The sequence below is a fragment of the Rhamphochromis longiceps genome, linkage group LG5, assembly GCF_057381845.1.
Source record: "Rhamphochromis longiceps isolate RC_006_pf linkage group LG5, R_longiceps_female_GT1.1, whole genome shotgun sequence".
Taxonomy (NCBI): Eukaryota; Metazoa; Chordata; class Actinopteri; order Cichliformes; family Cichlidae; genus Rhamphochromis; species Rhamphochromis longiceps.
Window position 1 is genome coordinate 11,789,296 of NC_140561.1, and position 72,089 is coordinate 11,861,384.

The following is a 72,089-nucleotide window of genomic DNA, read 5'->3' on the forward strand; positions in this document are numbered from 1 at the left end:
TTTAAGGAAAAAAAGACGAAAGATAGCCAATATGCTCAAATTCGCTAGAGAAAAGGTGTTAGCAACTACAGTCATATTTTATATACAGTGATGCACATGTATTACATTAGTAGAACATTTAATGATTTTTATTGTGCTTTTCCCATAGAAAAGGTTTAATATAGTCCTGCTCTAATTTAGACATATTGTATCATGCGTGAGTTTCTAACTTCCAGTCTGTCTTATAACTGAATTTAAAGTAAGAAATGAAATGTATACTCTAGCACAAAACGTGAAACAAACTAAACACCCTATGCTGAAATCTTGCAACATCAAAGCGAATATAACTGTAACTGTTTCAAGAAACCGAACTGAGCACATTAGCACTTGTTAAAAGTCCTCATAGTCCTCTTAAAGTTCAGTAAACGAGGTTATGTGAGCATGCTTCACCTGACCACACGCTAATACTATAGGCTACACTTTCAAGCCATTTAGACCTATGCTGTACTCCTAACAGGCCCATGGCCTCTTTACACCGTGAAGACCAGCGAAACCCATGTGCAGGATGGCTCTGATCCTGTGCATCTGTGCCTCTGAGCAGCAGCAGCAGGAGCAGCAGCACCCTCCCCGCCTCCTCCGGGCACTCTGGATTTGAGGATGAGGACGCAGAACATCAGGACCCTCTCTCTCATCCTCTCAATTATTTTCTACCTGCTTGTAGGAGCCGCAGTTTTTGACGCACTAGAGTCAGAAAGCGAGAGTTCAAGAAAAAAAGGCGCTGGAGCAGAAGCTGAGCGAGCTGAAGAAAAAGTACGAGGATGATTTCAACCAGATCTAGTGAGTGGTCCATCAGACAGAGCCGCATCGCGCTGGGAGGCAGTGGAAGTTCGTCGGCTCTTTTTACTTTGGCATCACCGTTATCACTACAATTGGCAAGTATATAATGTTGTGGCCTGACTTCACGGTATTGTGTGATTTTTGCAGTAATTTTTTTGACAGTTTTTCTTTTTTTGGACCCTGAACAGCAACTCATTGAAGATAGACACATAAACTAGGCCTACCTAAATGATTTTTTGATTGTGAATTATTACTCCTTGTAATGCTGGGATGTAGCTAAAGTTTTGTTTTGTTTTAAATTAGCCCATTTACAGAAAGCAAAGCTGTCCAGAAACACCTGCTGTTGTTGTTCTAGGTCCAAATTCTTGGAATAAGATAGATGTAGTTTGGCCTTTTCAGCAAAATATCAGTAAAGTGATTATGTAGGCAGCTGCATATGTAGTAAAGAAGTGTGCAAAGTTTTTGAAAGTTTTTATTTTTTATTTTTTAATGGTAAAACCCCCCCCAACCCTTTCTTAAAATACCTAAACCACCTCTATGTGACAAAGAAAGTACAGATCAGAAGCCTTAATCTCTTATAGCCACCTTGGGGCCTATCCCAGTTGGCAGTAGGCAAGAGGTGAGTACACACTGGATAGGTTACCAGTCCAAGGTTGGCCTGAACAGACCTAAAGCAATGAAACAATAACACTTTTCAGTTACAATTTCTCACGTGCTGTCTTATTGGTCTGATATAAGCTCCAGCCTTCCTGTCCAACCTCAGACTGCGGAACAAAGGACTGAGTGAAACCACCTTTGTTAGAGTGCACGCCCTGTAATGTTAAGAAGCTAAAGTGTCACTATGTTTTCTTACAGCTTGGTAGCTTCATATCTTATGTAGAAACAGTTGCCTTTTGTTAATCACCTATGTCCTTACCATTTCCCAAAAAGCTGAACTAATTGCAGAAATATAAACAGGTTAAAAAGCTGATCAGGCTTAAAGTGAGAAAACCTGCTGTTAATGTCCAGTAAACACTTTTTATCTTACGTTGTGGTGTGCAGGATTGAAAAATATTGGTATCGAAAAATATTGGTATCAAGCCAATACCATGTAAATACAGGGCCAGTATTGGTGATGCCAATACTGATACAGATACTTTTAACGATAAAGATGGCTTATGTTGGAGAGGGCAGTGAGAAGAATGAGATTAATGGAATGTAAATGTGCTTATCGCTAAAGGACGTTCAGTCAGCTTCTGTTGTTTCAATGGGCTAGAGGCTATAAATAAAATTATGTGACAGTCAACATAAAAAAAGTTCCGATATTTTTCATAGCCCGTGTTTGACTTGTATTTTTTCATTTCTATTATACTTATTTATTTAACACAATTCCATGGACTACATACTGAACATAGAGGATAGAAACAAAGTATCAATACTGAGGCGCTAGTACTGATCTGATACCAATACCAGCATTGGTATCGATATTTAGATCAATCCGCCCGCCTCTAGCATTCCCAAATAAACAGTGTTCACTTATCACTGTGTGTTCAGCCTGCTCTGTCACCAACCTTCTCTTTAGTTGCACCTCCCAAGTTTCTCAGTTTGCTATTAAGTGCTGTGGAGGTGGCGGACACTGGTATTAACAGAGCTTTTACACATGTACACCGCTAGCAGCTGCTTCTGGAAATGAGGTTAACGAGGACAGCATGATTGGACCAAACCAGTTAAGCTGCAGTTATAGAGAGATAGCCAAATGTTTCCTGGCACAGCATCAGCAAGCAGTTTTAGTGAGACTTATCTGTGGTTTAACCATGTTTGCTCACATTAGTTTAAAGACTTGACTTTAACCTGCACTGAGTTATGTGTGAGTATCCCTGCCTTGCAGTGTTTACAGCAGCAATATACTAGTTTGATGTCTATGGAGCTTGATGACTATGAAACAGTAGTACTCAACCTTTGACCTGTATTATTCTTTGACTTTGCAGGTTATGGCCATGCTGTTCCGTGCACCAATGCTGGAAAGGCCTTCTGTATGTTTTATGCGCTCTTGGACATCCCTCTGACGCTGGTCATGTTCCAGTGCCTGGGCGAGAGGATCAACACTTTTGTGAGATACCTCCTGAGCAGAGTCAAGCAGGGCCTGGGCTTACAGAAGACAGAGGTGTCAATGGGAAACATGGTCCTGGTGGGTTTACTGTCTTGGGTAAGCACTTTGTTTGTAGGAGCTGCAGCCTTTTCCTATTTTGAGGGCTGGAGCTTTTTAATGCCTCTTACTACTGCTTTGTCACACTTACTACCATTGGGTTTGGAGATTTTGTAGCCTTGCAGACAAAAGATGCCCTCTAGAAGCAACCTACCTACGTGGTATTTAGCTTCATGTACATTCTAGTTGGGCTGACGGTCATCGGAGCATTTCTTAACCTGGTGGTGTTGAGGTTTCTCACTGTAAGCTCAGGTGAGCTTGATGGGAGCTCCACAGCAGGGGAAGAAGAGCAGGAGTACAGGAAGATCGTGGACACTGGAGAAGGAACTGCTGAGGACCTATGTAAGGATGATGAAGATGAACTTTGCAGGCTTACCTTTCCCATGGAGGGTTGCAACAGCTTTGTCAGCCTCCTCTCTTCTCCTGCAGAGGAGCACAGACCTATTATACCCAAGAATGCAAACCTGCCTGAACCCAGCAGACTCCAGGCTTTGTTCCTTTGCATGTGCTGTTGCATGGACGTTTACAACAGCGCCTCTCAGTCCCACTGTGACCAGACAAGCGGCCATAGCAACCCTGTCTTTTACAGTACCATCTCCTACAGAGGGGACCAGGCCCCTTGCAGCTTCTACACCATGTCATCACAAGCCTCCCCCAGCAGCGTGGCACTCTGTCTGGGCAAGAACAATTCTCACAGCAGGTGGAAATCACTCTGACTGAGATCTTTGAAAACTTGAAGTTGAAATAGCCTTTGTTTTGTTTTGGATCTTTGTACGCACAGAGCCCATAAAACCATCTGATTTTCTGTTTGGTGGAATAAACTGCCTCATGCTTTCTTTGTTATGAAGCTTGTCTGATAAAATGTAACATATTAAAACTAAATATGCAGTTTATATTGTATTTACACTGAACATTACCAATGATCTAACATTTGAGGTATATCAATAAAGTATAGTTTATGCAACTTTATGGTTTTCCTTCACTATATCACCTGCAAAAATCAAACCAGCAAATTAAAAAACAAAAGAAACAAACAAAAATAAAGCACCCACACAACTTGAGTATGAATACGTTGTCTTCTCGCTGCAGCACTGTCTCATGTGACCTTTTTTCTGACCGTTATTTCCAGTCAGTAAACTTTGCAGTTTCCTGTCAGTAGTGTTCACTTCATTGCTCTGGCTAGTTCCCCAGGTAAAAATGTTCATCTTTATTGCTCAGTTTTGGGGGACCTGGAGACGGACACATGGTAAAAGATGACTGAATGACGGCAGTAGCCAGGTAAAAACCAATCATATCATCTCTGTCAAAGAACAGAAAATGAGCCGTGGCACAGAAGTGGCCTCCAAGTACAAGCTATTGTCTCAGATGTGTGGTTGAATGACACATTGCAGATTAGATTTTTAATACAAACCACCGATACTTACATACTATGTTATGTAATGTCTTCAGTGGATCTGAATTATTAGGCAAGTTGTATTTTTGAGGAATAATTTTATTATTGAACAACAACCGTGTTCTCAGTGAACCCAAAAAACTCATTAATATCAAAGCTGAATGTTTTTGGAAGTAGTTTTTAGTTTGTTTTTAGTTTCAGCTATTTTAGGGGGATATCTGTGTGTGCAGGTGACTATTACTGTGCATAATTATTAGGCAACTTAACAAAAAACAAATATATACCCATTTCAATTATTTATTTTTACCAGTGAAACCAATATAACATCTCCACATTCACAAATATACATTTCTGACATTCAAAAACAAAACAAAAACAAATCAGCGACCAATATAGCCACCTTTCTTTGCAAGGACACTCAAAAGCCTGCCATCCATGGATTCTGTCAGTGTTTTGATCTGTTCACCATCAACATTGCGTGCAGCAGCAACCACAGCCTCCCAGATACTGTTCAGAGAGGTGTACTGTTTTCCCTCCTTGTAAATCTCACATTTGATGATGGACCACAGGTTCTCAATGGGGTTCAGATCAGGTGAACAAGGTGGCCATGTCATTAGTTTTTCTTCTTTTATACCCTTTCTTGCCAGCCACGCTGTGGAGTACTTGGACGCGTGTGATGGAGCATTGTCCTGCATGAAAATCATGTTTTTCTTGAAGGATGCAGACTTCTTCCTGTACCACTGCTTGAAGAAGGTGTCTTCCAGAAACTGGCAGTAGGACTGGGAGTTGAGCTTGACTCCATCCTCAACCCGAAAAGGCCCCACAAGCTCATCTTTGATGATACCAGCCCAAACCAGTACTCCACCTCCACCTTGCTGGCGTCTGAGTCGGACTGGAGCTCTCTGCCTTTACCAATCCAGCCACGGGCCCATCCATCTGGCCCATCAAGACTCACTCTCATTTCATCAGTCCATAAAACCTTAGAAAAACCAGTCTTGAGATATTTCTTGGCCCAGTCTTGACGTTTCAGCTTGTGTGTCTTGTTCAGTGGTGGTCGTCTTTCAGCCTTTCTTACCTTGGCCATGTCTCTGAGTATTGCACACCTTGTGCTTTTGGGCACTCCAGTGATGTTGGAGCTCTGAAATATGGCCAAACTGGTGGCAAGTGGCATCTTGGCAGCTGCACGCTTGACTTTTCTCAGTTCATGGGCAGTTATTTTGCGCCTTGGTTTTTCCACACGCTTCTTGCGACCCTGTTGACTATTTTGAATGAAACGCTTGATTGGTCGATGATCACGCTTCAGAAGCTTTGCAATTTTGAGACTGCTGCATCCCTCTGCAAGATATCTCACTATTTTTGACTTTTCTGAGCCTGTCAAGTCCTTCTTTTGACCCATTTTGCCAAAGGAAAGGATGTTGCCTAATAATTATGCACACCTGATATAGGGTGTTGATGTCATTAGACCACACCCCTTCTCATTACAGAGATGCACGTCACCTAATATGCTTAATTGGTAGTAGGCTTTCGAGCCTATACAGCTTGGAGTAAGACAACATGCATGAAGAAGATGATGTGGACAAAATACTCATTTGCCTAATAATTCTGCACTCCCTCTATATGTATATATATATGTATATATATATATATGTATATATATACATATATATATATACATAAAGGAACAGAGCCTTGTTACTGGAAAGTCAGAGGTGTCGGAGATTAATTTCAGTAGTTTATGTAACAAATAGAAGAACTGTTAACCAACATAAAGTCCATAGAATTAGATAAATTAGTTTATTATAATAATATTTCTGTTACCACGGTATTGCCACTAAACTTACAAATCATTGCAACTAACTTTGGCCACTTGGAGAGGCAATCTACGCTAAAGAGCACCTCCAACTACTCACTGTGTCTCATTGCAACAAAATCAAAAATAAAACAAAAACTTATTAATAACTCTAAAGAGTTTTTATTAAAATAAAACAACAACAACACATGGTTAATACATTAGATTAGACAATCAAGCTGAAATACAATGAAAAGACATAAATAAAACAGCAGCAGGAGAAATTTATAAAGAGAGAAAAATGTTTATCATCCAGTGTTCATACTACTGTAGTCCAGTCTAGAGACTTCATGCTGTGATCCAACTCACCACTGCCAGGGCAGCCAGACGCATTCACCAAAGGAAAAAACCAATTCAGACTACATCCGAAAGACAGCCAGTAAATGTGTTCGAACAGTTAGTAGAAACATGTTAAATCCATTTTCCACATACCCGTAACCACAATCTGCAAAACAGAAGCTCTGATTGGAGAGCTGGGCGTTTCCTGAACACGACAGTGAGCTCACTGTACTAAAATGGCCTCAGCAGTCACATGATCTCAATCCAGCAGAGCATATTTGGATATGAAAAATCTCTGAGGAGTGTTTCCAACGCCTTGTTGAACCCATGGTAAGGTGTACCTAACTGAGTGGCTGGTGAACATGTGGGATCCATACCAATGATGGCAAACATCTGTCTTGTTAAATAAGCCTGAAAAAAGACACTGAGGCCCACATGCTGCCTTGTAGCTGATTTTTGAATCAGTACGGTGTCATTTTAAATCACTAATCTGTAACTGCCCTGTGCTCTGACCTCCATGTGGATCCCTCAAGTCTGGCACTGCATAATTTCAGGAAATTGAAATAGACTAGCATTTATATCACACCTTTGTAGGCTTACTGACCACTGATATTGCTTCAGACTACAAGGCACATTTTAAGCATGTAATTTAGAACAAATAAATCAGTCTAAAGTGCCCGTGTTTGGCCTGTGGCACCCACTAAGGCACAGGGAAACCTTGTCAACTCCTTACAGACTTTTAGGCTGCCTGACAAGAGCCCATTCACAAGGGCCCACCAGCAGTAACTTGCATTTAATCCACACACGGCATATTTCTTTTCCTTGTTGCCATTACCTACACTAGAGAGCAGCATTGGTCTACGTATAACAAAGGCTGAGTCCTCACAGCTCTCCAACACTGATAGTTCTGTTTGCTCAGATGGTTACATATAAACATTTTATTTTATAAATTGTGAGTCCAACAACGACACTGCTTGCTGTTAAAACCATCTTGTCTGTGTTACACCTTCCAGCGAGTAAAACAGCTCAGAAACAAAACACTACTTCTGCGTGCTATCACCATTTTATAGGGAATTAAAGCATGACAGCAGAGATTTGTTTTCATCTGCCAGCATGAACTATGACACAGATTGCTGTTGTGGGAATAGACGCTCGGGCTCTTGATAAGTGAGCACAGGCTTTTCGGTCAAGCGGGCAGACATGTATCAGCAGCCAGCAGTATCACCTCAGATTTAGAAAGATATTTGTGAACCAGCAGAAAGGAGAAGCCTGAACAACGGGCTTTGTGGCAGAAAGCTCACCATGTCGTGAGGGATGAAAACTGGTATCTAATTTGCATAATTAGTCCATTAATGTCGCAAATGGTGTTTCACTTTATTCCTGTTACGATGCATCTATGGCTGGCCCAACAATTAGAACCTGAAAGTGCTCAAAAGTGTCCACGCAGACAAGAGAAAAAAGAAAAAAAAGAGGCAAATGACGGCGCGCAATGACTCAGACACACAGAATAAGAAGCTTCTTTCAAAAACAGCAGTATGACGATTTCCGGCTTTTATGTTACCTCGTGCGTGACTGCATAACAACACAATAGAGTTGTGGGTAGAGTTAGATTTTTTTCCTAGTCTCCTTTTGTGGTTCAGTTGAGCTGTTTGTATATGGCACTGCTAAGAAATATGATGTTGCTCCTTATGTATGCATAATGGGTTTTACAAATAGTGAGCTGAAGGTGGTGGTAGTGATCCTTTTAAAAGACCCTTTTTTTTGTGAGTCCAGTTTCAATGTACATTCAAGCATGCTTGCCCATATGCTGTTTACATTTATAATGGAGTTCTGTAGGAAGTCCAGTCATTTGGGTTTTATGCTTTGTGTAATGACAGCGATTCTCCTATGAGCTCTGCCTATATCTGAAGTGTTTGCACAGTAATACTAAAGTTTATTAAAAAAAAAACTTCTGTCACAAAAGGGTATTAACTTCTTATTAACATCACCATCGATTGACTACAGTTTTGAATTCCACCATCAAAGCTGTACTCGGTCGTACTGTTTTGGCTCGGGCCTGATCGAGTGGGTGAATTATTCATTAGATTGTTAGATATTTAAGTCATTTCTGTATCATGCTGTAAGGTCTTTCATGTGTAGTTGCATGGTAGGAGATACAAGATTAAATCAGAAACGAGCCGTCGGTTCAAGCAGAGTGCAAGCCGACCTTTTCGAAAGGGTAAATATGGCTTTAATATGGCAGAAATATTGGCTGTAGGTTCATAATAGAAGCAATATGCAAATAAAGTATTTATGAATATACAAATAGACCGAACCAATAGTGGCTGCTGCGCCCCACATTCACAGTCTTTCAGGAGGAGCTGGGAGATTATGAGTTATTTTCTCGGATGTGCATCTGAATGGAAAATGTATTCTCTCTGCATTCTCACAGTGAGCACAATGAAAGATTAAGGAAGTAAAGACAAGTGTCATATTTATTCAGATTAATTAAATAAGTAGAAATTGGGATTCAGTTGGAGAGCGCTGAGAAAACAGACATAATAGAAGTTCATTGGTAGGGTAATTGCTCATTAGTTTTAATTTCCAGCCAATTTACTGCTTGTGTCGAACGGGGTGAAAAGGCTGTTTTTACTCAGTGGTTGTCTCCTCCAATCAGATGCTATGTTTGACACACTGTGTCTCTTTGACATTTTGTGTCAAAGGGATCACACTGCTTGATTAATTGCAGTTTAATTTAGGCCTTAAAGGAGAGTTTGAGTCACCCCTTAATTATCAGGGATGAATATCTGCAATAATGGGATCTAAATTCATGAATTCATAGGAAGGAAGTTGAATTGAAGAGCATCAGTCTGTGTTTGCCGTGCGAAGGCTAAACGGCCATTATAAGTAGCCACATTGTTGCATTGTGAGTGTTTCACTTGTGAGGCAACAAGCTGTCAAGCTCTTCTTCCTGCTTTGACGTAAAGTGGGCCCCGTCCTTGTGTGCCACTGCAAGAGAAACCATAACATTGTCACAGATACAGTGGGGCAAAAAAGTATTTAGTCAGCTACCGATTGTGCAAGTTCCCCCACCTAAAATGATGACAGAGGTCAGTAATTTGCACCAGAGGTACACTTCAACTGTGAGAGACAGAATGTGAAAAAAAAAAAAAAAAATCCATGAATCCACATGGTAGGATTTGTAAAGAATTTATTCGTAAATCAGGGTGGAAAATAAGTATTTGGTCAATAACAAAAATACAACTCAATACTTTGTAACATAACCTTTGTTGGCAATAACAGAGATCAAACGTTTACTATAGGTCTTTACCAGGTTTGCACACACAGTAGCTGGTATTTTGGCCCATTCCTCCATGCAGATCTTCTCGAGAGCAGTGATGTTTTGGGGCTGTCGCCGAGCAACACGGACTTTCAACTCCCGCCACAGATTTTCTATGGGGTTGAGGTCTGGAGACTGGCTAGGCCACTCCAGGACTTTCAAATGCTTCTTACGGAGCCACTCCTTTGTTGCCCGGGCGGTGTGTTTTGGATCATTGTCATGTTGGAAGACCCAGCCTCGTTTCATCTTCAAAGTTCTCACTGATGGAAGGAGGTTTTGGCTCAAAATCTCACGATACATGGCCCCATTCATTCTGTCCTTAACACGGATCAGTCGTTCTGTCCCCTTGGCAGAAAAACAGCCCCATAGCATGATGTTTCCACCCCCATGCTTCACAGTAGGTATGGTGTTCTTGGGATGCAACTCAGTATTCTTCTTCCTCCAAACACGACGAGTTGAGTTTATACCAAAAAGTTCTACTTTGGTTTCATCTGACCACATGACATTCTCCCAATCCTCTGCTGTATCATCCATGTGCTCTCTGGCAAACTTCAGACGGGCCTGGACATGCACTGGCTTCAGCAGCGGAACACGTCTGGCACTGCGGGATTTGATTCCCTGCCGTTGTAGTGTGTTACTGATGGTGACCTTTGTTACTTTGGTCCCAGCTCTCTGCAGGTCTTTCACCAGGTCCCCCCGTGTGGTTCTGGGATCTTTGCTCACCGTTCTCATGATCAGTTTGACCCCACGGGATGAGATCTTGCGTGGAGCCCCAGATCGAGGGAGATTATCAGTGGTCTTGTATGTCTTCCATTTTCTGATGATTGCTCCCACAGTTGATTTTTTCACACCAAGCTGCTTGCCTATTGTAGATTCACTCTTCCCAGTCTGGTGCAGGTCTACAATACTTTTCCTGGTGTACTTCGAAAGCTCTTTGGTCTTGGCCATGGCGGAGTTTGGAGTCTGACTGTTTGAGGCTGTGGACAGGTGTCTTTTATACAGATGATGAGTTCAAACAGGTGCCATTCATACAGGTAACGAGTGGGGGACAGAAAAGCTTCTTACAGAAGACGTTACAGGTCTGTGAGAGCCAGAGATTTTCCTTGTTTGAGGTGACCAAATACTTATTTTCCACCCTGATTTACGAATAAATTCTTTACAAATCCTACCATGTGAATTCATGGATTTTTTTTTCACATTCTGTCTCTCACAGTTGAAGTGTACCTCTGGTGCAAATTACTGACCTCTGTCATCATTTTAAGTGGGGGAACTTGCACAATCGGTGGCTGACTAAATACTTTTTTGCCCCACTGTACGTGTGTCAAACCTTGGTGAGTCAAAAGCAGTGACCACTCTCGCTAACCTCTTATGATAATCCAGTCATTGTGGTATATGAGCAGGCCTGAAACATGACAGCTCAGAAAAGAGATTCGAAGGTTACTTTCAAGTGGTAAAGAGTTAAGGTTCCAAGACTTTGATTATCCAACTTTAAGTCCTGTGCCATGACCATCATCGGCCTTCATCAGCAAATACCTAGCATTTAGCTCAAAGCACCATCAGGGCTTTAGAGCACATCTGTAGACTCTGAGGTTTGTTTCTAACATAACTTGTGTAATGGTTATTGTATAAGAGGCCTGACAACAGAAAATGAGACTTGCTCATTCTGTGTTGGCAGTAAAAGAAAATTCCAGTGATTCACTCTTTTGTTTGAAGAACAGGATGTAAAATTATCAAGGTTGGCCGTTATCCATTTCCTGCTCACTCGTACCATTTAACAAGACAACATCTTCTCTGAGCACGAGGCTTCCTGCCTAAACAGTGGCTTGGAGAGAGATGGGAGATAGAGAAAGTAATAGATGGTAAAGAGGAGCTCTTATTCTTCTTGGACAATACGTCTGCAGCCATGAAACAAGGCTCTGGCCACTGGCAGATTAATGCCTACATATAAGCATCTTCACTATGTTTGAGTGCTCTTCTGCTGGAGGACGGCTTATAGAAGTGAATACGTCAGACGTGAATTCAAAAGCATCTCATAAAGGGAGTGAGAGATTCTCAGCAGTTTATAACAACATAGCTGCTCTGGTACAAGGACGTTTGTCTGTTCTACGAAAATCTATGGATGGTGGTCTCTCTGTATTGTGCGGGTCACACTTATCTCCTGTCCAGCAGGGCTGTGTTATTCTCATTACGTGCAGCTCTACATAAAACTTGCACAAATGTGCTCCCTCCTGTAACTAAGACTGATTCAGAAGTTGCAGTCGGAGCAGAATTTGAATGAACGAGATAAGGCAACAGAGGAAAATGCAACACAATGGCCCTCAGTGCCGTTAGATAACAAATGTATCCCTTTTTATTTTTTTTTTATTTTTAGTCACACTGTGGAGGGAGAGGAAGGAAAAGAGGTCCCTCATAAAGAATAGTTCCCAGTGGAGATATGAAAGCCAATTTATTCATAGTTCTTTAGTTCAGCAGATTGACAACAGAGTGATTTGCCACATCTGTTAATCTTCCTAAATGAGCAAGTTGTCAGATCTTTGCTACGGGCCCTGCACTAAATAATTTACAACACTGCACTTCAGCTTTATTCCATTTTCCTCTTCTTTTCCTACTGTCAGCTGTGAGAAGCCCATATCACTGTTACTGTATCAGGAGACACTTCTGTATTTTCCATCATATAGAGAAATGCTCATTAAAAAAGTGGCAGTTTGGGGGGGGGGACGAAGAAAACAAAACAAAACAGCAAAACAAATAGAAACAATAAGAAAAAGGAAGCTTTGTTTTGCCATTTAGGCCATTGTCTAAATGGTGCATTAAAAGTAATGCATTTAGCAGTAATAGCAACCAGTGCAGTATAGCACACATTCATTCTTCTTTTAAGACCTTTTTTGAGCCTCTTAGCCAATTAAAGTCATCATCTAACTCTGCGGGCCATTTCATTGTCCATCATACAGGCAGTTTACCTGCTCTGGGAATGTGAGTGATGACGACAGCAGCAGCCGTCAGGTGAAATGGTTTCTTTTGAACTATCGCTGCTGTTTATCGCAACACTATTTCCTGCTTCCAATGCTCGCATTTTTTTCCCATTCCCAGATATAATGATTTTAATATTCCATTGACTGTGTCTTTGCTGGTCTGCTGAGCAGGAAGCAGACGTTTCCATCAGCAGAGCTGCGCCTGGCATTCATCATCAAAGGTCTGCCCAGGAAAAAGACAGCTCTATACTCATCTGCATCTGCTTGGTATGCCAACCGGGTGAACATCCACATCATCCTACCCACAATGTTATTTCTGATTAGCATATAATGCATCAATTACTTCACTTTCACTAAACAGAAAGGCTACGACAAGTTTTGTTTCCAAGGCAACTATGAAAAGTGCTGGCGGCAGGAGTAAATTAGTTTGGCAGCAGAAGTTGTATTGCGACGGCACGAGCCGAATATGGGCCAGCAATTGTTGTCCGTCACAGCTGATCCAAACATATGGAATGTGATAAGGGCGTGCACTCAGGACAGAGCAGTTTAGCTTAACAAAATAAGGCAGGCAAACGCACATAAAGACAAACACAGGGGGATTTCACTGCTTCACCAGCTATCGAGGAAATAACATAATGTCTTCAATAAACATCCCCACTTACTTACATCCGTACTTAAGACGGATTATATGACTTTACAGCATCCTGCTATAACAGCTTAACACTTGACACTAAACGGCTTTTTACTGCAGTTGTCTTCACATATGGACATGTTGTGTTCATAGAATAAAATCTAGCTTCTGAGGCAGACAAACAGAGCCGGGGTGGAAGTGATTTAAACCTGCAGTCTATCCGAAGGCCACCAGATGGCGATAGCTGAGGTTGCATAAAGACTTCCGGTTGTTGAAAAGCGTATGGGAAAATGACTTTCTGTCTTCACCCCTGTAATCACTTTCATGATGAGTTCATGTCACTCATTTAGGGTCATGTTGAAAAAATATAGGGTTCATTTTTAAAACCTCCGTCATACCATGTTTTAAATGGAGCATGGTCTGTGTTATGAAACCACACACTCATTGGGCAATGGCTTATGACTGATAAGTTTATGTCTAATGAAAGTGCTTTTTAATTGGCTAACAGCCCTTCCCTTTATTGTCACATCTGTTTTTTTTTCTTTCTTGTTTTGTTTTGCAACCATGATGGTGACAGCTGAAACTCTCACTAGGCTTCAAAATGAGACTTCAGACACCAGTGGGTGATGCCACGATAGCTGTGTCCATCTGTTTATTGTGTGTAATTACTGTGCGTATCATATGAAAGTCAGAGAGCGGTGTATAAAGTGTATAAGAAATGTAAGGTTTTTCCACAGAATACAAATACAAGAATAGAGAAGGGTTGATATGGAGACTGCACAAAGAAAAGAGCACTAAAAAAAGAGAATTACATTTAATCAAAAGCCTTTCGCAATATCAGTGATAACCAAGCTGTCTGTGGGGAAAGTAGAGTGCAAGAAAATACCAATCAGCCGCAAACAGCAATTAAAGCAGGTAGGCTGGTGTTTCTAAAATCCTAAAATCCATTTCCAAAATATTTTACTATTGATTTGCTTGCAAATTGCTTGCAGGTGATTGCCAATGGTGAAATAGATATGATTTGTAATCTGATGAAACCAGAAATGCAACAGGCGAGCACATCAGTACTAAATGACACTGATTTAGTACTGACATGTGTTGCAAATGCTCTTCCTTTGCCTTTGATTCTCAGAGGTGAGCTCTCTCTGGGGTAGCATGGCTACTGCTGCGCGTTCAGTTAATTCAAGCACCTGTAGTCTCATTCTCTTCATACCGCTCCTTACTCTTCCCTCTATCCTCTCCGGGATGCAGTCGTTCTCACTGTTTATATAAGGGGGGAATACCAGATGACAGCCTTACTTGTTTGTAACTTCTCAAAAACTGTCCTTGAGCAAGACATTGAATTTCTATGAGCTACAGAGGCGGCGCTCATGGCATGAAAAAATGCAAGAAAACAAAGCTTATAGTTGCAGCCCTGTACTGCTTTATCCTAACAGCATTTATAATGATTACAATGTAAATATAAAGGTTTTTCTTAAAGGCCTGCACACATTCAGTAATGGGAATAATGCTCTGTTAGCAGGATATTTCTAATAAATGTTCAAAGTACTCGGGAGATGATTTTTTTGTGGGTTAAATAACCCCTTTTTTTCTCAAGCACCAATAATTCAATATCATTCATGTTTGTCCCTGCAGTACAAGGACAAGCATGTGTTTCCCTGACCTTTATATTGTACTGAGGGCAGCAGCAAGTTTTAATAATACGTGCATTACTCTCTAAGTTGTTATTTTACCCTAAAAGCTCTCCTGAGACACATGCTTGCTTTGTTTTATGGAGGTGTTAAGAGGAGGGTAAGAGCTTAATGTCAGGTGCCTAAAAATTCCTTCATATTAATACCACTAACTTCTACCCTTCATTACACACCTCTTTAACCATGGATGCTATTTTTATACAGGTATGATGCTGTGCTTTGGCTGATTGATTTTATTTGCACATTTTCAACTAAGTAGAGTGTCGTGTAAAATCAAGGTGGGCTTTTATCAGGATATGAGCGCTGTACTTAAAAAAAGACACTTTTTGTTACATTTTCTCAAGCTGACAGGAAAAAAATGCATTTCCACCAAAGAAGTACTGGCTGTCTCATCAGAAGCTCTAATATGATGTGTTAACTATAGTTTTTTTGGCCAACTCTTTAAAGGTGATAGAGTGCACTGAAGAAGAGTGTTAGCCAGGGCCCACAGTTCATTATCACCCTTGGCCCCAACGTGGAACTTTCCTGCTATGTTTGAATCAATATTGAATACATCCTTCAAACTATTTTTAAATATTGATTTCAGACGCAATATCTGTAAATATCTCAGCAATAATTCAGTGCATAAAATGACAGCAATGGCTATGATTAATGTGTAAAATGAGGCAGTCCAATCAATAGATATGTCATGACATATGAACTGCAAATCTACTGCTTGTTTTCTTGCATCACGTCTGAGGCGTGTGACTCACGCTGGCTGTGCACGCCTCCCACTCGAGCATCAATCTCAAATCCGAAGTCTCTTGTTTTCTCTCGATCGGAGAAGAATGAGGCATCTGAATTAAAGATGGGCTTAAGACACACCATCTCTCATCATCCTTAAACAGCTTTGCCACCTGCAGAGACACTCTAACTCGTTCACTCTACCTGACAAAAATATGGACGAACACACAGGAAGCGCAAGACAGGAGTTCTGGCAATTGCAGCAGAGGAGTGCTGACTTGGTGTTTTTTTTTTTTTTTTTTAAAGATTTGTGGTTATGTGACTAGAATTTAATAGTTAATCATGCAGTCTACTGTAGAAGGTCAGAGTTAGAATAAAAACTTGATCTTGAGCACAGTGGTGAGAGCGCACATGTCAGGGGAACACAGTAAACAAACCTTGACAGGGATGGGAAAATCCCAATTATAAAATTCCTCCTTTGACATAATAACTGTTTTAATTGTTCACCAGGAGCAGCTTATTAGTGATATCCCATATTGTACGCATAGTTTCTTATAAGACTGTGGACTCATGAGAAAACATACCTATGAGCCATGCAAATCTTTTCAGCCTTATACGTCCACTTTATTAGGTATGCCTTGCTAGTATCGAGTGGGCCTCCTTTTGCCTTTGGAACTGAATGTATCATGCAATGTTTTTTCTCCAAATTCTAACCTACCATCTGTATATCATCAGGCCAGATATCATTTTTGCATTATTCCATTATCCAATATTGGTGAGCCCGTGTGAACTGTAGGCACAGTTTCCTGTTCTTGACAGGACAGGCTGACAGGAGTGGCATCCAGTGTGGTCTTCTGCTCCTCAGTGTTTGGCGTGTTGTGCTTTCAGTGATTCCTTGGCGGTAATGAGTGATTATTGTGTGGATGCCTTAATAGGCATCCACACTATTGAGTTCCTGTTTCTCTTTATTCTTTATTATTCCGGGTGTTTCCGTACACTTTTCGCCGTGGATCTACTTCCACAATTTTTGTGCTATTTTCACCGTTCAAACTCTAAACTGTTCTGCTCTTTCTGCTTATGCCGGCTATGACTTTTGGTGTTTATTACTATTATACTTTTTAAAATATTACACTTTTTTCCTTTAATTTGTCCCATTGAAATGAATGGGAAACTTCCACAATTCTGCTAAAACTTTCTTGTCTTTGAAACTTAACTACTGCCTCATACTTTCACCTAGAAACTCCATTCAAACTTTAAAACGTTCTCAAATGATTGGGCTATTCCTGTATGATTCAGCTTTTTCAGATCTTCTACTGTTTTCATCTTATCTCTCTTTAAGTCTTCAGTTGCAAAATTGTGATTTTTCAGAAAATACATGCGTTGCTATGGTTGCTATGCAATTAACTCAGAGGGGACAGTGAAACTGTTTGAATTTTCTCTTCATGTCCAAACAACTTCTTGCTACTCGCTCAATTTCCACTCAAGCCCCACAGATTATACACCAAAACGTAGGTACTTTTGCTGGCTTTCAGAAACTGTCCCTATCATTGTTGTGGGACTCATAGTTATTTTGCAAATCTCCTCAGAGTAACACAAAGTCAGAAAACTCTCCATATAAACTCAATGGAGAGTTTGTTCAAAATCACCGCTGGATTTCTCTAATGAGAGGCATTTTCAAATTGTCATATCTCCTTAACGAAGCGAAGTTAAGACATGAGGCTTGTCCCGGTATATCTTCAGACACTCCTGATGCTCACAATTCAAGAATTATTTTCTCACCTATTACCGTTCTGAGATGAGTTAGACTTGTTTGAGGGTAGGAAATTTGTCCCTCGCTCAGATTTCATCAGATTTCAAATTCTGGAAATGAGTCACTTTTTTCTCTCATCATATCTTTTTGATGGATTTCCACAGAGCCCTGAAAATTTCCATGACTGTTCACCAAAGCCTGCTGTTTCTTACGGTGAAAGAATGATTTTGATGCTCCATATAGATTTAGAGTTACCAAAGGTTGTTTGAGAGCAAGTCAAGGCAGTTTTTGCTTCGCCTCTACTCAGTTACAGTGTATTACAAGTCATATATCTTTAATAATTTATATTTTATCTCTGAATTATGAAGACCTGAAGATTCCCCCATCTCTTCTGAACAAAACAATGTCTGAATGACCGTTCTAGCCTCTACGGTTAGGAAATTATGGCCATTTGTTCGAGGGGAATCCTGAATGTCAGAAATACACTGAAGAAAACTCACACCTCTCTCTGTGTCTGCGTGTGTAAGGGCTGACTACAGCAGGTGCAGCTAATTTAACTGACCTACATATACCAAGCCCAGACTCTCAACAGCTCCTGTTCCCTTTACTGTCTGTGTATGTGTGTCTGTGTATCAATATTTCTCCTATGTTTAGGTATTACTCCTCAATCATAGTATTTCTGATAAAGCAAAGTACTTCTACTACATCTTAGTACTTCTGCTAAATCATAGTATTTTTTGAAAAATCATAGTATATTTGCCAAATCATGGTATTTGTGCAAAATCATGGTTTTGGGGCCAAATCATAATATTTCTGTTATGTTATAGTATATGTGCTGAATATATTATATGTGCCAAATCACAGTATTTATACCAAATTATAGTATTTATGCCAAATTACAGTATTTCTGCTAAAAAGCAGAAATAGTCCTTTTTAGCAGGAATTTCTGCCAAAAGATAGTATTTATGTTAAAACATAGTATTTCTGCTAAATCAGAGTATTCCTGCCAAATCATAGTATTTGTACTGAAACATAGTACTTCTGCCCAATCACATTATTTGTACTAAATGATAGTACTTGTGCCAAATCATAGTATTTGTGCCAAAGCATCGTATTTGTATGGAGTCATAGTATTTCTTCTAAATCATAGTATTTCAATCAAATCTCAGTAGTTGTTGTTAAAACGCAGTATTATTGCAAAATCATAGTATTTGTACCCATTCATAGTATTTCTGCTAAATCATAGCATTTGTGCCAAATCATGGTATTTGTGCAAAAACATAGTATGTCTGCAAAACCATAGTATATCCCTTATGTTATAGTATTACTACTAAGGCATAGTATTTCTGCCAAATCATAGTATTTGTACTAAATCATAGTACTTGTACCAAATCATAGTATTTGTTGCACATCATAGTATTGGAACCAAAACATAGTATTTGTCCCAAAGCATCGTATTTGTATGGAGTAATAGTATTTCTTCAAAATCATAGTATTTCAATCAAATCTCAGTAGTTGTGTTAAAATGCAGTATTATTGCCAAATCATAGTATTTGTACCCAATCATAGTATTTTTGCCATGTCATTGTATTTGTGCCAAATCATAGTATTTTTGCCAAATTGTGGTATTTGTGCCCAATTAATAATTCTGTTATGTTATAGTATTACTACTAAGTTGTAGAATATCTGTTATGTTATAGTGTATCTGCGGAATATAGTATTTGTGCCAAATCGTAGTATTTATACCAAATCACAGTATTTGTGCTAAAACATAGTATTTCTGCCATATTGTGGCATTTGTGCAAGAACATTGAACTGTTATGTTATAGTATTACTACTAAGTCATAGTATTTCTGCGTTGTTATAGTATTTGTACTAAAACGTAGTATCTCTGCCAAGTCATAGAATTACTGCAATTTCATAGTTTTTTTTAGGAAATCTGTTATGTTATAGTATTACTACTAAGTCATAGTATTTCTGCCAAATCATAGTATTTGTGCCAAAGCATCGTATTTGTATGGAGTCATAGTATTTCAATCAAATCTCAGTAGTTGTTGTTAAAACGCAGTATTATTGCCAAATCATAGTATTTGTACCCAATCTTAGTATTTCTGCTAAATCATAGCATTTGTTCCAAATCATGGTATTTGTGCAGAAAACTTGGTTTGTCTGCAAAACCATAGTATATCTCTTATGTTATAGTATTACTACTAAGGCATAGTATTTCTGCCAAATCATAGTATTTGTACTAAATCATAGTACTTGTGCCAAATCATAGTATTTGTTGCACATCATAGTATTGGAACCCAAACATAGTATTTGTCCCAAAGCATCGTATTTGTATGGAGTAATAGTATTTCTTCAAAATCATAGTATTTCAATCAAATCTCAGTAGTTGTGTTAAAATGCAGTATTATTGCCAAATCATAGTATTTGTACCCAATCATAGTATTTTTGCCAAATTGTGGTATTTGTGCCCAATTAATAATTCTGTTATGTTATAGTATTACTACTAAGTCGTAGAATATCTGTTATGTTATAGTGTATCTGCGGAATATAGTATGTGTGCCAAATCGTAGTATTTATACCAAATCACAGTATTTATGCTAAAACATAGTATTTCTGCCATATTGTGGTATTTGTGCAAGAACATTGAACTGTTATGTTATAGTATTACTACTAAGTCATAGTATTTCTGCCAAATCATAGTATTTGTGTGAATTTGTATACTGTAATATCACTGTAGTATGTAGTGGCTAAGTAGGGGGTGTTTACAGTGTAAATAGGTCATCTCTTGTGTTGGAGTGCCCTCTTGTGGCGCCTTTTGGGTAGTGCCTTAGTAAACGTGAACCCTGTAAGAAGTGGTATCAGACTGATTTGTAGTGGAGGAATTTGTTGCCAGTGTTCTTAATCATAGAAACCACACCATATCACCTCTCCACATCCTCCTACTGTATGCCATGCCTCCCTGTACCATCCATCTGACCGCCAATAAACTCCACCTGTGGTAATCTAATCCCTGGATGTCAGCCTCTCCTTCTGACCGAGGATAGTTACTATTGCAGCACCACCCAGCATTAAACTGACGTACACCATTCTGTACAATAGTATTTGTGCTAAAAAGTAGTATTTCTGCCAAATCATAGTATCACTGCTATTTCATACTATTTAAGCGAAATTACAGTGTTTCTGCAAAAACATGTTTGAGGGGTGGAAATCTGTCCTCCTCTCATTTTTCAAACTCCGAAAATTAAGCCATTTCTTCTCTCGTCATGTCTCCGCGACGGAGATACAAAGAGCTATGTAAATCGTAGTCAAAGTACACCAAAGTCCGCTGATTCACCCAGTGCAAGAATTATGCTTCTATCCCACCTAGTTTTTGAGTACAAATTTATACACTATCACAGACCGGTAATTCATATTGATAATTTATTACAATTCTGCAAAGTTTTATGATTTTAGCAGCTTTTCTAATATGGACCTCACATTCTTGTTAACAGTCTATGGCAGAAATACATACAAGTACACAGCCTGATGAAGCAGACAGAAGCAGTACCTCTGATTGGTTCAGCATTTTCACCTCTTATCAGCACAAATCTCAGCCTCTTCTGCTGTTTTCATTAGAATTGTAAGCTTTTCCACCTTTTTTCAGTTACGTGAGAACCAGTTTGGCTCAATGAGTAGCTGAAAAATGTCAGCCTCTTCTGCTGTTTTAGCAGGATTTCAGAGTTCAGCTTTTTCACTTGTTTTAAGCACAAATTTCAGTTTCTTTACCTCATTTCACAACAAAGTTCTTCCTCTTCACCTCTTTTCTGCTAATTTGAGCTTCTGCTCCACAGTGCACATTGTCCCTCTCATCATATCTTTGCTTGTGACCAGAACTCATTTGGCTCAGAGGGTAGGGCATCTGCCGTGAGACCCGGTGGCAGAGGTTTGAATCCTACCTGTGACAGTTGCTACACATGTTCCCTGCTTGCATGCGCTCTGCTTTCTTGTGTGTCACTGCTCTCCAGTGTGTCATTACACATACAGCCATCTTCAGCAAGTACTTCTGCTTCTACACCTCTTTTCAGCTCATCTTTTTGCTTCTTTGCCTCTTTTCAGCAGAAATTCTTCTGATTCACCTCTTTTCTGCCAAATGTTTAGCTTTTTCACCTCTTATCAGCACAATTCTAAGCAGCTTCTGCTAATTTCACCACAATTGTCACTCTCTCCACCTCTTCTTTGTGTGAATGAGTTTGGTGCAGTGAGGTGAATTGCCGCCTTTAGACCAGAAGGGCCAGGTTCGAATCCTGCTCAGGGCAATGTTTTTTGTTGGTTTTTTTTTCAACTTTTTCAGCTTTTTTCAGCAGACATCTTCAGCGTTAAGGCATCCACACAGCATTTTCGCAGGAAATGCAAATTTTTCTAGTTTGTGTTAATTCCCATCAGTTTAAAGAAGTCTGCTCATTCTTTTCTGACCTCTGGCATCACAAAGGCATTTCTGAAAAATAGTCTTGCCAGACTATTTTTGTTGTTTTTGTTGTCACTGTAAACCATTTGTTGTCACTGATCAGCATTTTCTGAAATCCTCAGACCAGTCCATCTGGCACCAACAACTATGCCATGTTCAAAGTCACTTTTTTTATCAGTTCTGATGGTTGGTTGTATATTGATTTCTACACTTGGAAACAACAACTACAAAAAGTTAATTTTGGGAGTGTAACAGTACAGTCAATCGTATTGTTGACCACTGTGTCATTTCTTTAACATGTTTCCTTCTACATATCGAGATGACATCAGCCGTGTATAGCTGCTAGTGTACCAAAGCTCCTGTGGAATCACAGCTGTGCGTTAATAGGGAGCATTACAAGTATTGGCTATGTGACTTTTATTAGCCTCCCATAGTAATGTGACATCAGTAGAGGCTTGGCATACATTTTACAGTAAACGTAAATGGACAGAGATAAATCATATTTACAGTGAGTAATCGGTCTCCAATGTTACCGCCTCAACTTGGGATCAAATTATATTGTGATGGCTTTTGTTCAGCCAATAAACACATAACTGTTTAAAACTCTAGCACTGGGTTAAACAACATTTTGCGTTGCCAGTACGTTTGGTTTATCATGCAGTAGTCTTATAAGACTTTCACTATAATTTGTAGTAATCAATTCCACAATTACAGAAAGGCACTTGGAACATAGCACAGGTACACCAAATCTGTGAAAGACAACGTACAAATCAAAGGTAAACTGAGTTTGTTTCTGCAGTTGCTTTGTTTGTGTGAGTGTGTGTGCATGTGTGTGATGTCAGTAGCCAACCTGAGCGGTTATTCTACACGTTACGCAAGGTGATACATATGCTGACGCCATGAGCGCACTGGAGAAGCACTTTGTGCCAAAAGTGAATGTCGTGGCGTGCCGTCATACATTCAGACAGCGTATTCAACGAGCGGATGAGACTGTTTCTCAGTATGTGGTGGCTCTGAGAGCGTTAGCTTCATCTTGTAACTTTGGACAAATGGAAAGTGAAATGATAAGAGATCAGTTGATCTCCAATGCTCATCTCAGCGTTGTGAAAGACAAACTGTTACTGGAGGATGAACTCACACTGGATAAGGCTCTAACTATTGCGAGCCAGGTAGAAGCAGCAGTCAAAAACGCTACTCTACTCTCCACACCCGGCTCGTGTCCGACCGCGCCTGTTCAGACAGTCGACGCGGCAAATTCCCACTCTCACCAGAGGAGAGGACCTCGCCCCGCTAAAGGCTGCACTCCAGACCAACGCAAACGGGGAGGTTCAAAGCAGCAGCAGCGGAAGTGCTTCAGGTGTGGTTCTCACAAGCACTTAGCTAATGATAAAAACTGCCCGGCTGCTTCTTCAAAATGCAATAACTGCGGGAAAAAGGGACATTTTGCCAAGGTATGTAAGTCGTCAGTCAGTGAAGTGAGAGAAGTAGTGGTTCCAGAATTGGCAGTACTGTGCGTGCAAGATGCTAAAATGATGGCAGCTATTCAAGATAAGCTTACCTGCACTGTCGACATTGAAACTGTACAAGGTGGCTCTAAGACAGTAGAGCTGATAGTAGACACTGGAGCTTCTGTGTCTATTCTGCCAGAAACTATCTACAGACAGTATTTTGCAGACTGTTCACTGGTGCGACCTAAAGTCAAACTAGTTACTTATGCTAAAGATGAGTTGGCTGTGATGGGTTGTCTGCCTGCATCAGTTGCACTGCATGCACAGAATGAAAAAGTTCCTGCTTCCTTCTACATTGTCAAAGCTGGTTCCCCGCTATTAGGCCTCGACCTCATTAGAGCACTGAACGTCTGCATCGTCGGAGGCAAAGTGGACCGCATTCAGGATGAAACTGCAGATGATCCGGATTCGTCTAACCAGAAGTCTGCTGTGTACAATGTTGATCCTATTCCACCAGCTCAACTTGGATGTGTTAAAGGGTTCATCCATAAAGTACAGGTAAACAACAATGTGCGGCCTGTACGCCAAAAGCTGAGACGCCTGCCATTAAGTGTACGTACAGAGGTGTCAGCAGAACTCTCTCGCTTACTCAAAGCTGGCATAATTGAAAGGATCGATGCAGCTGAGTGGGTGAGTCCTTTGGTCGTGGCCAGAAAGCGAAAAAAGGAGTTGAGACTGTGTGTTGACCTTCGTGAACCCAATAAGAGCATTATTGCTGACTGCCATCCTCTTCCTCATATGGAGGATCTGTTTTCTGACTTGGCAGGTGCCACTCACTACAGCCAGATTGACCTCAGCTCAGCATACCACCAATTACCTTTGCATCCGGAGAGCCGCAAGCTGACTGCTTTCATCACTCATGAGGGACTGTTCCAGTTCACACGTGTCCCATTTGGCCTAGCATCAGCACCTTCGGCGTTCCAGAAAATGATGCAAACGGTCCTGAAAGATCTGCCTGGTGTTCGCAACTACTTGGATGACATCATCGTCTACGGAACATCAAAGGAGGTGCATGATACACGCCTGCAAGCTGTTCTCCAACGTCTCAGAGATGTCGGCCTGCAGATTAATGCTGGGAAAAGTTCCTTCTGCCAGTCACACATCACATTCCTGGGCCATGTAATCTCAAAGGAAGGCCTACGTCCAAGCCAACATCACCTTACTGCTATTGCCGAGGCTCCTGCTCCAAAGGATATGGCTGCATTGCGCTCGTTCCTGGGTTTGTCATCCTGGTTCAGTAAATTTATTCCAGATTATGCTACACTGGTGGAACCACTGCGACAGTTGCTGAAAACAGACATGAAAGTTGAACTCCAGTGGAACGAGGCAGCGCGTGAGAGCTTCAGTGACCTGAAAAAACTCCTTCTGGAAAGTCCCGCACTTGCCGTCTATGACCCTGACTTACCTGCTTTTATCACCACAGACGCATCAGACTATGGGCTAGGCGCTGTGTTGACACAGTTACACCCAGATCAAGTGGAGCGGGTTGTGGCGTTCGCCTCCCGAACACTGTCTCCTGCTGAAAGAAAGTACTCCACCACAGAAAAGGAGGCGTTAGCCTGTGTCTGGGCGGTGGAAAGGTAGCGTACATATGTATGGGGCCGCAGATTCACGCTTTGTACTGACCACCAAGCTCTTACTACCCTTCTCAGCACCAAAGGTATGAACAGAGCGGGCATGAGAATCGCACGATGGTCTGCAAGGCTGATGTGTTTTCAGTATGATGTGCAGTACCGTCCTGGGCCCTGTGCTTCGTACGTCGCTTACTACATCCAAGATCAAATGAAACATCCAAGACCAAATCATCGCGCTAACTCTGAGCTCGCTATTCCGGTTCCCCGAACACACCTGTTGTTGACGATTAGTATAGCTGGATGAAGTAATGTGAGATCACTGGGTGGCCCAACAGGGGCTACGCATCGATAGTAGAAACATTGATCGGCAACCCTTTGATTGGTCGGCGAAAATGTCGAAGGAGCGCGCTCGGTATTTTTCGGCAGCAGAGCAAGAACTCTTGAGTGAGGGATTTCAGGAGTTTCAGAGTTTAATTAAAACGCAAGGGAACACTGCAAAGGCTGCAAAAGCAAGGAGAGAGGGCTGGCAGAAAGTTGCTGACAAATCAAACTCGTAAGTAATTCAATAATAACAATAATAATGGAGTGGATTTATATAGCGCTTTTCAAGGCACCCAAAGCGCTTTACAATGCCACTATTCATTCACTCTCACATTCACACACTGGTGGAGGCAGCTACGGTTGTAGCCACAGCTGCCCTGGGGCAGACTGACAGAAGCCAGGCTGCCATATTGCGCCATCGGCCCCTCTGGCCAACACCAGTAGGCGGTAGGGTAGATTTATCATATCACACCATATTATCCAATATTATATTACATTATATTATATTATAATATGTTATATTATATCCCCTTTCACATTAGAGCCACAACAGGACCCACTAGAACATGGGAACAAGTAAAAGTGAAATATAAGAATATTCTACAGAATGGTAATATTTATCACTTATATTGCTTGTCGTCTCTTGGAAAGAGACCCTGGAATACTCTGTTTGTTTGTTCATAACAGCAACCAAGAAAAGGGCAGAGCAAAAAAAAAAGACAGGTGGTGGTCCTGCACCCCCTCGTCAACAAGTTGGTTAAGTGAATAATACCCTCACGGGAAAATCGATATCTCTCTATGAGCACACTGTCGCGCTGAGCTAAAGGATCCTGTCTATCCCGCAATATACGCTGAATTCTGAGGACTCTCCTTATCAATCTTGCACCTTCCGCAATGGGTTGGTCGCGTAAACGGACAGGATATGACTGCGACAGACTTCCCAAATCCACCTTCGCTTTTATAGCCGTGGTCTCTCATCTTGATTACACGAAGTAATTTACAATTACTACTCTGAAATATGAATTACATCTGTAATAATCACATACATGTAATAGAATGTTAATAGTACATTTCCCTTTTTTAGGGAATGACCTGTATGTATCTGTGTGAAATCAATAAAAGGATCAAGTGCTGCATTGTCTTTAGTTACATTGATGTTATTTATTTATGGTGAAACAGTGGTGGAATATCGCTGTTGCTTTCGTATGAATGACGCGGACATACCTGCGTGGCCGCGATCTAATCCTGTTTACATAAAGTAAACCTGCTCCCCAGCAGGTTTACGCTTACGGCTCTGTTGCTATGACAGCAAGTCCCGGATGGGCTTCGGGGAACCGAACGATCCAGGATCACGCGAAATCGTCAACAATCTCATCCAGCTAACTCACTTAGCGCGGTACGAAGAACAGGCCCCTGGTGTTCAGAATGTCATCGCAGACTGCCTCTCACGGGTTCCCCTGACGTACTCCAGCACTGACATTGATGCTGAAAAAGACCTTCTCTTGGAGATAGCTGAAGTTTCTCCTCTCTTGACAGCGACACCGTTGACGGATTTTAAAGCTGAATGTGAGGACTGCCCTGACCTTTCTCTGCTGCGACAGGTTATCCGCTCAGGCTGGCCTAAGGTGAAAAGGTCTCTCCCACCTGAGATACAGCCGTATTTCCTGGTGCGACATGAACTTGCTGTGGAATCACCGTTGGTTTTCCGGGGGACACGTCTGGTGGTCCCAAGGTCCCTGCGGGAAAAGGTGATATGTCTCGCACACGAAGGTCACCAGGGCATAGTTCGCACAAAGCAGCGGCTCAGAGAGCTTTACTGGTGGCCATGCATGGATACTCAAGTCCATGCGATTCTGTCATCGTGCTCAGTCTGTCAATTGTGTGACAAAACGGCCAAAACTGCTCCTACTCCCTTACAGCCGGTTCAGTTTCCAGATGGTCCCTTTCAGCATGTGGCCGTTGACATTGTTGGACCTTTTGACCGCGGGTCGCAGGACTGCAGGTTTGCCATCACACTGGTCGATTACTTCAGCAAATGGCCAGAAGTAGCCTTTACTTCATCAGCTACTACAGACACTGTGATTAGGTTCTTGTCTTCAGTTTTTGAACGGGAGGGAAACCCTTGTGAGCTTACCACAGATAATGGACCACAATTCACTTCATCTGCCTTTGCTGATTTCCTGAAGGAAAGGGGCATCAAGCACATCAGAACAAGTGTGTATCACCCTCAAGCGAACGGGTGTGTTGAAAGATTCAACAGAGTGCTGAAGGACTGTGTTCAGGCTGCACAGGTGTCCCAGAAGCTGTGGAAGCCCGCCGTGACAGAGATGCTACAGAATTACCGTGCTACAGCTCATGCAACGACTGGAGCAGCTCCGTTCCAGCTTCTCAGAGGGAGACCCATGAGAACAAAGCTAAATGTCCTGCCGTTTCCCAAAGACACAGGACAGTATAACCGATGCAGGGCCAGAGTCTCTCACCAGCAACGTAAGAGTAAACGCTACACTGATGCAAAGAGGGGGGCAAAACCTCCCCAGCTTGTGGTCGGTGACAGGGTGCGGATACGTAAACCTTTCCGAGTGGGGAAGGCAGAGAGACAGTTCACTGATCCACTGTCAGTGCAGCAACAGACTGGACTGAGCACCTTCATCTTGAGTGATGGAAAGAGATGGAATGCAGCCCGTCTCTCACTCTGCCGCGCAGAGAATGCTGAGCCGTTGCAGGCTGGTGACGAGGTTGAAAATAACACAAGAGAAACTCCTAAAAGACCTTCTGTTCCTAACAGACCGAGACAGTTACCAGCTTGGACTAAGGATTATGTTATGAAATGAGTTTAAAAAAAAAAAAATGAAAAGAAAAAAAAGTGAAAAAAACACGCTTGAGCTGTTGGGTGCTAATGTTAAGTTCCATACTGCTAGTTCTGAGGTCCAAGTATAATAGAGGATTGATTTACTGTGATTTATTTGTGAGTTTTGTGACTTAAGGTTGTTAAGTTACTACAGTAACCTTAACGGTACAAGTATTCATTATAAAGGACGATTTAGGCACCATAACAAGATTGTATGTTAAGATCACGGGTATAGTTCAAACAGTAATGTTATAAGTGAAATAAGTATTGAAAATGCTGTCTGGTTGCAAAGTTTACTACTGATAATGTTCTGTGCAAATAGTAATGTTGCCATGCTAAGTAAGTAATACTGAGGTAGTAGAATTCTGTGAGAATGAGGAGAGATGTTGTGTTTACATACACTGCTAAGATGGTGAAGGGTTGCTTACAAGGGGGACTGAATATGAACATATACTCAGTTACCAGTAGGGGGCTCTGTGACTAAGAATGATGAAAGGAGAGAAGAAGTGAAGTGAGATGTAAAATGGCGAGCTACTGCTGAATATATACGTTCCATTACAAACCAAGCCGTCTCCGTTCTTCTGTCGAAACACCACAATGTGTGTGGCAGGGCGTGGCCTGCAGTGCCGCTGCAGGGGAGTCGGATAAGATAAGATAAGATAAGATAACCTTTATTAGTCCCACACGTGGGAAATTTGTATTGTCACAGCAGGAAGTGGACAGTGCAAAAGTTATGAGGCAAAAATTAGAATACAATAAGAATAAATACAGTACACAACTGTACAGAATAGAATAAAATAAAATACTATATACAGTAGAATAAAATAAAATAAATATACAATAAGATAAAAATAGAATACAAATACAAATACTATATACAACTGAGTAAAAATACAACGATGACAGAAAGGATTATTGCACTTAGTATTATTGCATATGTATGGATGTGTGTGCTTGATCAGTTAAAGTCTTTATTATGGAGTCTGACAGCAGTGGGGAGGAAAGACCTGCGAAATCTCTCCGTCCCACACCGTGGGTGCCGCAGTCTCCCACTGAAGGAGCTGCTCAGTGCTGTCACAGTCTGCTGCATGGGGTGGGAGATGTTGTCCATCAGGGATGACAGCTTAGCCGCCGTTCTCCTGTCACTCACCACCTCCACTGGGTCCAGAGGGCATCCTAGAACAGAGCTGGCCCTTCGGATCACCCTGTTCAGTCTCTTCCTGTCCCCAGCAGAGATGCTGCCGCCCCAGCAGACCACGCCATAAAAGATAGCAGAAGCCACAACAGAGTCATAGAATTTCTTCAGGAGTGGGCCCTCCACTCCAAACGACCTGAGTCTCCGCAGCAGGATGCACCTGAGCGGCACCCGCAATCACCGCCTTAAAGTCTGTGCTCTCTATGCTGTTGTGTTGTCGGGCTGTGAGCTGAAAAGCTACACCCGGCTGTATGCGTACAGCAACCGTGTGTGAAAAGTGGTCAATAAAGAGATGCTGAAAAGCGTGATCATGCAAACATTGTCGGGTCTGCCGTGATATGTTTACAATAAGACTTATGGTCCCGAACCTCTGCGCACAGCGTCTGCAAATCGGGGCTGTACGAAGTCACTTTCATCTTTACGACTGTAAGCTGTCATCTGTGAGGCGTGAGCAGTGTTTTTTTTTAACATAGTTCACGGTGGAGAACAGCTGCCGACATAATGTGGATGCGAATATCCATAACTGGCCCACCTGGGGTCGAAAGTCTCGATAAATGCACGGTGTTTCGGCGGGTATACCGGCTTCCGCGAGTGTGACGCTTATTTTGAGCGATGAAAAAATAATAAGATATAATTTTATTTTTATATTTCAAAATCACAATAATCTTCCAATTTAGAACTACAAGTTAAAAAAAGAACTAAACACAAATAAAATACACTTCAGCTAAATACTTCTAATTTATTTTCCCAAACCACCCGGAGCCGCAGTACAAGGACAAAAGAGCCGCAGGTTGCCGACCCCTGGCTTAGACTGTCGTACCATTTCACCTAGCTGTAAATTGGTTGATTTTTCGCATGCATTTGGGCCATTGGATGCCTTCGAACAGGACTTACAAATAAAAAAAGCCAATGTTCATAATAACAAAAATGCACAATGTTACAAAAAAACATTCCTAAAAAGTTTGTACGATGTGGGAAATGTAAATAAGACAGAATATAAAGATTTGCAAATCTCATAAACCCATGTTTTATTTACAGCTGAACATGTATCAAATGTTTAAAGAAAAAATTGTCCAAGAAAATAAAATATTAACTCATTTTGAATTTGATGGCAGCAACACACCTCAAAAAAGTTGGGACAAGGTCAACCAAAGGCTGGAAAAGCGAGTAAGTAAAACTAAGACTAATAGCTGGAGGAACATTTTGCAACTAATTAGGTTAACTGGCAGCATCATGTCAGTTACTTCATTGGGTATATTAAGATCATGTTAGAGTTTCTCAGAAGTAAAGATGAGCAGAAGCTTTCATGACAAGCTTCTTCAAATATGCCACTATGACTTAATGAAGATGAAACGTGAAACACGGTGAAACAGCTTCAAAAAATTAAAGAAGAAACTCGAAGAAGTCTAGATGCTTTTTTCCCAAGCTCCTTAGACTGTGAACAAAAGACTCAGAAAATAAACCATAAATAATCCATACAAAACTGAAGATAAACAACACCTAAGAACACAAATGAATAACAACAGCTACTATAGAATGGGCAAAATGATGTACTGACTGACACAGAAATCAATCAAAGACACAGAAATCCAAAGAAAACCTCAAATATAAGTAGACCACTGGAAAGCTTTAATAAATGCAAGTTATGAAGTTAATGTGAAAATTCAATAAGGAAGATTTGTCATCTGCCTGTTTTTCTGGGTGTTTGCTTGCTTTTCTGTTTTCATGTCTTCCGCTTTTCTATGATGTCAATCTCAATACTGACATCATTTCTCTTGTCCAATCAGTTTCTTGGTCGACTTCTTTAAGGTCCTGGTTATCATTTTAAAATCGGTACACATGTGACTCCTCCTTACATTATTGGCTTACTGCAATGCTTTACCTTACCAATACAGCACACACACACACACACACACACACACACACACACACACACACACACACACACACACACACACACACACACACACACACACACACACACACTGCTAAGAGAGGCTTAAGTTCAGACTTAGGCTTATTCATAGCTTATTTCATTTGTGGTTGTTATAAGACTCACAGTTCTGTTACTTTATTTGTAATTTACCTTATACACTAATTGCTCATTCATTTACTCTGGTGAGGTGCTATATAAATATTTGTACATTTTAGAAAATGCTTGTCACAAGCACACAACTAGTTCCTGCTTGTGTTTTTGAGAGGCACTGTTCTGTGTAATTTAAGGGGACGTGGAGTGTCTGTATTTTCTTGTTTTTTTGGACAGCTGTCCGATGCTGGCCCTTTGAGTACTTGAACTTCTGACTAGATGTAATCAAATTTGAAGCTGTAGTAAATGAAATGCCATATGAAATGAAATTTTAAATGAAAATATGTTATAAAAGTTTTATCTGCAGCTCTTCACTACAGTTTGTCATTGAAATTGAATGTTAAGACATACAACCACTGATTACTTCTACTTATATGCATGTATTTATATATTAAGGGGAATTTCTTCTCTGGATTGCAGAAGAAAAAAACATTAATTTCAAGTAAATTATGGATATGTAAACATGGTACCAAATGATAGGCTACTGAATGGCCAAAAAATGACCTTTGAGACCTTGAGCTGGAATACCGTCCCTATCTGCAAGACTCCAGCTTTACCAGCACATTTATAACAATGTATTGCATACTTTTTATATTTTGGGTTAAATAAAACCAATGGCTTTCTTAAAATTAGACAGATAACTTGCATAAAAAGTTTTTTTTAAAGGGGGTTTAATGGCTCTTCTCCATTCTGGCTGTTTTTCATTAGGGATATATATCTGTGGGTTTTTTTCTGGACATCTGGATAAAAGGAGCCCTTTTAATGGAAAGAGATGCTAAAATCCACTTATGGCTTCTGATCAAATGTTTCCTGTGCGCCAGTGCCAGCTGAGCCCCGAGCTGAAGCCTTTAGAAAAACTGTCATTGGATTTTTTCTTATAGGTTTAGCAAAAGCAGGACAAAAGCAGGACAATTATTAATGCACATAATTATCTAAGCTATGACAACCATCAGTGCACTATTTGAGGTAATTAGAAAATTTTCATTTTCCACACAACATTTGGTCTTGTATGTAAAAATACGTATTGTATTATCTATTGAATATTAAAGAGTATCTCATGTCATGGCATGATACTTTTCTTTCTTTTACTTTATTCTGTTCATGCATGATCTGGCATATATAAAAGCTGAATGATGGACAAAGGAACAGAGTTCAAAAGATTTATTTACAAGAACAGAAGGAAACGTGAAATGATTTGTAAGAGAGCAATGATCAAGGAGGATTGTGGGGGATATGGGGGGAACTGGGGAGCGGAGCAGGCAGGTAAGTGTCTTGACAAATGAGGATTCTGAAGCACTAATACCCCTTTTTCCATGGACGCCAGTGCCAGAGATGGTTTCCAATCTAGAGCCAGTTCCATGAATTTTTACCAGGTAAAACTGGCATAAGCATTGGAGAGACTTTTGAACGCAGTTCAGCAATCGTTTCATATGCTGTACACTGATTCTACCACTATGACTGTCTTTTTTACAGAAACAAAGCCTGTACTCACACCAGCTGAAATGTGGACTAATTGTCCAGAGGAATCCAGGCAGAACTGCATTTGAGGAAAAGTGGCGAAAGGAACTCGGTTGTAACACAGGAAATCACGACAAAACCTGAAACTAGAAGGAAATTTGAAAGTTTCTACCACAACAAGATCATACGGGCTGGTGACAAGATAATCAAGCTCACATGTGACAGTCAGATATCCACTGGAGACATGCGAATAGCCACACAAGAATATAGACACAGACAGTCACAGTCAGGTACATAGCAGGTCCTGGGTTTGAACCAGAGTCCTTCTGTCTAGAGTTTGCCTGTGTAGGCTTTCTCTCCAAACTGTGCATTATCTCATCAAAGATGAACGACATAAATGACTCTGTAGGAAATGGCTGGATGGATCTGGAAGTTTATTGCAAACTGTACTTTTACGAGATTGTATGAGACATAGGACCAGGATTTTTGGAATAACGTGTTCTGTTTGCTGCAGAAAAACCTCAAACTATCTGTCATGTAAAAAATGTAATCGCTTGGGGTTGCCATTCTGTGCCTTAGCAGCTGAGCAGCTTGTAGTCACTGATTCAACTTCTTCAACAAAGAGTTCTTGAAGATAATATCTGTCGGAAAATTAAGGATAAACTTTAGTGGCCCTTTCAGTAGGAAAATGATCATAAATACTCAAGAAAGAAGATTGTAGATGTTTCTAGTTAAGAAAATGTTCTAGTTATCATCCGTCCGCCCGGGCTTGGCTGTCATGGCGCAAAAGGCGGGGTACTCCCCAGCTGAAAAGGTCGTCAGGCCAATTGAGATGTTGTTGGGTGAACAACTTGCCAAAATGTCACAAAGAAATTATAACAAAAAAGTATCTCTTCTTCTTCTTCTTCTTCTTCTTCTTCTTCTTCTTCTTCTTCTTCTTCTTCTTCTTCTTCTTCTTCTTCTTCTTCTTCTTCTTCTTCTCTTGGCTGTTCCCATCAGAGGTTACCACAACAGATCACCTCCCATCTCACCCAGTCTCCAAATCTCCTCTGTCCAGAGGACTAGCTTCTGCGACCTGGGGTGCACTAATGCTTTCCATAGATAAATGTTTATATTTATCAATAAGAGTAAATCAGTTAAAAGCTATTTTTATGGTTATGTATGACGAATATATGGTTGTTTCTCCATGACTTATTCTTTAAGAACAACTTAATAAAGAAGTGACACAACATATGTTACAGCAAAATCCATGAAATATTTTAGTGGCAGCAAATGGTGGTGGCAAATTTGTGTATGTGTGTGTGTGTGTGTGTGTCAAACAATTGAAAATCACACCACTTGTAATGTGCTGACACACCTCAAATATGTGAAATTGTAGCCACTTAATAGACAATATCAGCAAAGAGTAGCAGACGCAATACTGCATAGCTCAGCAAAAATACACAATTGAATGTTGTTCAATCAATGCATAAGGTTCCACTAATTTAAATTTGACATGACGGCAGTATCAACAATTTAAATTTTTCAACTATACATTAAATTTTGCTAGAGGCCCCAACTTGATCTCATTGTCCGAGTTATGTCTTCTGTATTATAACATACTATTACACATACTAACGGCCCCTCTCTGCTTTCTTTCAAAAGCTGTAGCTGTGTATACACAGCAGGTAGAAACTTCCAGTACAGCTGAAGTACTCTGGAAGCACTTCAAGTTGAGTCCATTAAATTCAGAGACAATAACACTGTGGTGAAAAGTCACTTAAAAATGTTTTCAGAAATCAGAGTTCAGAGAAATGCTGAGCTTAGCTTTGCCCTTTGCCCTTTACCCGGTGGGCAAGGTTTCTCAGAGGCAGCAGATCCAGAGTCAGCCTTAAATTAACTGCTAACAACAGTTTGCTCCCTGTGCCTACCGTTTCCTCCCCAGCATACACACACAGCCGCAGCCTGAAGAGTTGACAGCTGTGGATTTTAGATGTGCTGCAGAAAAAAGGGGAGCTGCAAAGTTAAGCACAAACAAAATGACTCAAACTGGCTAACAGCAGGTGCTAATAGGAAGGAAACCTTTTTAATTTGCTAATCTGAAATTAGATCGTACACATCTGCGTGTTATTTGGCATATATTCTTATGACTGTGAAAAGACTGCAACAACATAAAAACAGCAAGATGCTGTGAGCGATCTTTAAGTCCCAGTTTTTGTGCGGATGATACATTGCTGTTTCACTGTTTTCCCCCCTCAAGAGAAACGTCTGCAGTGAATCTTTTAATGCACAATAGATGTGGGGTGGCAGTACTTCTAAAATAGATTCTAAAATAACTGCTACACTGTGCCTCAGTCATTTCAGATGTATGTGAAATGCTATCTCAGTGGCCCAGTGTAAAGCGCAGCGTCGTGAGGTTGCAGACAGCAATTCTCCCTGTAACCCCATTGTGACTGGCAAACATGGGGACGCTGCCGCTCCCCACTGGCAGTGCGGCGGATGATGAATGATGCCATGCTGAACTAGTTTAAGAGGAGCATCACACAATCGTTCATTTCTAAAGGCACTGGTTCACACGGCGGCCTGGGGAACGGCATGGAAAGTAATATCCATCAACAGCCAGCCAAGCAGTAGCGCTATCAGCAAACACAATTTAGAGCTCAGAAACATTATTGTTTTTCTCCCCCCTCCCGCACCTCTGTTCGTCTCAACACAACGGTGAACTGGCTGAGTGATGCTCATTTGATGAATATGATACTGCTGTCATGATAATAGAAACTTAGTCATTAGTGAGGAGGAATTGAGTTTGAATGAAAAGACTTTCTGTAAAAACATAAAAGTTCATGTTGGTGTAACCCTCGCAGACAATAATTTGTCTGACTCAAACTTACGTTGGAAGTTGTTGCGATGTTATTATGGCCTGAAAAACTTAAAAAATAAAATAAAATAAAACTCTCAGTGTGTATCAAATAAATTAAAGAACATATTCATAAAAGACATTGCCATTTCCAAATCACTGCACAGAACAGAAATCACAAAGTAAGTGAACAAAATACAAGCAATCCAATTTTTCAGAGAAAAAGTAATTATGTAATGGAATTGAAAGAACAGATCATATATATATAAAGACGCTTGCACACATGGTTGCAACATAAGAGAGGAATCAGCAGTTTATATTTATATTATATTTAGTTTATATGTGTTCATTAATAGTTAATGCTGATTGTTCCCACTGTGGAAGAGCTTGAATCTGAGCAAATGTTCTCTCTTTGCTCTCTCGGATCTGTGACTCTTTTTGCATCCGTTGCCCAGGCTGGCCCTCGCAAATGTTGCAGTTTGTAGTCGGGGGAAAAAAAGAAAAAGGGAGACATAACTCTTTGTGTGACTTTACGTTCTGTTTTGGACGGAGACAAGAAAGTCTTTTAGAAGCCATTTGGTTCAACTAGCACAAAGATTTTGTGCTATATGAAACATGTATACTTACTGCATTTGCTGTATTTTAACCATATATATTGCATATTACAGGCTGTAACACCAGCATGTGTAAAAACAATTTTCCTTTAAGCTCTGGGTCACTCATATCCTTTTTATCTTCTCCCAAATGCTTCCTTTTAAGCTGTAATTTAATTGGAAATGTCTGAGCATTTTTACAGGGACTGGGCCTGATGACGTTGGGGCTGCTTCTCTGAGCTGAAGGGGGAGGACCATTTTGGCCGTGGGGTTAGGGTTTTTCTCTCCACTGCAGGGAGAGGGAAGTTCTGTTCAGCAGGTTGTCTGGTGTCAGAGGTGGGCTGGTGCAGAGAGCCACGCACTTCTGTCCCACTATCTGACGTCCCTGTCTTTGTTTTAAAGCTGTGTTGGTGGACCATTGAACAAATCCAGGGTGGAGGGCTGCAATGTGGCTCTTGCTCCCACACTCTGAGCAGGAGATGTCATCTTCACAATTCCTCGCCAAATGTGTGGCTCTGCAGCACCTGTAACATATTCCGTGCCTTTTTAAGAGTGCTTTCCTTTCTTCTATTGGCTTCTCTCTAAACCCACGACACCTGGGTAAGGGGTGGGGTTTATTGTGTAGCGGGCAGTGCTCTGCTGGATCATCTCTAGTGGATGACTCGCTTCCAGATTGGGTGCCAAATGATGCAGTCCTTGTACCGTTGCAAGGGGGCAGAGGATCCAGAGAGACCCTCGTTTTAAAAACTGCCACAGCTTTGTGACCTTCGTCCTTAGACGATCGCTTAGTGCCTGATAACTCACTGCTGAATGCTGTCTGTGTGAGGCCAGTGTCCCAGCCTGTGTCCCTGCAGGTTTTAGATCTCACCCTGGGTCAACCAGTGTTGGGAAGGTTACTTTTAAAATGTATTCCGTTATAGATTACAGAATACATTCACTAAAATGTATTCTGTAACGTATTCCGTTACGTTACTCAATGTAACGTATTCTGAATACTTTGGATTACTTAATATATTATCATGCTTTTTACAACTATGTGAATGTACTATTGCTGTGTGATTTATTACTATTACTGAAGGTCCGCGGCTCCGAACCGTAGTAAAGGGACCTCTGACTAATACGGGGTCCGTGTCGGGCTCGTAGCCGAAAAATAGCTTTACTTTGTTGTCTGGGTCAAGTTTGAGACAGAGAGAGGCGTTGAAAGGCTTCTCCAACGGAACTTATTGTTTCGGTGGAAAACACGAACATAGCATACAGTCAAGTCTTAATAGCTTACTTACAACTGGGCTCATCAGGCACTGTTCTTGGCTGCAGTGGTTATTATTATATTTACATGCTTCCAGCTCCCATTTTTGCTCGATGACAACTCGTACTTTTCGACTCTCCTTTTTCTCCCACCTCGTGCTCACAGGCACATAACGAGTATGGCAGTCCATTCTCCCTGCAGCACGGACTACACTGCCCATGATGCTACATTCTGCCTATTAGCTTAGCACAACAACAACAAAAAGGCGCTCTCTCACCCAGGAAACACGCAGAGCGAGAGCGTCACCCTGTAACCATGGCAACCGTAATGCTGCCGCCTGGAACTACAGAACGTAGCTGTCAAACAAAACCGAAACCGTCCTGACCCGCCACAATATGAAACAGGAAAATACCGCCGTGTAATCCATTTATTTCAACAAAGTAACTGTATTCTAAATACCACCTTTTTAAACGGTAACTGTAACGGAATACAGTTACTCATATTTTGTATTTTACATACGTAATGGCGGTACATGTATTCCGTTACTCCTCAACACTGGGGTCAACACACCTGAATCACATGATTATTTCATTACTAGGCCTCTGGAGAACTTCATTTTTTTTTTTTTTTTTTTTTTTTGCCTGTCCCGTTTGGCTCTTTTGCCATCAGAATTGTTGTCTAAAGGCAAAGAAAGATGCCCAACGGATTTACTTTACCAAATTGACCATCCCAGCCTTGCCGTAATGGTCCATTTGATTCACCTTTTATTGTTTATTTTATTTTCACTTACTGAATACGGGACAGACTTGACTGGGGGAAAGAAGGGGAGAAAGAAAGAGGGAAAGAGAAACAGCTGAGAAGAGGGACGGGGGAGAAGGGCAAAAAACAAAAACCAACAGAATGAGCAGAAAAAAAAAAAAGAAATAAATGCATATATCAATCACCTGGATCACCTGCTGAGAAAGAAAAAAGAAAACAAGCAGAAGAGAACAAGAGTAATAGAATAAACAGCATCACAATGATATATCGGAATATTACAGTAAATACTAAATATTAAACATTATTGTGCAGCACATAAGATCAACAGAACACAGTGTGCTTTGAGGTAGGAGCCAAAAAGGGTGTAGTTTGTGGGTGTGATCACCCGTGTGTACACCTGTGAGCATGGACGCGCTTGTTTTTTTAAAAGGTTCCTTCATGTAATGATCTGCTAGAGGGTGTGGGGGGGCCACAGCCCCGTCCTCCAGGGCATGAAGCAGGTAAGGAGGAGATCAAAACTCCAGACATCCAGAGGCCCCCAGAACACAAGAGACCAAGGAAGACCAACAGAGGGGCAGCCGCGCCACTGTCCCAGAAAGAGCTGACGAGAGTCCCAGATGAGGGCTCACTCTGCAGCCGCGGAGCAGAAGCCAGGGGGAGTTGCAGTGACGCGCCCGTGAGCTCCGCCGGCAGCCAGCCGTGCCTGAGTGACCGAGCCCCAGGCCGAGAGGCCGGGGACACCCCACCTCCGAAGTGGCCCGAGCGAGCCCCAGGCTCCAGGCCCCGATAAGCGGCCGCCAAGGAGTGAGCCGGTGTGTACCTGGACGCCCACCCCCAGACACAAAGAACCACCAACGCACCGATGTCTGAGGGAGTCCGCCACTGGCAGGGGAAGTGGTGGTAGGGGGAGATAGGCCTCCAAACCTTGGAGGGCCTGAGATGTCCCCAGAGAGGTGGCGCCTGACACCCAACCTGACATATAGACACAGAAATACAGGCACACACATATACAAACATCCATTCCCACCCTCATGCTCTCATATGCACTTACTCCACACTCAACCAACGTGGAGACAGACATAAAGAGACGCTGTACACACGATCACACTCCCCAAGCGTACTCTACAAACCGGGTCTAGGTACCCTTGCCCCTGGAGGGGGAACGGCACCCAGACCCAGGTGGTGTTACCCTTTTCCCTGCGGTGGGGGGAGGCAGACCGCCCCGACTCCGCAGCAGCAGGGAGGCCCCACACTCCAGACCGCAGTCGGACGGCCAACTCCTCCTCCTCCTAGCCCCCCCGCTCCAGCAGGTCGCAGAGAACGGGGGTGAGAGAAGACTCCAAACCTCCCTCCACCCGCTCATTGTAGTGTTGATGCATGTGTGTTCTAAGGTGCATTTAAAACCCAGGAGGGCATGGAGCTACCTGCCAGAGAGCAGCAGGTAAGCGCATGGTCCCTCCTGCTAGCCCTCAATGTCTACGTGTATTTAACCTTGAGAGGTGGGCAACGACGCCAGGGGGTGGGGTGTACACCCTGATGGTACTTTGGATTCCGTGTATCGTGCCCACCCCCAAGATCCTATATGTATGTGTAATGAGAGTGTGAGTAATGTGAATGTCTAAGTTGTAGGATAAAATTGAGGCAGAGGCAGCCAGAAGGGGACAGAGGGAGGGGGGGGGGGGGTAGCCTCCTCTGCACCCTGGTGACATACCCCTACTCCAAGGTCCTGCATGTGTGGGTGGTTGTGGTGGAGCGGGAAGAGGGAGGCAGCTGGAGATGGGGAGGGAAGGAAGGGAGGGGCAGGTGACCCCTCCCTGGGGCCAGCTCCCCCGCTGACCCCAGTAGGCATCCCCGCAAGGGAAAGGGGGCCCAGGCCCATCCAGACCGGGGCCCAGTGCAGCAGCGCCTCCCGGCCCCACAGAGCCCGGGACAGTCCACCCAACCCCACCACAGAGAAAACTGCACCCACCCCACCATCCACTCATCTTCCAGACTACATAAGACAATAAACACCCAGGCTGAGATCTTCCTCCACCTCTCCTGTATCTCCTCCTCCTGCAGAGAGAGCTCCCGAGGAGAGGAAAGCTCCTGCAAGATGTGACAATCTCCCCCACCAGTTGAAGAGCCCCCCAGGTGGCTCGATGCACCGGCGGCACCCTGCTCCAGGGGTGGGCCCCCATGCACCCACCCGCCCACAACCCCGGCAACACACCAACCAGGACCCAAGCCCCCGAGGCCCGGCCCGGGCCCCAGCCCAGAGACGGAGCGCCCCCAGAACCTCACGCCCATCCTGGACCCACCCAGGGGCAGCCAGGCTACCAGGTCAGTAACCCACGTCCGTCAGCACAGACCCTCCCCTAGCCCCGCTGCACGCAGCCGCGAGGAAACAGTCACCTGAGAGCCAACAGAGCCCCTAACCGGACATGACCGCTACCCCGGGTTGAGCCCCCCAAGGAAGATGCCTCCGGGGAACCCCCCGACGCCCTAAGCCTGTCCCTACCCCCACACCAATCACAACAGTGAAGGCGGGACCAAACTATGACCCCCCACCCCCACTAGGTGATGGAGCTGATCAAAGGAGCCCAGAGCAATTGATCTGATGTGGTGGCAGAGGCTGTATCAAGACTAATGTAATCTAATAGATAATTTCTATATTGGTTAGAATTAAGATTATTTTTATTTTTCCAGGTCATGAGGACTGTTTTCTTGGCTATGCATAGGGCAGTGAAAACCATATGGGCTATATTAGTTTCTGTAGTGACATTATCTAAGCTGCCCAACAAACACACTAAGGGGGAAGTTGGAATGTTACATTTCAGACACTTCGATAAGTCTTCACATATCTCGCGCCAAAACTTCTGAACTGGTGGACAGAACCAAAGAGCGTGGATATAATTGTCCGGTGAATTGGTTTGGCAGTGTGAGCAGTTGTTGGTAGACGTAAAGCCCATCTTGAACATCCGATGACCTGTATAGTGCACTCTATGTAATATTTTGTATTGAATTAATTGAAGACTGGGATTTCTAATTAGATGAAAGGTTTTTAAGCAAATCTGAGACCAGAAGTTTAGGTCTAAGTTAACTGATAAATCCGCTTCCCATTTTGCAATAGGAAGTGATATTGATTCCTCTGTTTTAGAAAGCATTCTGTATATTTTGGATAGTAATTTGGGGGGTTTTAAGAGTAAGAAATTGAACCACACTTGGTGGTGTTTGTAGTTCAACTTGACCTGGTTTAAATTTCTTTTTTACTATGGATTTAATTTGTTGATATTCTAAAAATCTTTTCTTGTTGATCCCATATTGTGTAACTAGTCCGTCAAATGAGATAAATTCTGTTCCTTCTAGTATATGTTCTAAATATTTGATTCCTTTACCACTCCAATCTGAAAAGTTTATCATATTATTGTTTTGTAATATGTCAGGGTTGTTCCAGATAGGTGTACGTTTGCATGGGATTAATGAAGACGCCGTCAATTTTAGAAACTCCCACCATGCTGTCAGAGAAGAGCTGATGTTGATGCTTTTAAAGCATTCATGTCGTTGGATGTTTGAGCTGATAAATGGTAGGTCTGAGATCTCTAGATTATTGCAAAGTGCTTGTTCTACATCTAGCCAAGGTTCATCTAAGAGGGTATGTTTTAGCCATCCTGAGATAAACTGAAGCCTGTTGGCTAAGAAGTAGTGCTGAAAGTTAGGCAGTTCTAGTCCTCCTTTATCCTTGGTCTTTTGTAGTGTTTTTAAGCTTATACGTGGGGGTTTATTTTTCCAAAGGAATTTGGACATACATGAATCTAGAGATCTGAACCAATCTTGTGGCGGTTTAGTTGGGATCATTGAGAATAAATAATTTTTTTTGGTAAGACCATCATTTTTATAGCGGCAACCCTTCCCATGAGTGATATGGGTAGACATTTCCATCTAGCCAGATCATCTTCTACCTTCTTTAAAAGTGGGATATGGTTTAATTTAGTTAGATCTGCAAGATTGGGAGAAACATTAATACCTAAATATTTTATATTTCCCGATTGCAGTGGTGTAGAAGAGGAATTATGGAGGGAGCAATTAATCGGTAGAACTGTAGATTTTGACCAGTTAATTGAGTAATCTGATATTCTTGCAAAAGAGTTTATCAATTCAATCACCCCAGAGATATTGGTTTGTGAATTTTGGAGAAAGAGTAACACATCATCCGCATAAAGGCTGATTTTATGTTCCACGTTCTTGCATTTTATGCCCTTAATTACTGAATTCTGTCTAATTGCTGCTGCTAGTGGTTCAATAAAAATTGCAAACAGTGAAGGGGAGAGTGGGCATCCCTGCCTGGTGCCCCTCAAGAGACAGAAGCTGGAGGATGTCTGGTCATTTGTTCTAACACAAGCTGTTGGGGAATTATATAATATTTTTAACCAGTTTATGAAAGAGGATCCAAAACCAAATTTGTGTAAAGTTGCAAATAGAAATTTCCAGTTAACTCTGTCAAATGCTTTTTCTGCGTCTAAAGAGAATATTGTAGTTTCTAGGTTTTTACTGTATGAGTAGTCTGTCAAATTAAGTAATCTACGTGTATTTGTTGATGAGTGCCTACCTTTTATGAAACCAGTTTGGTCAGGATGAATTAAGAGGGGGGTTATTTTCTCCAGTCTCTTTGAGAGAGCTTTGCAGATTATTTTAAGGTCTACATTTATAAGGGATATTGGACGATAGCTTGAGGGATATACAGGGTCTTTGCCTGGTTTTAGCAGGAGATTAATGTTTGCAGAATTCATATTTGATGGAAGTCTGCCCTTTTCTTTAATTTCCAACAACGTTCTGTAGAAAACTGGTGCTAGAATCGACCAGAATTCTTTGTAGAATTCTGCAGGAAAGCCGTCTGGACCTGGAGCCTTATTATTGGGCATACTTATCAGGGCTTCCTGGAGTTCACCTGGTGTCAGTGGTGAATTCAGTGCCATTGCTTGAGTATCTAATAATTTTGGAAGAGTTATGTTGTCCAAAAACTGATCAATTTCTTTTTTAGATGGGTTTATTTTTGGTGAATACAACGTTTTATAGAAATCCCTGAAAATGTTGTTTATTTGTATCGGATCATATATTGTGTTCCCAGATGAATCTTGAACAGCACATATAGTTGTTTTTTCTTTATTTATTTTTAGCTGGTTTGCTAGAAATTGACCGGATTTATTACCATGTTCATAATTTTGTAGGCGTAGTCTTTGTACTAAGAATTTTGTTTTTTTTATCAATTATCTCATTTAATTCTCTGGAGAACTTCATGACATGTTGGGAAGGTAATTTATCCATTTAAATCAGCTGTGATGGATCTAAAACCTGCAGGGACACCGGCCCTCGTGGACTGGGATTGGGACCCCTGATGCGTGGGTTCTCTCCGGGTACTCCGGCTTCCTCCCACCGTCCAAAGACATGCAGCTTGTGGGGATAGGTTAATTGAATAATCCAAATTGCCACTAGGTGTGAATGTGCGAGTGAATGTGAGTGTGAATGGTTGTCTGTCCCTATGTGTTAGCCCTGCGACAGACTGGTGACCTGTCCAGGGTGTACCCCGCCTTTCGCCCTATGACAGCTGGGATAGGCTCCAGCGCCCCCCGCGACCCTGAAAAGGATAAGCGGAAGCGAATGGATGGATGGATGGATATATTTCAATACATTTCATGTTTTACTTAACAATAGTATATTGTTAAGGATCACAACATGTGCATTAAGTGCTTACAGTTAACTGATTTTTGATAGCTGATTCACACATGAGGTGTTTAATGTATTTAAAGCTCTTATTTACCACATTTACAAGTTACAAGCTTCTTCATTATAACATGAGTATACTTTAATGTGATACGTGCCTGGTGTTCAAGTTTACATGTTTAATCCTGACCTGCGATGAATCTTTATTTTCTGCAAGCCAGAATATAATGTAAATTATCACAGTATTACAAAACAAAGTACATAATAACTTCATTCATCTGTTTAAAAACAAATTGCATGACTATAGGAAGTGTTCCACTCAGTGCTGTCTCTTTGTGTTTTAATGAAGCCTTGTCTTCATTTTTGTCGATGAAGGTGACAGTAATCCAAGCTGAAAGTATTCATTAAGGTTTCATTTTTAGTTTGAAAAAGGAGTAGTTGTATGTACTCCTTATATGTACACATATATATAAATATCTTTTTAGGTTAGTATAATTATCTGTTATTTAAATTTGTGCACTAACTGTAAAATTGTTGTCATGACCCTGTGCCTTCTCGGCTGACTGTATGGCTACAAGTGTTTTTGTTGTGCTGCATCTCCCTCTCTCCCCTTCCGCGCACTGCGCTCTACCGGGGTGGAGTCATGACGGCTCCAGCCCCTGGCTCGGACACCTGCAGACAATCATCTCACTCACTTCTTAAGGCGGCTGCTGAGAGTGCTTCCTCGCTGGATTATTGTGTAACACTCGTCAGTGTCATCACCTATCTGAGCCTTTTTCCGAGTTTCTGTCGTGCTACTACTTACCTGCCTTTCCTCTCTGTGCCAGATTTCTCGCCAGCCTGAGGACCGCCGTTCGGTGACCTAAAGACCGGAGCCCGAGCTGCCTGAGCTTCAGTGGATTGTGTATATAGCCGTTCCCTTCCCGTGCCTGTGTTCCCCGGAGACCCTCTTCCTGTGCCCCCTCACTTGTATATACCCGCACCTGGTGTCTACGTGTAAATAAAATTGTGAACCTTAGTGACGGTCTGCCTCCGAGTCTCTCCTGAGCCTGACAGAATAATCCAGCCACCGCTATGGACTCAGCAGGCCCAGCCTCGGCAGCGACAGCCCCCATGTCTCTGGAGGAGCTTCTGCACTGACACGAACAAATGCTAGTGAAGCTCAGCGGAGACGTGGTCTCTAACGCAGGCCTTCGCCCAACGGATTCCGCTGGCCGAGGACCAGCCTCCTGCGGCCCCTCCCCAGGTAACACACGCTCCTGCCATCACTACAACAGCCACAGCTACCCAGGCTGCTAGCGGGAAAATGGGAAAATGTGCGGGATTTTTGTTGCAGTGTTCTATGCACTTTCAATTACTGCCCCATGTGTTTGTTTCTGACGGGGTTAAGATCGCTTACGTCACCCAGCTACTACGTGATCGAGCCCTGGCCTGGGCCCAGGCCCAGCTGCAGGCTTGCCCCGGAATGTCTTATGACGACTTCCTGTCGCGCTTCAAGTCGGTGTTTGATAAAGGCTCTAGTATGGAGGCAGCTGGCTATCGTTTGATTAATCTGAAGCAAGGTAGGCGAAGCATGGCTGACTTTTCTGTTGATTTCTGGACCCTAGCTGCACAGACCAAATGGGGACCTGAGGCTCTGAAGACCACTCTGTTAAATAATATCCGCGAAGAGCTCAAGGATGAGATAATGATGCGGGAGCTTCCTGCCTCTCTGAATGCTTTAATGTCCCTGTGTATTCAGGTGGATGATCGCCTGCGGGCGCGCCAGAGCTCACGAAGGCAGTAGTTTCGTGAGCCTCTGGCGTCTCGGGAGCCCCAACCCGACGCACGGGAGGCTAGAGCGTTTGGAACTGAGGAGGAGGTACCCATGCAGCTGGGACGTTCTCGACTCACTCCTGCGGAGCGACAACGCCGGTTTTCCGCGGGTGAGTGTTTGTATTGTGGTCGCAAGGGGCATTTCATCTCTGCCTGCCCGGCGCTGGCAAAAGGAGGCGCCCGCCAGTAATTGAGAGGGTACTGGTGGGCGACCTGTCCAGCAACAAGCCTCTTCCCCGTCTCTTGCTGCCTGCAAAACTCACCCTCCGGTCGTTGTCCCATTCTCTCTCTGTGTTAATTGACTCTGGTGCAGAACAGAATTTCATTGATGCGTCCCTAGTCTCCAAGCTCAACATTGGCACACGGCCACTGCCTCATCCTCTCCGCGTGTCCGCCCTGTCCGGTCACCGGTTGCCTGACATAACGCACATCACCCTACCTGTCACACTCACTCTCTCCGGTAACCACGTTGAGAACGTTTGTTTCTGTGTGTTTAAGGCACCAGTGACCCCGCTTGTACTAGGTTATCCATGGCTTTCACAACACAACCCACACATCGACTGGAAGAAAGAGCAAGTTATGGGGTGGGGTATGGGCTGCCACATGACCTGCCTTCGGGCCGCCACGCCGTCTGCTCCCTCTTCCCCACCCGGGAAGCCTTCAAAGTCGCCAGAGCTATCTTCGGTTCCTTCCGTCTATCATGACCTCGCAGCAGTTTTTAGTAAGGATGAGGCAGGCTCGCTTCCCCCACACCGGCCCTATGACTGTGCCATTGATCTTCTCCCTGGGGCGCCTCTCCCCTCTGGCCGCCTCTACAGCCTCACACAGCCTCACACAGCCCGAAAGGGAAACCATGGAGAGATATGTCAACGACTCTCTGGCTGCTGGGTTAATTCGCCCGTCATCCTCCCCCGTGGGGGCAGGATTCTTCTTTGTTGCAAAAAAAGACAAGACGCTCCGGCCATGTATTGATTACCGCGGCCTCAACAAGATCACTGTAAAGAACAAGTACCCTCTCCCCCTCCTGAATTCTGCTTTCGAGCTACTCCAGGGGGCCACGGGTTCAGCAAACTAGACCTGCGAAACGCTTACCACCTGGTGAGAATCCGGGAAGGAGATGAGTGGAAGACCGCTTTCAACACGCATATTGGACACTATGAGTATCTCGTTATGCCCTTTGGCTTAACCAATGCGCCCGCGGTCTTCCAGGCCCTAGTTAATGATGTTCTGAGGGATTTTATTAATCGATGTGCTTTTGTGTACCTAGATGACATTCTCATTTTCTCTAAGTCCCAGGCGGAGCACGAGAGCCACGTGAGGCAGGTCCTGCAGCGCCTCCTGGAGAACCGGTTGTTCGTGAAAGCGGAGAAATGTGAATTTCACGTCGACACGGTGGCCTTCCTGGGTTATATCATCTCACGGGGGGATCTCAAACCTGACCCCGAGAAGGTCCGGGCCGTGGTGGACTGGCCTCAACCGCCGAACCGCCAGCAACTCCGACGGTTCCTAGGATTCGCCAACATCCACCGACGCTTCATAAAGGACTACAGTAAGATTGCCTCACCTCTCACTGCACTTACCTCCCCCAAAGTTCCTTTTCAGTGGGACCTCTCTGCTCAGGAGGCTTTTTCCCTGCTAAAGGAGAAGTTCACTACCGCCCCCATCCTCCGTCAGCCCAACCTCAGGCAACCGTTCGTGGTGGAAGTGGATGCTTCGGACTCTGGAGTGGGAGCAGTTCTGTAGCAGCGATTTGAAGGTACGCTCCATCCCTGTGCATTCTTTTCTCGTCGTCTCTCACCCGCAGAACAGAACTACGGCATCGGTGATCGGGAGTTGCTAGCGGTCAAACTGGCCCTGGAGGAGTGGAGGCACTGGCTTGAGGGCGCGGAACACCCGTTCATCGTGTGGACCGACCATAAGAACCTTGAGTACATCCGGTCCGCCAAACGCCTAAATTCACGACAAGCCAGGTGGGCCCTCTTCTTCACAAGATTCAACTTCTCCATCACTTACAGACCAGGGTCGCGCAACGTGAAGCCCGATGCACTCTCCCGTCAGTTTTCCAGTACGGAGGGAGACTCCGATCCAGAACCGATTCTTCCAGCTACCTGTGTTATTGGCACTGTCACATGGGAGATCGAAGCTCTCGTGCGCGAGGCCCAGGATACTGACCCCGACCCGGGCACGGGCCCCCCCGGTCGGTTGTTTGTCCCTAGTGCTGTCCGACCTCAGGTGCTCCACTGGGGCCACACTGCCCGGTTCACCTGTCATCCAGGAGCCCGCCGCACCATCACCTTCCTCCAGCGATTTTTCTGGTGGCCCTCCTTGGACAAGGACGCCAGGGAGTACGTTATGGCGTGCACCACATGTGCCCGGAACAAACGTCCCAACCAACCACCCGCCGGGCTTCTTCAACCGCTCCCCACGCCAGGACGGCCCTGGTCCCACATAGCGCTGGACTTCATTATGGGGCTCCCACCATCATCAGGTAACACCACCATCCTCACTATCGTTGATCGTTTTTCCAAGGCAGCTCATTTCATCGCCCTCCCGAAGCTCCCTACAGCCCTGGAGACCGCCCAGCTGCTCACCACCCACGTCTTCCGGCTTCATGGCATTCCGATGGACATCGTTTCAGACCGGGGACCCCAATTTACCTCTCGGGTTTGGAAGGAGTTCTGCATGCAGATCGGCGCCGCGGTCAGTCTCTCTTCGGGCTTCCACCCTCAGAGCAATGGACAGGCCGAGTGTACCAACCAAGAGCTCGAAGCGGCACTCCGCTGTGTCGTCTCTCTCAACCAGACCACTTGGAGCGAGCAGCTCCCCTGGATTGAGTACGCCCACAACTGCCTGACCTCTTCAGCCACTGGACTGTCGCCGTTCGAAGCCTCACTGGGCTACCAACCACCCCTGTTCCCGGCCGTGGAAGGTGAGCATACCGTCCCGTCAGTACAACATCATTTCTGCAGGTGCCGCCGGGCCTGGCGGTCCACCCGAGCCGCTCTGCTGCGGACGGCGGAGCGCAATAAGGTGCTCGCCGACCGCCGCCGGGTCCCTGCACCTGCCAATACAGTTCAATGTTACTGAACCAACAGGTATGGCTCTCCTCACGCTTTGTTCCCATTCGTGCCGAGTCAAAGAAACTTTCCCCGGCATTCATCGGTCCGTTCGAGATTGAGGCCCTGGTCAATCCAGTATCCGTCCGTCTGAAGCTGCCTCGCAACATGCGTATCCATAATGTTTTCCATGTCTCCCAGGTCAAGCCCGTGCTCTCCAGCCCGTTGTGCCCTCCTTCCAGGCCCCCTCCGCCCGCCCAGCTCGTGGATGGGCAGGAAGTGTTTAATATCACCCGCATTATGGACTCTCGGCAGCGGGGGAGGGGCGTTCAGTACCTGGTGGACTGGGAGGGCTACGGGCCGGGGGAACGTTCCTGGGTGCCCCGGTCGGCAGTTCTGGCTCCTGGTCTGCTCCGCGAGTTTCACCGGCGGCATCCGGGTAAGCCGGGTGGGTCGCCGAGGGGCTCCCGTTGAGGGGGGGGGGTACTGTCATGACCCTGTGCCTTCTCGGCTGACTCTGTATGGCTACAAGTGTTTTTGTTGTGCTGCATCTCCCTCTCTCCCCTTCCACGCACTGCGCTCTACCGGGGCGGAGTCATGACGGCTCCAGCCCCTGGCTCGGACACCTGCAGACAATCATCTCACTCACTTCTTAAGGCGGCTGCTGAGAGTGCTTCCTCGCTGGATTATTGTGTAACACTCATCAGTGTCATCACCTATCTGAGCCTTTTTCCGAGTTTCTGTCGTGCTACTACTTACCTGCCTTTCCTCTCTGTGCCAGATTTCTCGCCAGCCTGAGGACCGCCGTTCGGTGACCTAAAGACCGGAGCCCGAGCTGCCTGAGCTTCAGTGGATTGTGTATATAGCCGTTCCCTTCCCGTGCCTGTGTTCCCCGGAGACCCTCTTCCTGTGCCCCCTCACTTGTATATACCCGCACCTGGTGTCTACGTGTAAATAAAATTGTGAACCTTAGTGACGGTCTGCCTCCGAGTCTCTCCTGAGCCTGACAATTGTAACTGTAACTGTAATATTGTTATGGTTGCATAATGACAATAAAGAGTCTTAAGTGTTTTTTTTTATTTAAATGCCAATATATTACATGACCTGATATAAATGTTTGTGTCCATGGTTATGTATCCATTAAAAAATGTGACTAACTGTAAATTTTCTCCAGTAGCAATAACAAGCCAACCCAGTTATTTGTAGATAGTTTGTGCAGCAGAAAATATCATATAAATAAATGATGTGCAGACCTATATCTGACATTCACTCACATTTTGTTGTTGTTTCTCCTGTGAGAAATATTTTGCTATAAGGATGCTATAACCAGTTATTTTAACACGTCCAGAGGCAAACTCAATTTTGCCTCTGGACGTGAGGCAGATGGCGAGCCAACCACTTTAAAGAAAATCACCACGATAGACACGTACACACTCATACATACGTTCACTTAGAAGGACCTTTGAAGTCAGATGTTACTGAACCAACTCTTAATTCTTTAAAGGGCCCTGACGAATACTTGTATTTCATTTAAGTGTGCACACTATTCATCCTATTTCTGACAATTAGGGTCATTTTTTCGATTTTTCTTATGCATTATAACAATATAAGAGCGGCTACTCAGAGTCATTATTACTGCTCAGCTCTTTGGCTCCTTACGAATTTGGTTTCTTCTGATTCCAGCCAGGTTCTTGTTACTAGTTATTGTGCTGTAATTCACTTTTACATCTCTAAAATTGGTTACAATAAAGTCAGCCCAGTGACGGCTGCACTAAACAATTAGGGCATGTGATACTGCAAATTTTGGTATTGATCTGATATCAATACCAATACAGATCCTTTTAACCTATAAAAGCAGTAAATCATAATTTTTCAATTTCAATTTCAATTTCAATAATCGTTAAACCGCTATCATTTTAGTTTTCCACAATAATTAGATAACACAATACCTTTTTTTCTGAATACTATCATCTCATTTAGTGCGGGATGAAATGGTATAAAATGTGTTTTCTAAGGAAAGTGCAAAAAAAAAAATTTAAAATTCCACCCATTTCTTATTGGTGCAAAAGTGTGCCATGTTGACCAATAAAAAATTATATGCCAACATGAGGGATTTGGTTATTTAGGAAGAGGGGAGAGTTTTGGGAATGACAGCGAGCTTTGAGATGTGAGAGATTTGTGATGTTTCGCATGTCCGGAGTTTGTAGTTTGGGTGTTGTGTTGTCTTGTGTGGTCGATGTGTAGTGTAGCTGTTTGTTTTGTTTAGTGCTTCATAACAATGAGGGCAGTAGCGATTGTCACAGTTTCCGCTAAAAAGCCACCGAAGGCAGATTGTAATGTAAACACCGTCTCCAGGTGGAAAAACAGGAGGAGTGATGCACCTCCTGGCGTCAGGCCTGCAGGGTTTAGGCCTGTGGTGTTCTCACATGTTTAATGTAACTGAAATGTTTAATTATCTGGGCTAAAAAAATTAAGTTATAGACTATATTTATATGAAACGTGTATACTTACTGCATTTGATGTGTTTTAAGCATATATAATGCATATTACAGGATGTAACACCAGCATGTGTAAAAGCATGGCTTTCATTTTGTCACCCCATTTGATTTCCGTGCCACGCTAAGAAAATTTCTCTAAATCCGCCCCTGCATTTAACAACATTTCTCAGCATTCTATGGATGAACAAGATCCACCTATCTTTAAATGAGAAGATTTGGAGGTACTCCTCAGTATGTGGCTTCATGGCTTGGTAGGGTGATACATTTCCTCCACATGATGATCTCTGGTTTGAGACCAGGAGGAGACAGTATACCCAGGAGGATTGTGTCAGGAATGGCATTTGATTCAAATCAAAGGTGCAAATCTATCTGCTGTGTCAACCCCTTGTGAATAAAGGGGCAGCTGGTAGAAGTTTAAGATGTACTCCAAGGCAGGTTTAGTTACCTTTGGACAGAACGAGGTCAGCTGTTTGCACCACCAGTTTTTCCCCTTCAGCTAACTGGGTGCTGGCCTTATATTTAGATCACAGACAAAAACACGGCATTAATCTCTTCTATGTCGACTTATTCTTTTAACATCTGCGAAAACCAAACCATGTGTTTTCACCATGATATAATATAGGTATAATTTTTAAGTAAGCTCAGACCGTGTGGACCACTATAATAATATAGCTCAGTCTGCAGAGTGGTATTAAGCTCGGAACGAAGCGATAAAGATGTTCAATACTTCATATGTATTGTGATAATCAGACACTTTACTATTCTACTTCACACAGAGATTCTGCACAAATGGGCCTCTTTAGACTTCACTTATTTCCATATTTCTGCTGAAAATTTGCATCTATATGCTCACTTTAATCAGGATGAGTCCATTTTGCACTACATCAGGACTTTGTTCTATTTCCCATCCACTTCTTGAGTAATGATGCGATCTGATGGATGACTAGTCGACCTTTTGCTCTGAGACAAAAAAATAGGAACAAAGGAGAGGAATGACCAGAGTCTCTGGCCCTGTCTCACAGGACATTGGTGCACTGTTTCTGTGGAAACCAGCAAAATGATAGCATATTTTACCCAAGGAAGGTCTAGAGCATATATATGTGCTCATATATGTTCTCAGGACGTAGCATAGTGGTGTCATGGCCTACAGGCAAAGATCGTGTTTCGTAAAGAGTCACCTCAAAAACTGACACTTGAAGCTGAGACTAATCTTAACAAAAGGTGAGCCGTTTATTTCAAGGCTTCACTAAAATACACGACAGAAACCAAAAGAAAAGTGAGACTCTTACTAACAGGAAACTAAACTGGGCAAATCTAAACACTGAGAACAAAGAACATGGAGTGTGAAATGTGGAACACGGAGGGAGAAGAAGTGATGTTCTTGCACAGGATAAGGGGAGACTGCTACACAACAGGAAGATTAGGGACGTGGAGGCAGCCAGAAAAGCAGGAGGAACGAATCAGGCATAACGAGACAGGGGAAGCGAAACTGAACACAATGCACTTGAGATGAGGGACTGACAAAATAAAACAGGAAGTATCACGCACACCAAGACTCAGACAAGGATACCCAAGCATGACACCAGCACAGTGAAAAACATAACCAAACATGGGAAGAAGAACATAGTAAAGGAGACAGAACATAGGGACATGAGAAGGAGAGGGGGAGGGCCAGGGAGCAGAGAGTGAGGGACACAGAGAGAGGGAGACAAACGGGGGAACGCTAAGGAACAAAACACAGAGATGAAGACTAAGGCTGATGTGGTAAAGGAGATACTGTCACCACTTTGAAGAACACTTACAGCAGAGTGTGTGACAACTACGAATGTTTGGTTACAACTTTATGTGAAAATGGAACCTTTTAGATACATCTCTGCACTGGGTTATATTTTATATTCAGAAAAATGCTGTTTTGTTGCTGCGATGATGACAAGTGTTGAGAGTGTGTTATGCTGGGAGATGTGAAAGAAGACTTCAGACTTTCCTAATCGGGATGAATTTGCATCAAAATATGGACTATTTTTGGTCTGTGAGCGACAGCAATTTAGCAAAATTTGTCACAGTTAAATTTGTGTAAGTAGACAAAACAAACTGTTTTAAATGCCACAGGTTTCAGACCAACTATTTACTTGCAACTGAATATTTCAAAAGTTAGTTAAAGCAACGCTAACTGAATGTGAGTTGTAGACAGGCTGACAGATGAGGTCAGGCGGAGTCTCCATGGACTATGCTGTATGATGCACATGACACCGTGACCTATAGTGAGAGTAGGGAGCAGGTAGAAGAGAGCCTGGAGAGGTGGAGGGATGAAAAGATGTTCAAGTGAACTGTTGATCAGCGGTTAGGGAGAAAAGATGAACGAAAGTCAATAGAAGTTAGACAGAATGCAGGTGTGTGAATGAAAAGGATGCAGGTGAAATGGTGAAGTGGTAGTGAAGGTGGATGGGTTTAAATACCCGGGGCCAAACAACGGACAGTGCGCAAGAGGCATGAAGAAGAGAATGCAGACAGGCAGGGTGAAGCAGGTGAAGAGAGACGGGCGTGACAGAAGGATGGCAGCAAGAGTGAAAAGGAGTTTTTACAAGATGTTATTGAGGCCTGCTATGGTGCATGGCACTAGCAAAAAAGATAGGAGGCAGAGCTCTCAGTGGCAGTGGCAGAGTTGAAGATGCTAAGATTTTCATTGGATTAGAAGTGGGTATATCAGAGAGACAGCTCAGGTCGAGTGCTTTGGAGACAAAGTTAGAGAGGCAAGGGTAAAATGGTTTGGACAATTGCAGAGGAGGGATAGTGGATACATTTGGAAAGGGAGCTGCCAGGCATGGGGAAAAAGAGGAAGACCACGGAGCAGACTCATGGATGCAGTGATAGAGGACATGCACAGGGCTGTTGTGACAGAAAAGGATGATAGGAATAGAGGGAGACGGAGGCAGTTGATCCTAACGTGAGCAGATGAAAAAAGAAAGACACATAAAGTAGCACTATTTGTTTGGGTAATTCATAATTATCAAATCAGTAATTTGTGATGAATAGTCAGCTCATGTAAATTAACAACTTAAATTCCTTGGTGGTTTAATAACTGAACCTCTCACGTGTGAATAACTAAATTGTGGTCTGTTTTACAGATTACTGTGGACATAGAAGGGTGAGACTCTCAGACACTTGAAAGAGAAAAGGAAATTAATCCTTTTTAATAAAGGCAGTGACAAGGAACATTTTTTTCTTGCATAAAACAAGACAGACGAACTCTTCCCCAGTAAATCAAGCCTGAGTATTGTAACAAATAGGCTTGTACTTGTTAGCAATTAAGTGACTTACTCATTGCAGTGGGATTGCATTAAAGCGAGTGGCCTCCATTAATTACCCCTTAAACATCAGATTAATTTGCAGCCTAAGAGTTTTAGCCTAAACAACTTTCTCACATCTCTACTTACATCTCACTCACCTCAGCGAGGTCCGGCGGGTGGCATTTAACTAAAAAAATAAATTATCCAGAAATGTGACTCATGCTGTTTCACAGTTGTTTGTGATTTCAGCCCTTTAACGACACAGAAACACAGGAAGAACTGAAATGACTCCATCAGAGCCAAGTCAACAGGTTGCTACTTACAGATCGGTTCCTCGTGTTCTGATAACGGGCACTCTGAGATCCAAAGTGCTTTTGGGAGTGGGTGGTGTGTGTGTGGTGGGGGGGTTATTCATTAGCTGTCAGCATTACTCATGAGTTAAAGTGAGGCTATGCTCAACATTTTTTAATTAAGTGCATCTTAATTAATGCTGCTCGCCCTCCAATTGAAAGGTGCTGAAACGATGTTCACTGGGTTCCATAATAGACGATTTTCTAATGGCATGTACATTTTGGGACGGTGTTAGTACACTGCACAGTTCAGCTGACAGGAACATAATAAAAACAGCTACATGTGCGGAGAAACATAGGCTACATTATGCCTGTACACAGTCACATGCAGTATATCGATGGGGGTCTGCGGTAATAACATATTTGCCCCAGAGCAAAAACAAATATAATAACTGCACATGTTGCTGCGATGTTTCTTATTATTAGCCCTCTGACTAGGAGAGTTGTTAATTTCAGCTGTGCATTAATCAGATGCCGATGTCCTAGATGTGACTAAGAGCGAGGTGAGGACACGGCATGTGCGTGAGCCGAATGACGCGTGACTCACGGCCGCTTTAAATGCTTATCATTGAGTTGTCGAAGGTGTTTGGTGAAAATCTCCCCACCCTGTCCCCCCTCTCACTGCAGCAAAATCCGCCCACTCGCAGCACCCCGAGCACCTGAAGAGTTGTTTTAGATATAATTCCGTGTTTCAGCACTCACCCTCAGCGCTTTTCAGCTCTGTTTGTGGGCAGAAAGCAGTTCATAAAAAAGAACAAAAAAGCTTTCATTAAATGCTACTTGGTTTTGTTTTTATTTCATTTACATATTTTGTTGCGTTTATAGTAAATGCCAAATGCACCAGCATGTTTTCCTGCCTGACTGTCTTATTAAAACACTTCACTTTAGATGCTTTCAGGAGTTTAATACTGGTGCAGAAATATTAAACTGCTTCCTGCCTGGACTATACAACAGATAATGATGAAAAAACTATAGACATAACCAAGAATCCAATGAAATACCAGCGTAAAGTGAGGTCAATTGTGCCGACTTCATACATAAAACCTTGCAGATAATGGAGACACATTTTTACCTCAAAGCTTTATCCAGCGATTTGAGAAACCCTCTAAAACATCTAAACTAACCCAATGAAATCATAACTCGAGCACGACTCACCGTGCTTAACAACACAGGCAGTATATGCTTGTGAAATGTTTGTACATGGCTGCTTAGGTTTCATTTTTTATATAGGAGCTATGTTACGGAGTATAGCATGGTGGGAAAGGACGGAGAGAAACCCCCCCCCCCCCCCCCTAAGTTTTGTTGGTTTTGTTTTTGAGTTTGTTTTGGATTAATTGCATGTTTTTGTGTTTATTTACGGTTGTTGCACCTGTGTGGGAGGGGAGATTTTACTCTAGCCCAGCTGCCAGTGAGGCGGAGTTGAATACAGGGAGCGGCTGATTGGAGTTCCTCTTTATAAAGGGGAGAGGAAGCAGGAAGTGTTGTTGTTGTTTTTAGTAGGACCTCGGTGAAGCAGGAGAGCCCCGGAGATCCAGGACAAAGTGTGCGCATTTTTAATAGAAAGGATTTTTTTTTAGCCTGGCCTGGTTTTTGCTTTTAACGAAACGGAGGACGTGGAAAGGAGGACGTATTCCTATGGAGCTGTGAGAGGACGTGCGGGAAAAGAGAGGACGTGCTGGAAAAAAAGGGACGTGTTGGAAAAGAGGAAAACGAGCACTAGACTGGAGACCTCCTGCGCCCCGATAAGAAGAACTGGACCAGCTCGGGGAAGTTTAACTGCCGGGAGGTAATGTGGAGACCCAGCCTCGAACAAAGTTAAAGCCTGAAAAGGTGGGTGGCAAACCTGTTTTAGGGAGCTGCAGGATTGATACGTGTTGGTTGCGTGTTCGTGCAGTGACCCTCTCTCCCCTGTTTGTAACTAGGCGAAGAACTCGGACCGCGGTGGTCTTTGGGCTTTGGATCCCTGGCCGGGGTTGTCTTCAGCCGGTAGTTTGCCTAGAGGAAGAACAAATAAATTTTGTGTAACCCATTGCAGTGTGTGCGTGGTGGTTTGTTGCTGGTCCCTACTAGAATTCCTATTCTTTTTGCACGGAGGCTCTCTTAACAGACCTCCCTCAATTTTTAGGGGCATGCCGTCAAGTAGAAGTATTCATTGATGATAAAGAAGTGACATTTTTGCTGGATACTGGGTCTAATGTAACATTAATGCCACAAGCCTGTTTTAGGAGATTGTTTGGTGAACAGGAGCCGGGGAAAGAGAGTGATCTTAATTGGCTAAAGCTGAAGGCCGCGAATGGATTGGCTATTCCTTACGTGGGCTATGTGTTAGCTGAAGTACAGGTGGGAGACATTACCCTGAAAGATATGGGAATTGTGATTTCAAAGGACGACCCCAATAATTCTAATGCATTACCTATATTAGGTATGAACATCATCGTTCCATGTTGGGATGTGTTTTTTTTGAAACCTCAGACGCAGACCCAGACCTGGCCTGTTGGCTCGACTGTAGACGCTCAACAAGCGTGGGCATCTGCTTTTCAGGACTGTCAAAGAATTCAGGCAGCTGTCCCCGTACCACAAGTAGGGACCCTGCGACCCGCTTACCGCCACCCGGTGAAGATCCCTGAGCACAGTGAGCAGGTGATTTGGGCTAGGGCCCCACAGACACTGAGGAAAGGACAATGTATCTTGGTGGAGCCATTGGAAGGGCCTAGTACAGTTGCCGTTGCTCGATCGCTAGGAACTGTCTATAGAGGCCGGGTCCCCATCAAAGTAAGGAATCTCAATCCTTTTCCTATTACGTTACGACGTTATGAGGCCCTGGCTACATTCTCCACGGAAAATGTCGACATTCAGGAACCTTTTGAAGTCACGTTTGAGCAAACCAGGCCAGGCATCGTTGAAGTGGGCGTATCCCAGGTGAGCTCGGAACCATCTGGTAAAGCTCCTCACATTGAAGTTATGACACAAGGGCGGTCGAATCTATCTATGGAGGAGCAGGAAAAGTTAAATGGTCTCTTGAGGAAGTGGGGCGATGTGTTTGCTGCCGACGAAGAGGATTATGGCCACACAGATGTAATTACGCACTCTATTCCGACAGGTATGGCACCTCCTATTAGAGAGCGGTATAAGCCAATCCCCCCTAAAATGTATCAGGAAGTGCGAGAATTGCTGAATAATATGATTCGATCAGGGGTGGTGCGAGAGAGTACAAGTCCCTGGGCAGCACCCATTGTCCTGGTAAGGAAAAAGAATGGGGAATTGAGATTTTGTGTGGATTACCGCAAGTTGAATGCAGTGACACATAAAGACGCCCATCCATTACCTAGAATTGAAGAGACCTTGACGATGCTGACTAAATCAAAATACTACTCCACCCTTGATCTAGCAAGTGGGTATTGGCAAGTGAAAGTTTCTGAAGCTGACAGGGAAAAAACTGCATTTTGTACTCCTTTTGGCTTGTATGAGTTTGAAAGAATGCCTTTTGGATTGTGTAATGCTCCAGCAACATTTCAAAGGTTGATGCAGAGTTGTTTGGGAAGTCAAATCACAGAGTCCGCTTTTGTCTATCTGGATGATGTGATAGTATATTCACCGGATTTTGACAGCCACCTAGAACATCTGCAGGCAGTGTTTGCAAGATTGAAGAGCTATGGGCTGAAGTTGCGACCTGATAAATGTGTTCTTTTCCAGCAACAGGTGAAGTTCCTGGGTCACCTGGTGAACAGTGAGGGTGTGGCTCCGGACCCTGATAAGATTGCCGCTGTACAGAAGTGGCCGGCCCCGCAGACTATTCATCAGGTGCGTTCCTTCTTGGGCTTTGCCGGTTATTATCGGCGGTTCATTGCAGGGTTTGCGGGTGTTGCTAGGCCTCTTAACTCGCTGCTAGTGGGAGTACCCAAGAATAAAAAACAGAATATCCCCATAAATTGGGATGAGGATTGTCAGCAGTCCTTTGATCTTCTGAAGCAGAAATTGCTCGAGGCTCCTATTTTAGCTTTTGCTGATTTCAGATTACCCTTCCGGCTTTATACGGATGCCAGTAAAGTGGGCCTTGGTGCAGTACTGTCTCAAGTACAAGATGGGAAGGAATGTGTGATAGCCTATGCTAGCAGAAGCTTAGCACCCGCCGAAAGGGATGATGCAAACTATAGCTCCTTTAAACTGGAGCTGCTCGCTTTGAAGTGGGCGGTGACTGAGAAATTTAAAGATTATCTATGGGGGTCTCTGTTCACAGTTTATACTGATAATAATCCATTGGTCCATTTATCGACTGCAAAAGTGGGCGCAGTGGAACAACGGTGGGTAGCCCAGCTCGCAAATTATCAATTTGATATTAAGTATCGGCCTGGCCAGGAAAATGTGAATGCTGATGTTCTGTCTAGAATGCCAGCACCATTGCTCCCGGGGGAAAGGGTTCTAGTCCATACGACAAGAAGGGACGGACAGGGTAAACTGGCAGCACACTGGGAGGAAGAGATCCAAATTGTAGTTGGCCAGCCAAACCCTATGAACCCAGTCTACAGAGTTCGGCCAGAAGGTAAAGATGGGCCTGTTAGAGTGGTCCATCGTAATCGCCTGCGCATATGTACTTTCTTGCCTTCCGTCAATGATAAAACAGGAGGTGGCGCCTTAGAACCAGGAACGGCAGCTGCGCATGATATAGCGACAGCCTCAGACCAGTGGTTACTTCTATGGAGTATGGCACAGCAGATGCCAGGGCCAGGTCACTATCCGTCCTCCAACAAGTCCGCCCCTGCAACTCAGGAGGGTTTAAGGAGATCTGCCCGTGAAAATCTCGGGAAGCCCCCACCTCGATATACTTAGTAGAGTGCCCGAGGACGGGCTAGGAAAAAGTTGGGGTGGGTGTTACGGAGTATAGCATGGTGGGAAAGGACGGAGAGAAACCCCCCCCCCCCCCCCTAAGTTTTGTTGGTTTTGTTTTTGAGTTTGTTTTGGATTAATTGCATGTTTTTGTGTTTATTTACGGTTGTTGCACCTGTGTGGGAGGGGAGATTTTACTCTAGCCCAGCTGCCAGTGAGGCGGAGTTGAATACAGGGAGCGGCTGATTGGAGTTCCTCTTTATAAAGGGGAGAGGAAGCAGGAAGTGTTGTTGTTGTTTTTAGTAGGACCTCGGTGAAGCAGGAGAGCCCCGGAGATCCAGGACAAAGTGTGCGCATTTTTAATAGAAAGGATTTTTTTTTAGCCTGGCCTGGTTTTTGCTTTTAACGAAACGGAGGACGTGGAAAGGAGGACGTATTCCTATGGAGCTGTGAGAGGACGTGCTGGAAAAGAGAGGACGTGCTGGAAAAAAAGGGACGTGTTGGAAAAGAGGAAAACGAGCACTAGACTGGAGACCTGCTGCGCCCCGATAAGAAGAACTGGACCAGCTCGGGGAAGTTTAACTGCCGGGAGGTAATGTGGAGACCCAGCCTCGAACAAAGTTAAAGCCTGAAAAGGTGGGTGGCAAACCTGTTTTAGGGAGCTGCAGGATTGATACGTGTTGGTTGCGTGTTCGTGCAGTGACCCTCTCTCCCCTCTCTCCCCTGTTTTGGACCGCGGTGGTCTTTGGGCTTTGGATCCCTGGCCGGGGTTGTCTTCAGCCGGTAGTTTGCCTAGAGGAAGAACAAATAAATTTTGTGTAACCCATTGCAGTGTGTGCGTGGTGGTTTGTTGCTGGTCCCTACTAGAATTCCTATTCTTTTTGCACGGAGGCTCTCTTAACAGACCTCCCGTAACAGCTATACATGGATTTTGCCAACTTACTCACAGTGTTCTCTATCTGTCTCATTTAGATGGTGCAGATGTCTGAAAACATAATTTCACAGCTCATGGGGTTTTATTTGAGTTCTGCACTCCTGTTACCTCGTTTGTCAGGGTTCTCACCGATTTCATTTTTCAGAATGACATCAAAATAAGTGTTTTTGGCTCTGTACTCATAATCAGATCTCCAGGTGTTTGTATTGCTTTATACACTCAGCAAAATGGGCACGCCATGATTGTATGTGATGAGTATGTGTATGAGGAGCATTGTTCATCATCAGGGGGAAAAATAAGTAATTTCTCTGTGATGATTTGCCGTACAGCTACTGGATTTTTTCCTTCTTTTTTTTTTGCTTTTCAGACCTTTTCACAAAATGAAATGCTTTCGTGTGCTTGTGTTTTTAAAAATGCAGTGATATGAGGGGAGATTAAGAGAGATAGATGGAGCGGGAGCATGAAAGAGCGGGAGATGGAGCGAGACGAGAGTGAGTGAGTGAACGCTGGCGCTGTAATCCTTCTCGTCTTGGTGGGGAAGTTCTGTGTTTGAACAGAGAGTGACGAGGCAGGGCACAAACCTCCAGGATGGATCTCTGAGATTAAAGTGCCCCGATCGCTGCACTCACATCACATCCCCTAGCATCAGGGGGGAATTCATTTACTCACACAGAAAGACGGGGCAACTGAGAGTGTGGAGAACTGACAGAAAATGGAAAGCAAAGCCTGTCTGGAGGCTTTGTAGGAATTGAAAGCAGTTGAACTCTCTGAGGGCCTGTGGTTCAGCTAAGAGACGACATACTGAAGGGAGACGCACGGCGCTGTATGCAACTTGACTTATGAGTATGTTTTCTTACCTCTATAGACAAAACGACAGCACCATAACCGTAAAACTTTTGGAGACAGTACAACAATAAAAAGCTTAAAGTGGGCTTATATATCCATAGAATCAAAAATGCACATCCAAAGAATGTATTTTATAGGTTCACTGGCTATTTGGCTCTGCAACACTCTGATCAATAGCGAGCCAGGCATATGTAAGTGTATGGTAAGAAGTGCTGGGGGTGTTTTTTGTTATGGAATTATCCTAAGGTGACACAAGCGCCTCACTCTGCACTGCATACTGTGTTATATTCACTGATGGACTTTTTATTCATTTAAATGCAATTCATTCAAATGTATTTGGTACCCAGGAATTTTCCCACTGTGAACTGATAAAAATAGTCTGCATACATATTGGATTCAAGCAAAATGTCAATAATTAGCCAGTGTCAGAAATATCAACTTACAGCTTGCTACTGAGTGTCAATTATACCAGTAATGATGGAGTGAGTGAATGAGGGAGCGATTTCAGCTCTGGTTTTTACACACCCACTCATGCCAGCTTCATGCCATGCCATTTAAACCATTATAAGTAGCCTGGAATGAAAAAAAAATACCATTCAGCTTCTGACTTGCAGCTCAAAAAGGAAACTGTGAGGAATTTATGACAGCAATGGTATCGCACTTAGTGACAAGAACTGCGTGCATGTCAGCAAAGCTTTGGCAGAATGTCCTTAAATGTACCAAAGCTTGCAGTTACATTAAAATGCAACCCAATATGACACTGATTCAGTTCAATTCAATTTTATTTATATATCACCAGATCACAAAAATGTCAGGTGCTTTATACAGGGATGGCTGTAGCTCAGGAGGTAGAGCAGGTCATAAACTAATTGGAAGGCTAATAGATGTGGATAAGATACTAACCTCAAGATGCTCTCCAATGCATCCACCACAATATGAATTCATCTGAATGTTGGATAGAAGCATAGAAAAAAGAGCTTAGATGAATGGGTCTGAATGGGTGAATGAAACATGTTGTATAAAGCGCTTTGAGTACTCAGGTATAGTAGAAAAGCGCTATATAAGAACCAGCCTATTTGTACTGTAAGGTAAAGCCCTTACAGTAATACAGAGAAAACCCCAACAATCAGATGATCACTTACATCTTCAACGAGTCCCTGGCGAAGTCTGTGGTCCCCACATGCTTCAAAAGATCCACCATCATCCCTGTGCCCAAGAACAGCAAACCCTCATCCCTGAACGATTACCGGCCAGTTGCACTGACCTCGGTAGTAATGAAGGTGTTTGAGAGGCTGCTGAAGAACATCATCTCCTCCTCCATCCCAGACACCACAGATCCGCTGCAGTTCGCCTACAGATCCAACAGATCCACAGAGGATGCCATCGCCCACGTCCTACACACCATTCTCAGCCACGTGGACAAGAAACAGGGTAACTATGTGCGAATGCTGTTTGTTGATTACAGTTCAGCGTTTAACACAATAGTGCCCTGCAGACTGTTCACAAAGCTGAGGGATCTGGGACTTAACAGCCGTCTGTGTGCATGGGTGTTGGACTTCCTCACTGGCAGAACTCAGGTGGTGAGGGTGGGCAGGTGCTTCTCCAACAGCATCACCATCAACACAGGAGCACCTCAGGGATGTGTCCTCTCGCCACTGCTCTACTCCCTCTACACTTCAGACTGTGTGGCCACCCATGGCTCCAACACCATTGTGAAGTTTGCTGACGACACAGTGGTGTTGGGTGCCATCTCCAACAACGATGAGGCGGCCTACATGGATGAAGTGAAGAATCTGGCATCGTGGTGCCAGGACAACCACCTCCAGCTGAACGTCAGCAAGACCAAGGAGCTGGTGGTGGACTTCAGAAGGGGTCAGCACAGAGACTACAAGCCCATTATCATCAATGGAGCTCCAGTGGAGAGGGTGCAGTCCTTCAAGTATCTTGGTGTCCACATCTCCTCAGACCTGACATGGGCTGCCCACATTCAGGTCCAGACCAAAAAGGCTAGGCAGCGCCTGTATCACCTACGACAACTGAGGAAGTTCAGGGTCTCTCCAAAGATCCTCAGGATTTTCTATACAGGCGCTGTGGAGAGCATCCTCACACAGAACATGACATCGTGGTTTGGGAACAGCTGTGTGAAGGACCAAAAAGCTCTCCAGAGAGTGATCTGTACAGCAGAACGCTGCTGCAGGATTGCTCTCCCCCCCGCTTCAGGACACCTACACCAGGAGATGCCGGACTAGAGCAGCGCAGATACTGAAGGACCCGTCCCATCCAGGCAACAAACTGTTCCAACTTCTGCAATCTGGTAGAAGGTTCCGCATCTTCCGGGCAAGGACAGAGAGACTCAAGAGGAGCTTCTATCCCCAAGCCATCCGTGCCCTAAACACACACACCCGCCCTCTCACATCATCTATAATTGACTGAGACAGGACTCTTCCAGACACTAAACCAAGGCACAATGTACATTTCAATTCCTTTAATTTTAAATATGTTTATATTGTCTATCCTGTAAAATAGTCAGATGTCTATTCATATTAATGTACAGAATTCACCTGCTTGCTGCTACTACTGCACATTCACCCAATGTGTGTGTGTGTGTGTGTATGTGTGTATATATATATATATATATATATATATATATATATATATATATATATATATATATATATATATATAATGTTCCTCCTCTACACCCCCCCCCCCCCCAATTTGCACATGTCGAGGAGCGTGTCAGGCTACATTTCACTGTGTGTTATACTTGTATAACTATGCATGTGAAAAATAAAGAACCTTGAACCTTGAACCTTGATCCTGTATGAGAAAGCACTTGGTGAGAGTGGGAAGGAAGAACTCCCTTTTAACAAGAAGTAAAATCTGAATAAACTCCAGCAGAAACAGGCTCAAGTACAGGCAACTATCTGCCATAACTGGTTGGGGGTGAGGGGCGGGAAAAAAGACACACTGTGGAAAACAGCCAGAGATTAATAATAACTAGTGATTAGAAGCTAAGTGCTGTATAAACACAAAGAGTGAAGAAAAACTGTTGTTGGAAAAGCTCGAACAACAAAGACCTATCGAGGTTCAGGGTCGCCTGATCCAGCTCTAATTATATAGTTCATCAAAAAGGAAAGTTTTAAGCCTAATCTTAAAATTATAGGGGTTATCTGTTTCCTGAATCCAAACTGGGAGCTGGTTCCACAGAAGAGGGCTCTGGAAGTTGCAGGCTCTGCCTCCCATTCTACTTTTAAATTTCCTAGAAACCACAAGTAAGCCAGCAGTCTGAGCGTAAAGCACTCTAATGAGGTGGTTATTCAAGACCTTGTGATATAATCCATTTAGTCCATCTTACTGAAGTTGTATACGCTGTCTGTGTCTGGTTTCACTTGGTAACAAACTACTGTGAAAATATACCATAATACATTTGGATTCTAATTTAAGCTGTTTGGAATAATGTGAGTTCACATTATAATCTACAGTACATATGTGGCAACACTTCATGTTAAGGCCTTTACAACAGCTATTGATTAATAGCAAATTTTTCCTTTGTATTAGCCCTTATTATATATTAATAAACTACTATATGTTAATAATAGCACCACAAACACTTTAGCTGTTTAAAAGACACTGCAGAAGTACCCTGATAATGCATGTCGATGATCACAATCAACAAAGTGTTTGCAGTTATGTCTGCCAGCAGGGCTGCCTGCAACCGTTGATTAATAGAAAGAAAATCACCCATTTCTCTATTTGGGTTGAGTAAATAAAACATACAAATTCCTATTTGTTCACAGAACCTATTAATACAATGAAATCATTACTAGCTCTAACTTTAATTTATGGTTAAAATTAAACTGGGAGTTAGTAACAGTCCTGTTTTGCATTCGAGTTTCATTATTTTAGCTGTGGGGGAGAAACCCGAATCCTACTGTGTGTCAATGTCTCTCTCTCTCTCTCTCTCTCTCTCTCTCTCTCTCTCTCTCTCTCTCTCTCTCTCTCTCTCTCTCTTTGTGTTTGGTTCTGTGCGTAATTGATTTTGTATTATTAAACTTGCTTTGAACTGGAGCAGCTTTGCGGCACCTCATATGTCATAGGTGCGCCATGGTCGAATTTAGGGATGGTAACAGGCACATTAATAAGAACTTATAACACACCACAATGAAAATAAAAACCTGAATTATCCAATAACAACGACTCACTAATCCATATTTGTTCCCTGTAACAAGAGCCTGAAAGCAAAGACACTAAAAGCAAATCAGACACTCTTGGGTTTTGTTGTTGTTGTTTTTTACTATGGTGTTTGCATGTGCTCACACAGGTATAAGAAGAGGTCAAATCAAGCATAATTAGTAACAACAACAACAGTATGCTGCGGGCTTTAAATATAAATACACAGCATAGTGTGTATGTTACTTTGTTACTTTGTAGTTACTTTCATGGTCCACTACAGGTGGAATAAATACACAGTTTACTTTCATTATTTATGTTTTGACATTTTTAGACAAAAGAAACAAACATATAGGACAGCAGTGTATTAGGTATTAGCATAAATGGGCAAATTCATAATGTATGCATGTTTGCTGGTAATCAGATCGTTTTACTGTGTGTGTAAGTTGAGCAAGGAAGCTCTGCATTCCCTCATCTGTCGGCTTTCGTGGGTGTTCAGGCTGTCGGTCTATTCTTTACATAACTTCCTCTTTCCCACGCTGTCAAACTCAATACTGACATCATTTCTCCGGTCCAATAATTTTCTTGCCTGCCCTCTGTGAGCGAATCAGCCTCTGTTCTGCGCATTTTAAATCTCACTGCTCTCTCACTGTCATTCTGCCTGTCAGACTCTCATTCGTGCATCTCGCGTACCTCCTCCCATGGTCACTCAGAGCCCCATCTAAGCCTCCGTCTTCCTCTTCACCACCATCAGCGACTAGACTCACGGGTGGTCTTGTCCTAATTCCTGCCATCGCTGAGAGTCCGTTCTACTGTGACAGTTGGTTCATCAGAGTCTAATCACCAAAAAGCTTATTAATCAAATTCTGTATCTCATAGAATCATGTACAGTTTTTTCCAAATGATCTCTCCTTATTGAACTGATGATGGGAAGTTTCAGCTATCTGAATGCAAATGGAAGAAGAACTCGAGGCTACAATCTGATGGATAAATGCAACTTTGAAGAGATCTGAACCCATTCATGAAGTGTATGTTGTATCTGTTATTGGATGATTACAGTGCAGCCTGTCAGAATCAGTAACTGTTACCTTGCAGCTTGTGACAGTGTGAGCCCATAAAAAGAGGGGAGACACCATTCCCCAGAGGGCAGTCATAGCGGCAAATGAGCGGATACCAGATGTGTTTTTATGGTATTATCATGACTGACAAAATAACTTATCTTGATCAACTGTATTGACGCACTCCTCTGTAGTGGTGGAAATTTACCGCAGGAGCTCGAATGGCCCTAAATTATCTTGAGCTCTTCCTTTCATGCTGCAACTTCCTGCAATCTGCTGACCTTTCATCTGAAACCTCCCAGTTTTGGCACACAATAAGCCCTTCACACTACAAATCCCCAGGTGAGCTCCCTTTGGTTTGGGCTAGTCTCTGAACCGTAGAGGGAGTAGACTCCCATGCTTTCTCAGACATGGTTTTGAGTTTCAGCTGAGGCACATGGCAGTGATATTTCAGTGCATTTCAGTGTACAAGTGAAATAGCTCTTACTATTATTTTCTTTTCCTGAATGACTTTAAAAAAGCAGTGTGCGACTTCATTACAACTCCCATTAAAAAGACAGTCAGACTCTTGCTTATGATTTTATGTTAACTCCATGAAAAATGTTTTTTTAAATTTATAGTTTATCCATTTAATGACCTGGTGAAGTTAAACCTGGTAAGTGATTATATACATTTCCTTGGCAAAGCAGGGAAAAACAACCTGAAAGGCATCGACTACCCTGCACCATTTCCTCTAAGCAGAGATAAGAGAGCGACTCACTCTGCATCAGCCCTTGTGTCTGAGCTTTATGAAAGCAGCCTTAAGCACTTTCAGGTTGCAAATGCGTACGTTAATGTTTAAACTTTGCATTTTTCACACACGCAGCAGGCAGTGCGGTTGTAAGTTTAAAACTGGAAGACACTGAGTGCGCAATAAGACACAACAACAGCCGTTCTGTAAAAAACTCCCACTCACCACTACGCATTACACATGACTCATCTCTTGCTGAAACGTAACGCAGTGTGATTCTATAAGACTGAGGCCAAACACGGTGAGACCAAGCAAGCGCTCATTCCAGCTAGACATGTTATATGAATGCCATTATTCAAAACTCTATTGTTGCTCTGTTTCTTACTGCCTGCCACCTGTAATTAATTAATGGCAATACCATAAAATCAAAGATGAGTTTGAGTCCACAGGGTTGGATTGGTGTTATATATATTTAAGAGCTTATTTCCTAGTACGGTACATCACTGCTTCTTTTAACAACGCTGCAAATGTTTGGTATAGTTATAATAGTTTGATGCTTCCTTTGGCTTTTTTTAGTTCCTAGTCCAGAACAAATTTTCAGTAGGTGAGGTGGGTGAAGACTCTTTTTTTAGTTTGTGCTGTCGTGTGCAGCAGGGTTATTTTCGTTAAAATACTAATCTAAACTAATCTAAAAACTAGGGCTAGATTTTGTTCACTACAATAAAGATAAAAACTACACTTTAGAAAAAATTTGGAAAACTATCCATCCATTTGCTTCCACCTATCCTTTTCAGGGTCGCGGGAGGTGCTGGAGCCTATCCCAGCTGTCTTAGGGCGAGAGGCAGGGTACACCCCGGAGTACCCGGGGAGAACCTATGCAAAATCCACACAGAAAGACCCTGGTCTGATGGTGGAATTATAAAAAAAATACAAAATTATAATAACTCTGGTGTGCAGAGTGTGGTTTGCTATTATCTTGCTCAAATAAGCAAAACCTTCCCAGATTGAAAAAAATTATATGGGCATTTGTTGCACCAGAACCTACCTGTATCGTTTAACAACCAATCATGTTTGCCACGTGCACAAGTGCACGTTTATGGTAATATTAAACTGGACTTACCACATTAAGCCCATAAGCTTATTGAAAGCTTGTGCATATATTCAAATTCTGTGGCACAGTTTTACCTTGTATTTTGTAATGCGGTGAAGAATCTTGTTCACTTACGATGCTTTTTAGAAAGCCCATGTAGTGATGTCCACTGCCTGTTTTTAATGTGGTGCTGCCTGAAGGTGTGAGGATCACAGCCATTCACTGCTGGTTTTCAGCCTTGTCCCTCATGGACGGAAATTTCTGCTGCTTCTCTGGTTTTTTAAATCACATTATATACCCCAGATTCTTTTTAAATGTTATTCCTATTTATCTGAATTCTTGCCGAATTTTTGGCACAAGTAGTAAGTCACGTATCTTTACTTCTGACAGACTCTCTGGGCTGCTTTTTTGTAATACTTAATCATGTTACCTCATTAGATACTCCAGCAGGATTTTGCCAGGCATTCCTGTCACAAGTTTTTCAGAAAGTGTTGCTCACATTAAATGTGCAACAAGGTTTTATTTAAAAAAACATCTCACGCTTAACATCTGAAATGTTCTGTTTGTATTATTTTAAATTAAACATAGCCTTTGAACGGTTTGTAAATGACTCTTCTGTTTTTATGAATTTATGCAGCATCCCAGCTGTTTTTTTTTTCTTTTCTTTTGGTTATGTGGTTGTAACTTAGCTGATACAAAACACAGATAAACATTAGAAAAAACAAGTTTTAATTCAACATTTTCCCCAATTTTGCCCAAAACATGCTTGTATCTCTGTAGCAGAAATCGGCAAGCGGTAAGAGAGCACTCACCAGCATTCTGAGTAGCACATTTATGAGTTTAAATACTTCAGATTCCAAAAATGCGGCATAATGGAAAACACTATGAGACCAAGTTATCAAAGCAAAAAAACATTTTGATGGAAATGCGGCAGCCTTGATGTCTGGGTGGAATGCACTCATGCACGCGTTAGATTGGTAAGGCTGTGCGCTATTTAAACTATTCTCCACAGGTAAGGAGGTGGGAGAGTGTGCACCTGTCAAACAAACAAATGAACAACCAAACAATGAGCCTTTCTGAGGACTTTTTAAAGTCTATTAAATTTCAATGACTGATGTGATGCCACACCTACCAACCCAGATCTGGATCTGTCTAACTGGTACCAAGAGGTTTTAGAGGCTAAATGGTGATATTTATGAGCATTTATTCTCCTCAAAATATTCTGATGCGTAGCTCCTCTGTTTCTGTTAGATATGCTTGGCATACATCTCTATTTTCTTAGGCACATAAATCACTGCCAGGGAGGGTGCCTAGTGATGACATGCTCTCTTAATTAGTCAAAGCCACTGCTCCCAATTTTCTGTCTGCTTAAGCAGTGAATGAAGCACACACCCAGATAGGCAGCAAAGTTGGACATGACACAGTCAGTGCAGTCAGACTGCACCTGATGTGTGGTGCCACTGCCACTGCAGGATCTTCCTCTGCTCAACAGCAGATATAAAAAAGGCTATCAGCATCTTGTTCCAGTGCCTGGGCAGAAAGACATGATAGGAAAGTTGGCAGCAGTATCTTCTAATTTTCATGCTTTTGCATCACCTCAGATGCAGTGTTTTGTTTTGACTAAAGCAGCAGTAGTTGTTAAGGATTTAAAAAAAAAAGCAAAAATGAGCTGCAGTTGCATCTAAAATCCAAAACTATTTTTAGTTCTTGCTGGAGATAAAAAGTCAAGCATATCACATAAAAAGGCACTCTAAAGATATACGTCTCCGCGGCAGTTTAATGCCCCCAGAACCATAAATAATTGCCCCCGCTCATTGTTTATGTTTATTATACTCAGCTATGTCTTTAGGGCATATAAGTAAATTAGTGTGTGAGCCTGGCCTGCTCACATAACAGCTTCTGAGTAGTTCAGCAGACAGATGAGCTGAGTCCTAATGTGGGAAACTTCTCAAACCTATAGTCACATTAGAAAGTCTAAAGTAAAACTAGGAAAGTTGTTATGAACCTGAATACATTACATTTTGCTCGCTCCCAGCTACATATTCAGATTTATAGACTTTGCATGAGTTGCAGTTCAAAATAATCCTTCTTTATCTCATACTGGGGTTAGTGCAGCCGCTTAGTACATGAAAATATACTTTAGCCCCTCCCCTTTTAAAGCCACCCTCACTTTAAGTCTTCAAGTGAAACTGAATGTAGAAGATGCTGTGCTCTGAGCCAGAGCTGTGCATCTGAGACGACGACATTAAAGATATCTAATATCTCTGACTTAACACAGATCAAAGGAACAACCGTCTGAAAACAAGAATTCATGGATTACATCTGCAGCTAGTTCTAACTTCCTCATTCGAAACTCTGGGCCTTGTTAATGTGTGTCCTGTTTTGTAGGACAGAAAACTTAAAAAATAAAGATAGGTCTCAGTTTTATTTTAATTCAGTTCAGTGATGGGGAGATATAAACATCTCCAGGGCTGCTCTATTTTATTTTATTTTATTTTAGTTAGCATGCTGGAATTTGCCTTTTTTATTGAAGGGCTGTTCAGCTGCCTTTTGTAAGCACGCCGCATATTTTGCTTTTAGCATGCCTCTAAGAAGACAGAGTGTTGTGGCCTCCGCTCTGCCTTATTGACTTATAGTTTTTGGATTATGTCCATGCCATAGTGCTGAAGGGCCTGCACGTCTGCGTAATCAATCTCTTGTACATTTTGAACTTAATTGACTGATTTTCTCTGGACATTCAATGCTGGGCGGGATGATGATCGGTCCTCACAAATCTCAGTCTGTATCGCTGCTCTGGGAAGCTAAATGCAAGGTAGCTGCTTTGTCAGCAGTGACTGTTGATCCTTAGATGGAAAAACATGTATGGGAATACAAGTGAGAAACATATAGATAAAAAGCAAACAGGCTTTTACTTGAAATGTCCATTTTACACTTTCTCTGTATATGAGTAATGGTGTTTGTGTGTATTTTGCTGTCTGTATGTATTACTAGTCTGATTATCTTTGCCAAACCAATCACGGGAGCAGTTTTTAAACTTGTTTAATAAACGTATAAATATGAAAATTCAAATATAGTTACTCAGTGGCATTTTCATCAATACTGCAAAGTGTTTATTGAGTTTGTGAAGTAATTAACTGGTTCATAGTTGTGAAAGAAAGTATTCAGCGTATTGTTAGTGTGTGTTGTAATAATGTGTTGCTCGATCAATACAATTAAAGGCTCATTTAATTGCACACTGTGGGA

The 72,089-nt window shown here is 42.9% G+C and overlaps 1 protein-coding gene and 1 pseudogene across 3 annotated transcripts; both read left to right on the forward strand.

The window, feature by feature from the left end:
- The first annotated feature begins 636 nt into the window (after window positions 1–636).
- On the forward strand, window positions 637–3,773 carry LOC146669299 (potassium channel subfamily K member 3-like; annotated as a pseudogene).
- A 52,683-nt stretch (window positions 3,774–56,456) lies between these two features.
- LOC146669300 (uncharacterized) lies at window positions 56,457–59,084 on the forward strand. Of its 3 annotated transcripts, none has more exons than XR_014911703.1 (2): window positions 56,457–57,021; window positions 58,885–59,084. XR_014911703.1 is itself a non-coding variant. In XM_085405852.1 (2 exons), the coding sequence occupies exons 1-2, from the start codon at window positions 57,397–57,399 to the stop codon at window positions 58,920–58,922; spliced, it is 933 nt and encodes a 310-aa protein (XP_085261978.1). In that variant the 5' UTR covers window positions 57,358–57,396; the 3' UTR covers window positions 58,923–59,084. The 3 variants fall into 3 exon arrangements, 1 of the variants encoding a protein (XP_085261978.1); XR_014911702.1 differs by lacking the exon at window positions 58,885–59,084 and adding an exon at window positions 57,114–57,220; XM_085405852.1 differs by lacking the exon at window positions 56,457–57,021 and adding an exon at window positions 57,358–58,291.
- The last annotated feature ends 13,005 nt before the right edge of the window (window positions 59,085–72,089 follow it).

What these genes read in the sequence shown, in the direction of transcription:
- LOC146669300 (XM_085405852.1), top strand. Translation starts at nt 57,397, where the DNA reads ATGCCACAAGCCTGTTTTAGGAGATTGTTTGGTGAACAGGAGCCGGGG. An exon ending in TACGCACTCTATTCCGACAG is followed by an intron (nt 58,292 to 58,884) that starts GTATGGCACCTC and finishes GTTCTTTTCCAG; the next exon opens with CAACAGGTGAAGTTCCTGGG.